The sequence below is a fragment of the Lathyrus oleraceus genome, chromosome 3 (assembly GCF_024323335.1).
Source record: "Lathyrus oleraceus cultivar Zhongwan6 chromosome 3, CAAS_Psat_ZW6_1.0, whole genome shotgun sequence".
NCBI lineage: Eukaryota > Viridiplantae > Streptophyta > Magnoliopsida > Fabales > Fabaceae > Lathyrus > Lathyrus oleraceus.
Genome location: NC_066581.1, coordinates 482,535,194 through 482,607,282, shown reverse-complemented (window position 1 = coordinate 482,607,282; position 72,089 = coordinate 482,535,194). Strand labels below are relative to the sequence as shown.

Below are 72,089 nucleotides of genomic sequence, written 5' to 3'. Positions count from 1 at the left end.
GCCCTGCTTCACTTCTAAGAACTCTATCTCTTTCTTTCCTCTGACATCCTCTGGAAAGTACTTCCTCAGGAATCTCTCTCTGAACACCGCCCAAGTGATCTCAGCACTCCCAGCAGCTTCCAACTCAGTGCGGGTAGCAACCCACCAATCATCTGCTTCCTCTGACAGCATATGCGTACCGAACCTGACCTTCTGGTTATCGGCACACTCAGTCACTCGGAAGATCCTCTCGATCTCCTTCAACCACTTTTGAGCACCATCTGGATCATATGCTCCCTTGAACATTGGAGGATTGTTCTTCTGGAACTCACTCAGTTGACGAGCAGCTCCCAATCCCACAACATTCGGATTCCCTCCAAGTACTCCAACTAGCATACCCAGAGCCTCAGCAATTGCAGCATCGTCTCTACCTCTTCCAGCCATCTCTATTCTGAAAACCCAACAAGCTAAAACAATAAGTACTGATAGGGTTACACAACACCTATCACATACAGGGAAACAGAATAATTACGACTCGACTCGACCGACTATGCTCTGATACCACTAATGTAACACCCTTCTAAAATACCCCAATAATTAATTAAAACAACAAAATATAAATCAGAGTAGATATGCAATTTCAGGGTGTCACACTTGACACTTCACACCAATCACCAAATAACTTGTCATGCTCATTTATTAACCAAAATAAAACATTGCACAATTCGCAGCGGATAGAAATCTAACAACATTCGAACCATGTAACACGTTACATGTAAAATTGTTCAACAACCAACAATGAAAACAAAGTAAAACATCCCGTCCCGAGGTTACATATACCAGAGCATGACTCACTAAGGAACTACACTAGACTCCAAGCACTAGCTTCTACTCAATCACTGCTCGTTACCTGAAACATAGTTGTAAGGGTGAGTTCCTCAATCGATATAATAAGCATTATAAAATATCATGTAATGTTAAGTAAATTAACACATTCATCACCCTAATCATATCACACATTCAGCAACGGCAACATCAACTCATAATCATACTCAACACAAACACAAACACAAAACACACGTATAATATTGGAATACATCCATTCATATTATACGCCATACATACATTATGAAATGAGACTCCATGCATGCGGTACCGACTATTCGTGAACACATAGTTCAACCTCACCGATCAAACCCAGATACGGCTACCAAGCTCACTAGTCCCACTCATTTGAGACCTAGTGACTCACTCACTAATTCCTCACCATGGGAATTAGCTACCACCATAAAGGCCATGCTATGCACGCTAAATCACCTAGCATGCAAACATCAACGACAATCCACAATGGACATATGCTCACACTCTAAGCCATAAACAACTCACTAATTCCTCACCATGGGAATTAGCTACCACCATAAAGGCCATGCTATGCACGCTAAATCACCTAGCATGCAAACATCAACAACAATCCACAATGGACATATGCTCACACTCTAAGCCATAAACAGTCCATTCACAATTGCATACATAATAGATATATTCACAGCATTATGCATACCATCATACATCATCAGCATATTCATCACAGAATCATATCATGTCATGCCAAATAATGAATCGCAGTATTAGCACACTCTACTAATACCTATACTACTCAAAACAACGGAAAATGACCCCTACTATATCATACATCAGTATATCATTCACCAATATAGGCCAATCATCAAATATGTACACATAATTCCATTCCAAAACGTACACAATATTCAAATATCAATTTTTCACTTTTCCAACAGCGTTAACCCGTTAACGCCCTGGGTTAACCCGTTAACGCAAAACAGAAATTAATTTTTTTAATTATCATAACAGTGTTAACCGGTTAACGCCCTGGGTTAACCCGTTAACGCAAGACAGAATACAAATTTAACAGTTTTTCAACAGTGTTAACCGGTTAACGCCCTGGGTTAACATGTTAACGCAAGACAGAATGCAATTCTAACAGGATTTTAACAGTGTTAACCGGTTAACGCCCTGGGTTAACCTGTTAACGCAAGACAGAATGCAATTCTAACAGGATTTCAACAGCGTTAACCTGTTAACGCACTTGGTTAACCCGTTAACGCAAGACAGAATACGTTTTTGGCAAATTATAACAGTGTTAACCTGTTAACGCCCTGGGTTAACCTGTTAACGCAAGACAGAAAATTTATTTTTTTAATTATCATAACAGTGTTAACCGGTTAACGCCCTGGGTTAACCGATTAACGCAAGACAGAAAGCTGTCCCTGCGCTAACAACGAACAGAATGCAGAATTGCCCGCATTTTTCGCCGTTGGAGGACTTCCGGACCTCCGATTTCGATTCTGTAAAAAGCTACACGTCCAGAAAATTACGACTCATCCAAATATAGATTCATTCACGGTTTTAACGTAATTTATTCATCACCATTTTCAACATTCATCATCCTGATTAGGGTCAATTCAATGGCTTATTACTACCCATTACATGTTAACCCATAATACCCATTAAACGACGATAAACCCCCCTTACCTGAGTTAATCCGGCAATCCTTCTTTGACCTTCAACAATCGTGAATTCTCCTCTTGGTCCCTAGCCTCTTCTTCTCCCTTTCTCCACTTTTCAGTCGCTTCTCTGTTTTCACGTGAAAAACCCTTTTTATATATGGGACTCTTTACTGATTCCAAAAATGTTCCAATTCCAATAATAATAATCCAATAATATTCCAATTATTTAATTAAATTAATAAATATACTATTAACTTAATTTAAATAATTATCATATTTTATCGGGGTGTTACAGATTACAACCTGATTTACTTATTTTCCAAGGAGATCTAACCAACTGTCATGAGAAGATTTGATTGGAAAATAGATTTAGGGTTTTCAAGATGTCCAAGCCCAGCTGAAAGTTTCTATAAAAAGGGACTTGGAAAACCTAATTCAACACACAACCAATACTGAGCGAATTATAGAGAGAGAGCTAGGGTTTGTGTCTTGTTTAGTCGTAAGACTTGTAAGCTATTCAAGTCATCCATAGATGATTGAATTGGTCTGATTTGTGGTTGTAATTTGTCACTCTAAAGCTGTTAAGCAAGAGTGTGTGTCTACTTGATCAAAGTTGTTAAGCAAGATCAAGTGTGTGTCTTCTTGATCAAAGTTGTTAAGCAAGATCAAGAGTGTGTCTTCTTGATTAAAACTGTGAAGTAAAATCAAGAGTGTGTTATTGAAAAGTGTTTTCTTTTCACAAGGGATTGTTGTTTAAAATCACAGGTGTGATTGTAGGGAAGTGAGTGGGTTCTCATATCTAAGAGTGCTTAGGTAGAAATTGCACGGGTAGAGATTAGGTGAGAAAGACTGTAACTTGTTGAAGTGTACGGAGAGTCTTTGAACTGATTCTATTTTAGTGAATTTCCTTCCTGGCTTGGTAGCCCCCAGATGTAGGTGAGTTGGACCGAACTGGGTTAACAATTGCTTGTGTCTCTTGCATTACTATTCTCTATCTTTATTCTGTTTGCATTACTCAGATATTAGTGTCGTGACATTTCCTTCGACATCTCATATTTGATACCAGAATTTCAATTGGTATCAGAGCAGGCATCCTGCTCTGGTTCTGGGTGAGATCTAGGGACAACACTTTCTGGTACAATGGAGAGAGATAGAGGATCTATTCACAGGCCACAATTTTGGATGGATCTAACTATGACTACTGGAAACCTAGAATGGTAGCCTTTCTAAAAACTCTTGATAATAAGGCTTGGAAGACCGTGTTAACAGGATGGGAACATCCAGTAATTACTAAGGAAGGAGAAGCCACTACTGATAAGAAGCCAGAAGAACAATGGTCCAAGGAGGAGGATGATCCAGCCCTTGGAAATTCTAAAGCATTGAATGCCATCTTCAATGGAGTAGACAAGAACATCTTCAGATTAGTAAACAACTGTGAAGTGGCTAAAGATGCTTGGGACATTCTTAAAACCACTCATGAAGGCACCTCTAGAGTGAAAATGTCTAGATTACAGTTGCTCACCACCAAGTTTGAAAACTTAAGGATGAAAGAAGATGAAAATATTCATGAATTTCACATGAGTATCCTTGAAATTGCCAATGCCTCTGGAGCTTTGGGAGAGAAGATGTCAGATGAAAAGTTAGTAAGGAAAATACTCAGATCACTCCCTAAGAGATTTGCTATGAAAGTAACAGCCATAGAAGAATCTGAAGACATTTCAAAAATGAGAGTTGATGAGCTAATTGGATCCCTCCAAACATTTGAGATGGGAATATGTGATGGATCTGAAAAGAAAGCCAAGAGCATTACCTTCATGTCAAACACTGAAGAGGAAGATGAGGAAGGTGGTCAAGATATTGATGAAGATCTGGCAAAAGAAGTAGCAATGCTGGGAAGACAGTTCAACAGACTGATGAAAAAGATTGATGTGAGATCTAATGTCAAGAACATCGCACCTGACATCAGTAAGTCCAACAGTTCTGGCAGAAGAACAAGGTCTGAAGAAAAGCCCAAAGAAGTTCAGTGTTATGAGTGTAATGGGTATGGTCATATTAAAACTGAATGTGGGACCTACCTCAAGAAATAAAAGAGGAGTCTTGCTGCTTCTTGGTCTGATGGAAGTGAAACAGAAGAAGCTGCAAATCATGTGACTGCATTGACAGGAAGATGGGGTTCTGATGAAGAGCCAGGAGATGATGAAGTAACCTTTGAAGAGCTGGCCACTACCTACAAAGAGTTGTGCCACAAAAGTGCAGGAGTGTGCAGACAAGTTGAAACTCAGAGGAAAGTGATTACTCAGCTGGAAAATGAAAAGGAAGAATATGTGGAAACCATCTCCAAGTTGAAAACTGAAGCAGTACTCTTAAATTCCAAACTAGATGAGATGACCAAGTATGTAAGAATGCTTAACAATGGATCTGACATCTTAGATAAGATTCTCCAGACTGGTCAAATAACAGGGGACAAATCTGGCATTAGATTCAATGAATCTAAGGTTGAGTGCAGTTACACTGGTTGTAAACCAAAATCCAAACCTAAGTACAGCCATGATAAAAATAAACCTGAGATGTCACATCATATGTCTCAACATCAGAAGGGAAAACAGCAGAAAGGGAAGCATAAAAAATGGAGATGCCATTACTGTGGAAAGTTTGGCCACCTGAAGCCCTTCTGCTATAAGCTATATGGTTATCCTACCCCTGAGCAGACTCAATATCAATCAAGATCCAAACCTCACAGGCCTGTCAACAAAAAGCAACGGGTTCCTAGGACAAAGGTTACAAGTCTAATAGCTCACACTTCCTTCAGAGTTTCAGCCAAAGAAGATTGGTATTTTGACAGTGGTTGCTCCAGACATATGAATGGAAACAAAAATCTGCTAACTGACCTTCACTCTCATGCCATGAGTTATGTTACCTTTGGTGATGGAGCAAAGGGTGAAATCAAGGGAATGGGTAAGCTGGATTGCCCTGGAGTTCCTGACCTTGACAATGTCCTACTTGTTAAGGGATTAACTGCTAATCTAATAAGCATCAGTCAGCTGTGTGATCAAGGTCTGAATGTAAACTTCACTAGAACTGAATGTCTGATTACTAACAAGGAAAATAAAGTAATCATGAAAGGAGTTAGGTCCAAAGACAACTACTACATGCGGAGCTCTCAATAAACTGGTTACTCTTCAATGTGTACCTTAGCCAAAGAGGAAGAAGTGAAGATATGGCATCAAAGATTGGGTCACCTGCATCTTAAAGGTATGAAAAGGATCATATCGGTTGAAGTTGTTGGAGGAATTCCCAACTTAAAGATTGATGAAGGAAAAATCTGTGGAGAATGTCAGACTGGTAAACAGACAAGGATGTCACATCAGAAGCTCAGACATGACACCACTACCAAAGTTCTGGAACTCCTCCATATGGATTTGATGGGACCCATGCAAGTAGAAAGTCTTGGTGGGAAGAAGTATGCGTATGTGGTGGTGGATGATTTCTCCAAATACACTTGGATCAATTTCATAAGAGAAAAATATGATGTGTTTGAAGTCTTCAAGGAGCTTTGTCTAAAACTACAAAGAGAACAGGAAAGCCCTGTCATCAAAATAAGAAGTGATCATGGGAAGGAATTTGAGAACAGCAAATTTGCTGAATTTTGCTCTTCAAAAGGAATTCACCATGAGTTCTCATCTCCCATTACTCCTCAGCAAAATGGTGTGGTGGAAAGAAAAAATATAACTCTTCAAGAATCATCCAGAGCTATGATACATGCTAAGAAGTTGCCCTACCATTTTTGGGCTGAAGCCATGAACACAGCCTGCTATGTTCTCAACAGAGTGACATTAAAGAAAGGGACTCCCACAACCCTATATGAAGTTTGGAAAGGAAGAAAACCTACATTCAAATACTTCCATGTATTTGGTAGTAAATGCTATATCTTGGTTGATCGTGAGCAGAGAAGGAAGATAGATCCCAAAAGTGATGAGGGAATATTTCTGGGCTACTCTACAAACAGCAGAGCTTACAGGGTCTTTAATTCCAGAACTAATGTATTGATGGAATCCATTAATGTTGTGGTTGATGACCAACAAACTGATGTCACAGACGATGTCGAGACATCTCTGAATGATTCCCCAGCTGACTTCTCAGACAAAAATAAGGAAAGTGAACCTCCTCAAACTGAACCTGAAGATGACAAACTCAACAAGGGACCCTCTATCAGAATTCAGAAGGATCATCCCAAAGATCTTATCATAGGAGATCCAACTAAAGGAGTCACTACTAGATCAAGGGAAGTGATCTCACATGGCTGCTTTGTGTCAAAGATTGAACCTAGGAATGTCAAGGAAGCCTTGACTGATGAGTTTTGGATCAATGCCATGCAGGAGGAGTTAGGTCAATTCAAGAGGAATGAAGTATGGGAACTGGTCCCTAGACCTGAAGGAGTAAATGTCATAGGCACAAAGTGGGTATATAAGAATAAATCTGATGAACAAGGGATTGTTACTAAAAACAAAGCAAGATTAGTAGCACAAGGATATACTCAAGTTGAAGGAGTGGACTTTGATGAAACATTTGCTCCTGTAGCTCGCCTTGAGTCCATTAGATTATTGCTTGGAGTGGCATATATTCTGAAATTCAAATTCTTCCAAATGAATGTAAAAAGTGCCTTCTTGAATGACTACTTAAATGAGGAAGTATATGTTGAACAGCCTAAAGGATTCACAGATCCAAATCTTCCACAACATGTGTACAGATCGAAGAAAGCCCTCTATGGGTTGAAGCAAGCTCCCAGGGCTTGGTGTGAGAGACTCACAGTGTTCCTCACTAACAATGGATACAGAAAAGGAGGTATTGACAAAACTCTATTTGTGAAGAATGAAGGAGGGAAGCTCATGGTGGCACAAATATATGTAGATGACATTGTATTTGGTGGGATGTCAGATCAGATGGTTGAACCTTTTGTTAGACAAATGCAATCTGAGTTTGAAATGAGCCTTGTTGGAGAACTGACCTACTTTCTTGGGCTACAAGTCAAACAGATGGAAGACTCTATCTTTCTATCTCAAAGCAAGTATGCCAAGAACATTGTGAAGAAGTTTGGCATGGAGAATGCAAGCCATAAAAGGACACCTGCTCCTACACATGTGAAAATCTCCAAAGATGAAAATGGTGTCAGTGTAGATCAAAGTCTATACAAAAGCATGATAGACAGTCTGCTATATCTCACAGCAAGCAGACCTGACATTGCATTTGCTGTTGGTGTTTGTGCTAGATATCAAGCTAAACCAAAAGTCAGTCACATAAACCAAGTGAAGAGAATACTGAAGTATGTCAATGGTACCAGTGACTATGGGATGTTATATACTCATGGATCTGGATCTATGCTGACTGGGTACTGTGGTGCTGACTGGGCTAGGAGTGCTGATGATAGGAAGAGCACATCAGGAGGATGTTTCTTCTTAGGGAACAATCTGATATCATAGTTTAGCAAGAAACAGAACTGTGTATCTCTATCCACTGCTGAAGCTGAATACATAGCAACTGGGAGTAGTTGTTCTCAACTGGTCTGGATGAAACAAATGTTATATGAATACAATGTCACACAAGAAGTCATGACATTATACTGTGATAACCCAAGTGCCATAAATATCTCCAAAAACCCTATTCATCACAGCAGGACAAAGCACATTGATATTCGTCATCACTTCATTAGAGAACTTGTGGAAGAAAAGATCATAGCACTGGAGCATGTTACTACTGAGAGGCAATTAGCTGATATATTCACAAAAGCTTTGGATGCCAATCAATTTGAATGTTTAAGAGGGAAATTGGGGATTTGTGTTCATGAGAATCTATAGCAATCAAAGGAGTTTGTGGTCAATATCCTAGGGGATAATTCTTACAAAAATAGCAAGGAGTTTTGCAAGGTGGTCGTGAAAAGAAGATGTTACTTCCTCAAACTGAGTTGTGAAGTTCCCCCTGAAATGAAAACTGTGTGTTGTGATGAAGACTGGGTTGGTTTGACTGTTATGAAAGCTGGTCCCCCTGCTGTTTTGAATGCTGAAAATTTTGCTATCTTACTATGGTTTTTCTGTTAAAATATGTGTAATTTGTGGCAGTCCTTATTGATGCCTTTGTGTAATATTTTGGGCTCTTAATGAGTTCCATGGATTTGTTCATTATCTCAACTATCACAGCTATGTATAATAGTGGTATGTATCTCCTGCACAATTATGTTTTAACATTTTTAATGTTATAACATCTGATCTGACATTCTCTGCTAGGCTAATTAACATTTATTTTGCCTAATTGGTCACCTTTGGTCAATTTTGACTAAAAAGGGGGAGAAGTCTTTATGTGGAGCTGGAGCTGTGAGGAGATGTATGTGGCTGGACAGATGGATAACTATTGTTAAACAGAAGTTGTTAGGAGATGTATGTGGCTGGACAGATGGACAGCTATTGTTAAACAGAATGTTGTTCTGTTTACAGATGTCAAAGGGGATGTCTGATGTGGTGCACAGGTGATGTTGAACAGATGTCAGAATGACATTCTGATTGTTACAGGTGCTGTTATTATCAAAGGAGATGCTTGTGATGCACAGATTTAGGGGGAGAAGAAGTACCCTTGTGCATTTTTGTGTCTTACTAGTTGCATCCATAACTAGTAATTCTGTTTGTGTTGCATAGATTTAGGGGGAGGAGAAGTACCCTTGTGCATGTGTGTATTACTAGTAGCTATAACTAGTAATTGTATTTGCTTCTGCTGCTGTTTAAACTGCTGATAGTTTCTCTTGTGAACAAAAAGGACAGATATATGTTTTAGCCAAAATTTGCCAAAGGGGGAGTTTGTTGGTTCTAAGTGTTGGCAGCAATTTTGGTAAAACAAAGAGTGTTCACAAGATGTTATGTGTGATTTCTTAACATGAGATATCCTATGTACCTGCTGGAGTTCAAGAACATGATCATGCAGGATTGTTTCAGAATGACATAATGACATGGCATCTGATGATATGTACCTGCTGGAGTTTAAATGAACGACATGATCATACAGGATTGTTTCAGAATGTCATACACAATGTCATGGCATCTGATATGGTTGTACTTGCTGGAAATTAATAATGGAATTATGGAATTATGCAGGATTGTTCCAGGATGTAAGACCCGATGTCATGACATCCTGTACACAGAACATTCAGTGTGAATGTCTGGTGTTTTGGGATTGCACAATTAATGGCAATCTATGTATGATTGAAGATCTGATTTGCAGGCGCATTCAATCATGGATTACAACATGATTTACTTATTTTCCAAGGAGATCTAACCAGCTGTCATGAGAAGATTTGATTGGAAAATAGATTTAGGGTTTTCAAGATGTCCAAGCCCAGCTGAAAGTTTCTATAAAAAGGGACTTGGAAAACCTGATTCAACACACAACCAATACTGAGCGAATTATAGAGAGAGGGCTAGGGTTTGTGTCTTGTTTAGTCGTAAGACTTGTAAGTCATTCAACTCATCCATAGATGATTGAATTGGTCTGATTTGTGGTTGTAATTTGTCACTCTAAAGCTATTAAGCAAGAGTGTGTGTCTACTTGATCAAAGTTGTTAAGCAAGATCAAGTGTGTGTCTTCTTGATCAAAGCTGTCAAGCAAGATCAAGAGTGTGTCTTCTTGATTGAAACTGTGAAGTAAAATCAAGAGTGTGTTATTGAAAAGTGTTTTCTTTTCACAAGGGATTGTTGTTTAAAATCACAGGTGTGATTGTAGGGAAGTGAGTGGGTTCTCATATCTAAGAGTGCTTAGGTAGAAATTGCACGGGTAGAGATTAGGTGAGAAAGACTGTAACTTGTTGAAGTGTACGGAGAGTCTTTGAACTGATTCTATTTTAATGAATTTCCTTCCTGGCTTGGTAGCCCCCAGATGTAGGTGAGTTGGACTGAACTGGGTTAACAATTGCTTGTGTCTCTTGCATTACTATTCTCTATCTTTATTCTGTTTGCATTACTCATATATTAGTGTCGTGACATTTCCTTCGACATCTCATATCTGATACCAGAATTTCAAAGGAAAGTCGATTGTGTGTTGTCGTTCCTTCAATAGGAGGAGTTTTCTTTTCTCAAGTTATCTTGAGATTTTGAGGTAGTACACTTCTTAGAGATTAAAAAATAAGAAAACTCTGGTTGACTATCTACTAACTGGAATATTAATTGCTTATTTAATCAAAATTACTTTACTAACCTTTGGTTGAGTCTTAATTATTCTTGAAGCAAAGGTGTGATATCAATCCAATATGACTAAAGTACTATAACTAAAGCCCAATATCAATTCAAGGCCCAAAATGCCAATGAGGCTAAAAGAGGTTGTCCAAATATCTCATAAGAAGAAGTAATTATCTCCTGGAAGGAATCCCAACAAGAAAGATATTATAAAAATGCCTATCAATTTAGAAAGCTTCAAAGATAAATAAGATATGTTCAAGAAAGAATCAAGGGAATAACTATTTCTAAAAAGCTTACCTACTAAGTTGATCTCAAAGTAGAAAGCTTCCATTCTAAAGAGAAGTATGGTCTCGTGTTCTTCTTATGCCTCACTTCAGAAAATTCTCGCTAACTCATTCGTTTTACTCGAGAGAATATTTGATCTATGTGCTTTGATTATTTTCCACCTTTTTCATTATACCAAGGGGGGGATATACTCTCAGGGTAAGTAGAGTATACTCTCCACTTAATTGAAAGGGAGTTTAACCACTTCAATTATATATCTATATAGTTCTCTTTTACAACCTCCCTAATAAATATGTTGTCATCATGAAAAAATATGGAGAATGTGTATCATTGTGCTTGCAGGCATAAAGTTGATAATCCCGCAAAATATCACTTTTGAAGTTTTGATGACGACAATAATGATTATTGAAGTCGATGGCAATAGCTTTCAAATCTCTGATGATGGCATTCAACCTAAAGATATCTTAAGCCTTACATCCAAGAATATTCAAGAAAGTTCTTATATAATTGGCTTATTTGGTAAGTCTTGAAACTTTAAAGTATGAAAGAGAGAAAGTGTGAAAGCTCGCCAGGTCGTGTCTGCCTGAGTGACTAGAGTTTTGTAAAAGTAAGGACATAGGTCCTAAGAACTAAGGCAACTAAAACACATACACACACTCACACTTAAAAGTATTTTTAAACTCTTAAAAAGGTTTTCAAGGTTGATCCAAGTCATTAGAAAACTACTTACTATCTTTTAAAGGCTTTTTTTAACTACCCAATCGATTGGGGTAATGAGCCAATCAATTGGAAATATTTTTTGAACTGTACAATTGATTTGGGCATTCAGCTAATCAATGGGAGAATGCTTAATCAGTTAACCAATTAATTAGGACATCATATTAATGACTTGTAACGGCACTCTATCCAATCTTTCCATATTGGGCAAATATAATTGATTAAAATTAATCATCCAATTGATTGGGACAAGGAGCCAAAAGATTGGGACTTTAATTTCCCCCATGTATCATTTCTTTTTTTTGGATTTTCCTTCTCATATATAAAGGATCCTCTCTTCCTCTTCATTTCACAATATTTTTTTAAGATTTACATTTTTTTTGGAATTTATCTCTCTATTTTATCTCTTGCTCTCTCTAGAAATAATTTTATTTCCACTTAAGTTTTCGTGGTGCTTTTGAGTGAGACATTACTTGTGAGGAAGACATTATATTAGTCGCGTTGTTGGTTTAATTCTCGAGAGTGTGATACTCTTGGGAAATTGAGTTTGTTTTGTAAGATAAAACCTTCATAAAATATTTGTCTTGGTTTTTGGAACTTTGTCAAAAAAACATTTTGTTTGGTTATTAAGATAAACCCGGAACTAGCCCAACGTTCGGCTAAACTTGGATAACTCTCTAGTGCAATTTCTATAACACTTATCATATATTGTTTCTGCTATTTATTTTTACTATTTTATTTCCGCTGCTATTTACTATATTTGTAAGAAATTACTAACACGATTTCAAGTATAATTGAGAAAACTACTAAAGTAATCGTGCATTTTAAATTCCACAATTCACCCCCCCCCCCCCCCCCCTTTGTGCTTGAAGTCAATTCTCCAACAAGTGGCATCGGAGTATAACTCATGTTAAAGACTAGTCATCTCAGGAGAAAAAATGACTTCAAGTTATTCACTAAACAAACCCCCATTCTTTAATGGAGAAGTGTATAGTTTGTGGAAAGAGAAAATTAAGTTTTTCATAGAAGGGATGGATTGTGGTATTTGGAAGGCTGTGAGGGAAGGTTTATTTATTCCTACACGCAAATTTGATTTTTTTGTAGAATAAAACCCTGAAAAGGATTGGAGCAAAGCTGTCATCACTATCGCTCTAGGTCTTGATGAATTTTTGTGAGTTTCTCATTACGGGTCTACAAAATAAATATGGAACATCCTCCAAATAACCCATAAAGGAACTACTAAGGTAAAGATGTAAAGATTGGGCACATTAACCATGAGTATGAACTCTTCAGAATATAACCTAAAGAGAACATTAATCAAATGTAACACGATTTACCCATATCGTGAGTCATATGAGAACTTTGGAAAAAACATTTTCAAATGAGGAACTAGTTGTAAAAATTCTTAGATGCCTAAATCGTAGATGGAAACCTAAAGTTATTATGATTTTTGAGTCTAAGGATTTCGCGACTATGGACACACACACACACACACACACACACTCCTTTTGGAAAAATGCAGGAACACAAGATGAAACTAAAAAGACTTTTTGGTGACGAAGTAGATGACAAGAAAAAAATAAAAGAATTGAACTAAAATCCATAATCATTAAGGATATGGAGCCATAAGATAAAGATTGTCAAAGTAAAAGTAATGAATTCATTTTCGTAAATTCAAAGAATTCCTAAAGCACGAAAAACAAACTTCAAGGCTCCAAAAGCAAAGTGAAGAAAGTTCCTCGGCAATTCCTACATGTGATTAATGTGGAGAGAAAGGCAACATAAGACCAAACTTCCCTTAAAACTAGAGAAGAAACAAAATTAAAGAATATTCAAGAAATCCTAGAGAAAAGAAAAGATAGCATCCATATTATAGGATAACAATGATATAGAATTATCAGATAAGGAATAAGCAAACATATGTCTCCTGCAAAATCATCAAGATGATGAGGTAACCTCTCACTTTTCTTATCAAGACTTATTTCGCATGTATAAGAGGCTAACAAAAGAAACAAGTAAATTATAATAAATTATCTCTACCTCCAAAGATATTGTCTCTTCCCTTGAATTGAAAAATAAAAACCCATTAGAAGAAATAGAAAGTCTTAGAAAGAGACAGGATGATCTAATTTAAAACACTTCCTCGTCTTACAAACTCTTAGATTCATCTATCAAGGGAAATCTATGTGATATTTTGAAAAATAAAATTGATGATCTTCAAAATACACTTGATAAATTCACAAAAGGTAGAGAAAACTTAAAGCTTTTGTTAGATAACCAAATGGTGTCTTACAATAAGGATGGCCTTGGTTATGAACCTAAGAACAATAGTAAAATATTTATCAATATTTTCAATGCCCAACCAACATCTAAATGAAAAACCCTAAAATGAAATTACTATAACAAAGATGGTCATATTGACATGTCCTATTTATTAAGAAAAGCCATGAGAGCGAAGAAGGGCATTCTCTTTCATACTTTTATAAAGAGCATTGTGAACATAAAAAGAGAAATATGTATGCTCATAATATGTATATTAATAACATCAAAGGGCCCAAAAGTATTTAAGTATCAAAGGTAGAAAAGTCAAATTATGATTTAGATGACGATACAGGCAGCTGCTATTCAAATCGCACAATTGAAGAAATCTCTTTGCATAATAAAAACAAGACAAAATCATTGAATGCTTGATTTTTGGTAAGATTCCTAATCTTACCCTTTAGTTGTTCAAATTGATTAAAGCTTTATTGCACAAGTTACTTAGTAAGTTGTGTAACAATGGTAATATAGTATGTTCAACTCTTCTATAAGCATGGTCTTTAAAAATATTAGTATTTTCAAAACCTCCCTTTGAAGAAACCATGGCTATACAAGAACTCATACATATTACCTTTAGTGAAGTAACCCCTAGTAGGTTGAAGTTAATATTCTTAAGTGTGCATGTATCCCTAAAAGAATGTTCTTATAATATGACGATAAATGGAAATAAAAATATCAAAGACATGAGGAAGTTCGATGTCCAAATGTAGAAACTCAAGTTGAAAAAGTTAACTTCGAGAATCAATGTCTATCTTAAGAATGGAGGACCATCAAGAACTATCTCATTCATAATTGAGATATTTTTAAGGGAATTACATCTCAACACTCCCTTAGCAAGGTATGTAACCCTATGTATTTTGCTTCACAAATTGATCCAAATAAAATTAATGAAGGAATCATCAAAGAAAATCGGTCTCTTGCTATACAAGAAAGGTTAAATCAATTTTAAGAAACAACATTTGGGAACTTGTTCCCAAAACTAATTGAGTGATTGGAACCTTAGTATATCTTTCGCAACAAGCTTTATGCTTTTGGAAATGTTTTGAGAAATAAAAAAAACTCATTACGAAAGGTTACAATCAACATTAAAGCATAGATTTTGATGAAACCTATGCCCATGTAGCTTGACTATAAGCCATAAGGATGTTTCTAGATTTGTCATGCATTATGTTTTTGAAAAATCTTCCAAAAAAGATGTAAAGAGTGCATTCTTAAAATTTTACACCCATAAGGAAGTGTATATTTTCCATTTTACCTATTTTATGAAATTCTTCTTACTCATGCCTTCAAAAGGAAAAATCATACAACATTTTTCAAACCAAGTATTTCCTTCTTGTGCATGTTCCTTTTTGTCGATTCAATACTACTAACAAATTTTGGTGCAAGGATATTTCTGATATGGTTAAAATATAGGAAAGCCTTATGTATTATCTTAGGTGTACAAGAAGAAGGGGTTACCTGGTGTTTTTTGTCTCTCCTTATGCTCTTGACGTTGATCGTGTTTTTCAACGGATCTGATCAAAATGTTGGCGTTGATGGTGTCATTCAACATCTATGATCATGGAACCTATTAGAATGTTAAAATTATAAATTTGTAATGGATTTATCATTCCTATAAGTGTATCAACTCCCGTATCAAACGATTCATGGAGAAGGAAAATCGATGGTGGTTTTTGTTCCTTCAAAATGGAAAGTTTACTTTTCTCAAGTTATCTTGAGATTTTGAGGTAGTACGCTTAATAGAGATTGAAAAATTATAAACCTTTGGTTGACTCTCTAGTAAGTGGTTTATTAATTGTTATTTAATAAAAATTACTTTTACTAACCTTAGGTTGAGTCTTAATTTTTCTTGGAGCAAAGAGGTGATATCAAACCAATATGAATAAAGTAGTCTGACTAAAGTCCAATATCAATCCAAAGCCCAAAATACCAAGGAGGCTAAAAGAGTGTGTCCAAATATTTCCCAAAAAGAAATAATTATCTCCTTGAAGGAATCCCAGCGAGAAATATATTCCATAAGTACATCTTAATTTAAAAAGCTTCAAATATAACTAAGTTATATTCACAAAAGAGTCAAGGGAAGAAAGACTTCTAAAAATATTACCTACTAGTTGATCTCAAAGCAGGAGGTTGTTATCGTGAGGAGAAGTATGATCATGTGTTCTTCTTATGCCTCACTCTACAACATTCTCGCTCATATCTTTATCAGGTAACTCATCTTTTTTACTAGAGAAAATATGTGATCTATGTCATTTGATTATTGGCAAATAGGGGAGAAGTATACTCTCGGGGGAGTAGAGTATACTCTACACTTAACTGTGTATTGGGGGGTGTTAACCACTCTAATTATATATATATATATATATATATATATATATATATATATATATATATATATATATATATATATATATATATATATATATATATATATATATATATATATATATATATATATAGAGAGAGAGAGAGAGAGAGAGAGAGAGAGATTGTAACCTTTCGTAATGAGTTTTGTTTTACAATTGGCTTATCTGGAAAGTTTTGAAGCTTCAAATTATGAAAGAGAGTAAATGTGAAAGCTCGTCAGGTCATGTATGTCAGAGTGACCAAATTTTTATAAAAGTAAGGAAGTAACTCCTAAGTATTAAGGCAACTCACGCACACACTTAAAATTATTTTGAAACTCTTAAAAATGTTTTCAAGGTCGAATTAAGTCATTATAAAACTGTCTAATTTCTTTTAAGGTCTTTTTTTTAACTACCTAATCAACTGGGGCCTTAAGCCAATAGATAGAAAATATTTTTTGAACTGCACAATCGATTGGGTAAATAACACAATCAATTGAAGAAGGCATAATCGATTAACCAATCGATTAGGACAACATCTTAATGACTTGTAACGACTCTATATCCAATATTTCCATATTTGACAAAGGTGATCGGTTAAAATTGATCATTCAATCGATTGGGACAGGGAGACAATCAATTAGGACTTTAAGTTCACCCATGGATCATATCCTTTTTTGGATTTTCCTTCTCCTATATAAAGGAAGCTCGCCTTCTTTTCATTTCACAACATTTTCTAAAACTTTAAATTTCCTTTGGAATCTATCTCTCCATTTTCTCTGTTTATCTTTCTAGAATTTTTTTTTTACTTAAGTTGTTATGGTGCTTTTGAGTGAAATATTACTTTAATGAAGACGTTGTATTGGTTATTTTGTTGTTTTAATTCTCGAGAGTGTGATACTCTTGAGAAATTGGGTTTGGTTTGTGAGATAAACCAGTCATAAAATATTTTTCTTGGTTTCTGGAACTTTATCGGTAGGGGTTGACAAACGGGTGTCACCTGGTCCGATGCTGCAATATCTACAAAAAAATAAAGGTGAGCGGTTGGACTAGGTCGGTTGGGCATGTTAACCGGTTGTCGCTGGATTAATGTGGACTGGTTCAGATGGTTCAATTAGGCCCATTTGTATCCATACTCGTCTGAAACTATTAGTACATTATTACTCATTTTATTTTATTACATATACTACATTTAATAAAAAAACTATTTCATTTATTATATTAGTTTAAGTCACATGTTCTCTATTCTCTCTCTGTGTGTGACACTGAAACAACATAAACCCTACTTCACACATATTGATGCATCGCCTCCTCCAATAACTCATCCTCTATATTTTCTTTCTTCTTCATCCTTTAGTATATTTTTTTCACAATCTTCGAACTCCATTCTTGATTTGTCTGATTTAGACTCTCTTCAAGCACTCTCTCATCCTTTGTGTTTTGATTCTTCTTCTTCATTTAGTATAATTTTTTCACCATCTTATAACTATATTCTTGATTTGTCTAATTTATGCTCTCTTCAAGCACTCGTTCATTATTATACTTCCTTTATGCCTTCATAACACATATCTAAAGTGTCATATCCATGTAAATTTAATTCACTATTTCAAAATTGTCTTGATTGATACCCATAACACATATCAGAATGAGATTTGTTCTTTAATGTTCTTGAGATGAACACGTTTTGACACTTATTTCATATGAGAACATATGTGATTTATTCTTGTGATTGAGTAGTTTGCGTTGCATTTTATTATGAATTTGATATTTATTTATTATGTATCAAATTTTTTAGTTTGTTTTGTTCTTTTACTTAAATTTTACCTTCAATATTTTGTAGTTTTCATGTATCGATTCATAAGTTTATTGAAGTTTTGGTAATCAATTTTTTTAAAGTAAAACTGGTACAAACCACACAAAAAAACTGCAAAATCGTAAAACGTCCAAACCGAAACTCCACACAGACAAAATAGGGTTGTCTAATGTTAACCGTCAGGTAATCAAATTTGAATTTTGAACACGAATCCGACCCTATCTAGTCGTTTTGTCCACCCCTGTTTGTCAGAAAAAGTTATGTTTTGTGAAGACAAGTTTCTCCAACATTTTTTTGTGTTTTGATGAATATAACTCCTCAATATTAATTTCATTATCAAGAAGGAAAAAGATAGATCATCAACTTTTAAGTATCTTTCAAGATTCTCTTGCTACAAGTCTTGGATATCAAGTAATCACCAAAAGACAAATGGACGTTGATGAATTGATCAATCACATAAGGTATAAGTTATAATTATATATTGATTAATATATGTGTTGCTTAAAACAAACTTGAATATTTCATCTCTAAACATTTTGAAGTGTTTTGTAAATTATTCAAATTGTTAACATTTGTTACAAACTAATATTTAACTTTTCTATCAATTGTAACCGGTTACACAAAGGTGTTAACCGGTTACGTACAAGAAAACTTCATTTATTTGGAAATTTGTTTAGTTGTAACCAGTTACAACCACGAAATTTTTGAAAATCTGATTTGGCTTTAGCAGTAACAGGTTCCCACTGAAGTAGTGGCATTTTTTCATGAAAAGTTACATTCCAATATTTCTGAACTTCAAAATTCACTCCTTCAAATTATTTCAAATTCAAATCTCTCTCATTTTAAGCTAAATTACTTGAGTCAATATTGTTTGTAAAACTTTCTGCATTAAACTTTTAAAATATCATTAATGTTTCACTCATTCATTTCTAAGCACTTAAGCATTACTCTTGTTATAGTATACATTGAAGGAAATATTAATTCTCAAGAATTGATAAATATTCAAATCTTCATCTTTACAATATTCTATTTTTGTGGATCACTAAGTGTTAAGTGATTTTGGTTTATCATAAAAAGTGGTGTGCTTTTTATTCAAAGTGTAAAACAAAGTGGTCTGCTTTCTTGTATGTTAGATAAGTGTATGAGTGACGTTGGTGTGAAGATTGTACAAGTTCTAACATAGTTAGATCTCCCACGGGGTGTGAGTGGGCTAGGCGCACTGTTGTTTGGAAAGGGGGACTAGTGTAGATCTTGGTGTCTTTTATTTTTCCAGCACTTACTTTCAGCATTTCATCATTCTTTTCGTTTTTGAAAAAATAAGAACACTTCTCATCATTCTAAAATAGAAAATTTTAGAAAGTCCAAGTCCAATAAATCTAGTTCACCTCCCCCCCCCCCCCCCCCTAGATTACTTTCAATGCTTACATTTGCCACCAAAACAAGTTATAGGTAACATGTTCCTTACGATCCAGACATGACTTCCACAAATATGGTTTTTAGAGATGGTGGTAGTAACAATAAGCCTTCATTATTTTATGGTGAATACTTTGATTTCTGGAAAGATACGTACAAAGGCTCATCTAGAAGCATAAGGGGAAGAAGTGGGGTATGCAGTAGAAAATGTAGCTCGAATAATCAATCCTTGACTTGCAGAAAAGAGTTTTACACTTAACTAACTACTTGATTCCTCTAGGTAATACTTTTACTAACGACAGACTTAATCTTAGAGTTCTTAGATCTTTAACCAGGGAATGACAACCAAAGGTGACAGTAATGTCTAAAATGAAAAATCTTCCATTATGTCATCCACATCTTTATTCGAAAAACTTCAAGAACATGAGATTTCAACTTGGGAGACTAGAAAAGCATACCATTCAAGAGAATAAATCCAAAGGCATTGCTTCAAAAGTTGACTCAAGGGAAAAACTAGAAGCAGATGCTCCAGATGAAGATGATAACTTCATGCTTCTTGTAAAAAGGCTACAAAAGTTTTTCAATAATGATAAATATTTAAAATTTGCAAAAAGAAAGAATTTTTTCAGGAAGAAAGAAGCCTCTACATCAACATAAAATTACACTTGCTTTGAATGTGGAAAGTAAGGACACATGAAGGCGGATTATCCAAAACTTGCCAATAGAAGTGGTCATAAAGGAAGAAAGGAGTCAAAGTTTAAAATGGACTATGTTGCATGGGATGATAATGAAGTAAGTTCATCATCTGATTCAGAAAGCGATGAAAGTGTTAATCTTGCACTGATGGCATCACACCATTCCGATGATGAAGAAGAAGAGATTAGTAATAAACGTTCTTATGATAATGATGCACAAGGAGCAATAGATGAAATTCTCAATGTGTAAATTCATGTACAAAACAGTGTCAACTCAAAGGAAACAAATTTTATATCTTGAAGAAAATATTGACACTATGCAAAAAAGACTTTGATAAATAAAATCATAATTATTTTGATAAAGAAAAACATAATTCCACATGAAATAAGTGTGATTCATTCTCTTTCCAAATTTTCCAATTAAAAAGAGTTATTGAAAGATATGAAAAAGGACAAATTGGTTTGGAAGGTATTATTAGTAGACAAAGATATTCAAATGATAAAAGTGGAATTGGTTATTCAAAGTTTGATAATCAAGTACTAGTAAAACTATCTTTGTCAAAGCAAGTGACCAGTCCAATAAATAGAAAGTGAATAAAGTGAAAAATGTCCATCATCATCCTAAGAAAAAAATTGTTAAGAATTTTTTTTATGTTCTTAGATATAGAAGCAATTTTGTTCCTACATGTTTTTATTGTGGTATAATAGGTCACACACCTAATGCTTGTTACGTAAGGAATTTTTGTGTTTCTAGTGGCCATTATGTATGGATCAAGAAATGAACTAATTATCAAGGATCTAAGACACGTTGGGTACCTAACATATCTTAATTTGTTTTGTAGGTTTGCTTCAAGACCACTACAAATATATGATATCTTGATAGTGGTTATTCTAAGCATATGATGGAAGATATAAACAATTTTCATCTCTAGTTCTAAAGGCCAGGGGATATATCACATATGGGGACAACAACATGGGGAAAATTCTTGGCATATGCAAAGTTGGAGCACTGCCTTTCATAACTATTGAATCTGTACTTTATGTTGAAGGGCTAAATCACAATCTTCTTAGCATAATCCAACTTTGCGACAAAGGCTTCAAAATCAAGTTCACCAAAGATGAATGCTTAATTGAAGATGAAGCCATCCTTGAGGTAAAACTTAAAGGTAAAAGAATTAATAATATGATTTCTTTAGATGATTTATCTTTGAAAGTAAAATGTATATTGTTAAGCAATAATGACTCATGGATTTGGCATAAAAGAGTAGCCCATATTCATATGGAACGTTTAAATAAACTAGTCAAACATGACCCTGTCATTGGTTTACCAAAGATAAAACTTGTCAAAGATAAATTATGTCATGCATGTCAAAAAGGAAAGCAAGCCAAATCAACTTTAAAGCCAAAGAATATGGTATAAAATACAATGCCACTTTAATTATTGCACATGGACTTGTTTGGTCCATCAAGAACAATAAGCTTTGGAGGTAATGTATATGCCTTAGTTATTGTTGATGATTTTTCTAGTTTTTCTTGGACACTTTTTTTAGTGCAGAAAAGTGACGCTTTCAAGACATTTAAGAAGTATGCAAAGAAAGTTCAAAATGAAAAACCACTAAAAATTGCATCAATTAGAAGTGACCATGGTGGAGGGTGTAACAACCCTTTTTTTTAGTATTGAATTATTATACTATTATTATTATAATTTTAATTAAATTATGTGGAGTGTTAATTAATTAATTGGTGTATTAATTCATTATCTAGTGGATATGAGAAATAATTAAATAATTGAATTAATTAATTAACTTGGTTGCATAGTGAGTGGTTAATTATTTAAATTTAAATAGACGTATTTAAATATTAGGCATTATTGGGCCTAGTGATTAAATTAGATGATTTAAGCCCAACTAGAGTACTATTATAAATAGTAAGAGTGAAGGGAGTGAGAATTAGAATTCACTTGAGCACTGAAGAGAATAGAGAAAGAGGAGAGGAATAGCGAGAGGAGTCAAGGTTCCCATCAAATTGACAAGGTAAGGGGGGAAATCCTTATCATTGTGGGTTAGTATGATTGGGTCAATGGGTAGGAACATGTTTTAGGTTGAAATCCTTAATTGGCATGGTTTGAAATTATTAGGTCTTGATAAATACTCTTGAATTGTGATGATTAAATTATGCTAAAACTGTGAATGAACATATAATTGGATGAGTCATAATTTTCTGAACGTGTAGCTTTTTACGGAATCGAAATCGGAGGTCCGGAAGTCCTCCAACGATGAAAAATGCGGGGAAATTTGCATTCTGTTTTGTGTTAGCGCAGGAACAGCATTCTGTTTTGCGTTAACCGGTTAACCCAGGGCGTTAACCGGTTAACACTGTTACGATTTATGAAAAATTGAATTTTGTCTTGCGTTAACCGGTTAACCCAGGGCGTTAACCGGTTAACACTGTTATAAATTGCCAAGAAGCGCATTCTGTTTTGCGTTAACCGATTAACCCAGGGCGTTAACCGGTTAACACTGTTTGAAAAGTGAAAAACTGATATTTAAATGTTGTGTGCGTTTTGGAATGAAACCTATGTGTACATATTTGATGATTGGCCTATATTGGTGAATAATATATGGTATGAATGTGTATGTATACCATTATTGAATTGTGAATGATTTATGGTTATGGATGTGTATATGTAATCGTAATTGATGTGTTGTGATGAATGTGTATATGTACCAATTGTGAGTCATGGTGATATGTGGGATGTTAAGACGGTATATAGATGGTCTTAATTGCATATGTGTTGGTATGTGTGCATTCATCCATAGCATGGTCGACTTCATGGTGGAAGTGGTTAAGCGGTGATCCTTCATTGGAAACAGACGTAGCAGACGTTAATCCTTAATTGGGATTAGGCGTAGTATTTAAGCGGTGATCCTTCATTGGAAACAGACGTAGCAGACGTTAATCCTTAATTGGGATTAGGCGTAGTATTAAGCGGTGATCCTTCATTGGAAACAGACGTAGGGCTTTGGTCTTGTCCGGATCGGAAGCGTGGCTTGGATTCTAGATATTGAATCGGAAAGCGGTGAAACTTTGAGTTCACATTGAGGTACCACATGCATAGAGTCACATTGTTTTGCATTGAGTTGTCTATAGTTATGGGATCATTGAATGCATGTATTGATGTGGATGCGATGTACGTTTGAAATGTGTGAGATGATTGTTGGTTAATATTATTGACGTGATGTGATGAATTCTTAAATTGTATTTTAATTCATTGTGCCTTATTATGCTATTTCATAGTGATTTGAATTCTCACCCTTTCTGTTTGAATGTCACCTTTACATGGGTATCGTGCAGATACTACAGAGTAGTACTGATGGAGTAGGTGGACGGTAGCTCGCTCAAGAATAGCTGGAGAGTTTCCGTATTTAGTTTGAAATTAGGTACTGAGTCAATGCTCTGGTCATGTAACACTGGGTAGATTAGTTGTATTGAACTCATAGCTTATTTTGATAGGCTTTACGTCATTAATTGTTTTATTTTATTTGAAGTGATTATTGAGAGATGATCATGGTATGGGACATGGATCATATTATGAATTTCATGAGTATTCTTTATTTTCCGCTGCGAACGCATATTGCTTGAATATTCATGAGGAGTGAAATGTGTTATTTTGAATGACCAGGAGTATTGTTGGTTTTTGAAAGATTAAGTTTTCGAAAACGTCGTTGTGCCACCCTTTTCTTTATATGCGTGCTTATTTACTCTGATTATATGTTAAATAATTTGGGGTAGAAAAAGGGGTGTTACAGAGGGGTCCAAAATGCATATTTCAAAGAGTTTTATGAAGAACATGGCATCTTTCATAATTTTTCAGCATCAAGGACTCCTCGACAAAATGGACTTGTTGAAAGGAAGAATCAATCTCTAGTTGAATTTGCAATAACCATGCTAAGTGACTCGAATCTACCAAATAATTTTTGGATGGATGCGGTAAGCACAACATGTTATGTAAGAAACCGAGTGATCATAAGATCAATTTTGAAAAAGACTCTATATGAACTCTTCAAGGGAAGAAATCCAAACATTGCTCACTTTCACATTTTTGGATGTAAGTGTTTTGTCCTCAGCAATGACAAAGAAAATCTCAAAAAGTTTGACGAAAAATCCGACAAAGGTATTTTTCTTGGTTACTCTCTCTCCAGTAAGACTTATAGAATTTATAATAAAATAAATTTAACTATTGAAGAATCAATGCATGTATCTTTTGATGAATTTAACCCCTCTAAGGAAGATATAGTTGTTTGTGATGATGATGATGATGATATTCTATAAGTACATATAGAAGACATCTAAGAATGACAAGGTTGATCAAACAGAACACAAAGAAGAAAATACACAATAAGAACAAAATCAAAGTGATTTACCTCAAGAATGGAGAACTCACTATGATCATCCAATAGACAAAGTTATTGGTGATATAAGTAAAAGAATTTCAAAAATGCTAAATCTCAAGGATGCTTGCTTAAATATGGAATTTATTTCTCAAATAGAACCTTCAAATATTGATGAAGCCTTAGAAGACGACCAATGGATACTTTCCTTGCAAAAGGAATTAAAACAATTCGAAAGAAATTAAGTTTAGTAAACACATCATAGGTACCAAATGGGCGTTTAATTTTTATTTCTGAGAATGGTATAATTGTTCAAAACAAAGCAAGATTTGTGGCTCAAGGATATAATCAAGAAGAAGGAATCAAATTTGAAGAAACTTTTGCTTCGGTTGTAAGGTTAGAAGTTATTCGTTTATTACTTGCTTATGCTTGTTCATTAAATCTTTAGTTATTCCAAATGGATGTCAAGAGTGCCTTCTTGAATGGATACATTAATGAGGAAGTTTATGTCAAACAACCTAATGGTTTTGAAGATTCAAGAATATTTCACATGTCTACAAGTTGAGAAAGGCTCTTTATGGCTTAAAGCAAGCACCAAGGTCTTAGTATGATCAGCTTAGAAAATTCCTTTGTGAAAGAGGATTTGAAAAAAGTAAAGTTGATGATACTTTGTTTATAAAGAAAATCAAAAATCATACTTTATTGGTTCAAGTTTATGTTGACAACATCATATTCGGATCAACAAACAAATACCTTTGTGAAGAATTTTCATTGACGATGAAAGGAGAATTCGAGATATACATGATGGGTAAGATGGACTATTTTCTTGGAATACAAATTAAGCAATTAAATAATGGCATCTTCATCAACCAATCGAAGTATTGCAAAGAATTTTTAAAAAGGTTTGATATGGACAATTGCAAAGATATAACTACTCCAATGGGTTCTGGAACATATGTACATCAAGATGAATATGGTATTCTGGTTGACATCACACGGTATCGAGGTGTGATTGGTTCATTACTTTATTTGATGGCAAGTAGTCCTAACGTTATGTTTTATGTTTGTCTTTGTGTCTATTTTCAAGCAAATCTGAAGGAATCTCATATTGCCTCAATAAAGAGAATCATGAAGTATCTCAAAGGAACAACAAATGTCGGCTTATGGTATCCTAAAGGTAGTATCTATGATTTATTTGGTTATTCTGACTCAGATTATGCAGGTTGTAAAATTGACTGGAAAAGCACAAGTGGGACATGTCACATCCTAGGCATCGCTTTTGTATCATGGTCCTATAAAAAACAAGTGTGTGTTTCTCTTAGTACGGATGAAGCAGAATATATTGCAGCTGGAAGTTATTGTGCACAAACTTTTTGGATAAAGAAACAACTTAGTGACTATGGCATACACCTTGGATGAATTTTGTTAAAGCATGACAATACAAGTGCTATAAACATAACCAAAAACTCAGTCATGCACTCTAGAACCAAACATATAGACATTAGACATCACTTTTTACGAGATCATGTGCTTAAAGGAGATGTCAAAGCCACTTTCATAGATACACATAACCAATTGGCGGATATTTTCACTAAACCATTAGCCAGAGAATCCTTCTATAATATTCAAAGAGAGCTTGGAATATTGGATGAGAATGATGTCTAAACTTATCACAAAGTCATCTTTGCACCATGATTCAAAAATCATCAATGTGCATATTTACAGTTTTTCTTTATAAATTATTTCACAACTTCTTATGTGAAGTATTAAAACCATGTCTCTATGGCGTGTTTTCTTGCCTTAGTTCATGTTTCTCGTATATGTCCATGTGTATTAGAATGTTCAAATATGCTTTTCACAATTTTCACACCTTTCTGTTTAGAACTTTTAAAAATTTTAGTGTGTGTAACTGGTTACACTTTGACTGTAACCGATTACACTTTGGCTGTTACTGGTTATAGGAGTGACAATTTATTTTTATTTTTATTTTTTTTCAAAAACACATGTTGTTGTAACCGGTTACATCTTTTTGTTAACTGGTTACACCTATTAAAATCACTTTTCAAACCAACTTTTCTTATTCAGCCAAGTTTTTCCTCCCTCATATCCTTGGAAAACTATATCACATTAAATATTCACTCATACCCAACCATTTCCCCATAAAATCCATTTATTATCCATTCATATTTTCATCTTATAAATCAAACCATACCACTAAATCATTCATCAAACATTCTCTCATATATCCAAACCTTTTACCAAATCCAAAAGCACTTTCTCTTCACAAAATCTTCATGGGTTCTTCAAGAAAATATTTGATGACTCCACACGTCCTGAACCCAACGGGCCTGACAACTTGAACCTTGGAAGATTGGTTCCCACTCCAAAGGAAAAGATTGACTTCATGCTAGCTTTCAGAAATTGTGCTCTAACTACTCCAAAGTATGGTAATCTTCAATCCTTTCCTGCTTCAAGCTTTGTTTTTCCTGAGTTGATGGATCATCAAGGGTTAGGTGTATTAACTTTAGATTATGGTCCTTAATTTCCTGATTTAGTTCGAACTTTTTACTGTAATCTATATATATCCAGTGGCTGCATTGTTATGTCTTGTGTGAAAGGGATAGATATTATGTTGTCTATGGAAGATTTTGGGAAATGTTTACACGTGCCTTATGAAGGAGAAATGATTTTTAAAATTTTCACTTGTGATTGGGCCGATTATGATAAGAATAGATACTATTACAATATTAGTAGCTTGATTGGGTAAGAAATCTACACTAAAAGAGCTTAAAACGTTGGATTGGCTCCAAGCCGTCAAATCTTGTATTATGTAAATTTATCGGTAAGCGACGGATGCTTCACTATTTCATTGCCTACATTATCATGCCTAAACACTCAAACCATTCTCAAATAAATTATATGAAAATGTAAATTATCTATGCCATGAAGAATAAGTTGAAAGTGAATTGGGCTTATGTCATAATGTACCACATGTTTCACCAAAAGAAACTCTCTAGTGGCCTCCCTTATGCAAGGTTGGTTACTAAGATTCTTCAGTTTTGTCAAATTAGTTTAAATTAAGAGTCAAGGTTTAAAATGAATGTTAAGGAGCATGAGATCAACATAGGGGCGGCAAACAAGAACATGGGAATTTTTAAAGACAAAGATGGTATTTTCATGCACAAAGATGTTGCTTCTTCTATAGCAACTTCGTTACCCGAAGGAAGTGTTTCTAATGATATGATATATAAGAAGATGTGTTCCATTGAAAACCTAGTCACAACCGATTTCTGTGTCCTTCGCCTCGACGCAGCCATCATCAATCAAAACCAGAACCTTGAGGATAGTGGGAAGGAGATAGAAGAAGATAATTATTAGATGTCTTGTGTGTCATGTCTTATGTTTTGTTGTTTTCCTAATTATCTCTTGTTATGTCCTTTTATGATTATGTCTTTTTAAGTTTATGTTCTCTTGTTTTTATGAAGTTTAAGCTATATAACCTTAAGACAAGTTTTACTATGTTTAAGTTATGATATGAAATATTATGTTTTTCTATATGACCCCTTATGTTTCAAAGTGTATATTCATCTCTTTTTGCTTTTCCCTTCTATTTTATAATGACAAATGGGAAGAATATAGGTTGCATATATTTTTCTATGTACTCTAACATTTTGCATAAAAAGTTAAGTCTCCAAAATTTCCATATCGATCAATCAAGGGAAGATCACTAAGATAGGGGAGAAATCGATCAAGCATCAAATAACTTTCAACATATCAAGTAGCACTAGTTGTTATCATCAAAAGGGGGGATTGTGAAGACAAGTTTCACCAACATTCTTTTGTGTTTTAATGAAGACAATGCCTCAAGATCAATTGCATTATCAAGAAGGAAAAAGATAGATCATCAACTTTCAAGTATCTTTCAAGATTCTTTTGCTACAAATCTTGGATTTCAAGTAATCAACAAGAGACAAATGGATATTGATTAATTGATCAATCACATATGGTATAAGTTACAATTATACATTGATTAATACATTTGTTGCTAAAAAAAACTTGCATATTTTATATCTAAACATTTTGAAGTGTTTTAAAACTTATTCAAAATGTTAACATTGGTTATAAACTGATTCTCAACTTTTCTATCAGTTGTAACCGGTTACACAAATGTATTGATCAGTTGCATAGACAAAAAAATCATTTATTTGGAAATATGTTCAGCTGTAACCGATTAACCAAACCTTGTAACCGGTTACAACCACGAAATTTTTGAAATTTTGATTTGGCTTCAGATGTAATTGGTTAATACAATGTGTTAAGCGGTTACCACTAATGTAGTGACACTTTTTCATGAAAAATTGCATTCCAAAGTTTTTCATACTTGGTCATTTAATCATGGCAATGGTTGATGATTCTATAATGATTCAAAATGGTTATTTCCATACTATAAATAGCCAATGTTTCTGAACTTTAAAATTCACTCCTTCAAATTGTTTCAAATTCAAATCCCTCTCATTTTCAACTAAATTACTTGAGTCAATATTGTTTGTGAAACTTTCTGCATTAAACTTTTAAAGTATCATTTAAGTTTCACTCATTCATTTCTGAGCACTTAAGTATTACTATTGTATATTGTATATATTGAAGGAAATATTAATTCTTAAGAATTGATACATATTCAAATCTTCATCTTTATGACATTTTACTTTTGTGGATCACTAAGTGTTAAGTGATCTTGGTTTATGATAAAAAGTGGTGTTCTTTTTATTCAATGTGTAAAATAAAGTGGTATGTTTTCTTGTATGTTAGATAAGTGTATGGGTGACCTTGGTGTGAGGATTGTACAAGTTCTAACATAGCTAAATCTCCCACTAGGTGTGAGCAGACTAGACGCACTCTTGTTTGGAAAGGGGAACTAATATACATCTTGGTGTCTTTTATTTTTCCAGCTCTTACTTTCTGCATTTTATCATTCTTTTTGTTATCGAAAAAGCAAGGACACTTGCCATCATTCTGAAACAGAAAAAAAATAGAAAGTCCAATAAATCTAATTCACCCCAACCTTTTACTTAGATTACTTTCAATGCTTACATGTTTGGTTATTGAGATAAGCTCGGAAAATCTCTAAAAGGTTTGTTAGCTTAGCCTGGGCAAAAACTTTTTTTTGTTAGGGATAAGCATGTAAAATCTCAAGATCATATTGTATTAAGGTTCGTGGGCATAGGTTAAAGCATATTCTTCTTGAGATCATTGATGAAGAGCAAAGTGATTTTGTTAAAAGCCGCCTTATAACGTATAATACTTTGGTAGCTATAGATTGTTTCCATTGGATGAAGAATAATACAAAAGAGAAAAGGGAGTTATGGCACTCAAAATTGATATATCAAAAGCTTACGATCGTTTGGAGTGGCCTTTTTGTTTCACATGTCTTTACCTCGATGGGATTTTCTACTTCCATGGTTAATCTCATCTATAAGTGCATATCCACAGTCTCCTACAAGGTTCTGGTTAATGGCCAACCAAGCATGAGTTTCACTCCGGAGAGGGAGCTCCGCCAAGGAGACCTTCTCTCACCTTACTTATTCATATTGTGCATTGATGTGCTTTCAGGTTTATTAAAGAAAGAGGCCCGGGAAAACAAGATTCACGGGATTCAAGTTTCTAGGAAGGCTCTAGTGATTATTAATCTTTTCTTCGCTGATGATAATTTATTGTTTACTCGAGCAAACTCTCTTGATATCGATAGTATAATGGCTATTCTCCAAAAGTATGAGCTTTATTCTTGACAAGTGGTGAACCTCGACAAATCAGAGGCGTCTTTTAGTTAAAATGATTGTGATAAAGACAAAGATATGATTTGTTCAAGGATGGGAGTGAAGACTATGTCAAGACACTCTAAGTATTCGGGATTACTGGTTGTGTTTGGGAGGTCAAATAAGGAAATATTTGTATTAGTCATTAAGAGGGTCTGGAAGAAAATCAAAGCCTGGAAGGAAATGTTTTTGTCAAGAGTAGTAAAGAAGGTTTTGATTAAAGTTGTGGCTCAAGCAATTCCTAGTTACATCATGAGATGTTATAAGTTGCTTATGCAATCATGTTGTTGAGTCGACTCACAATGTATTCTTCCACTGTGAGTTTTCTAAACAATCTTTCATCTCCTCCATTATGAGTTATGGAGCTCCCTCTATGGGTGGTTTTAATGAGTTGTTTTTGAGTGTTCTAACTTATGGTGATCTCTTAAACACTCAGTTGTTATGTTCCTTGCTCCATAAGATTTGGTCAACTTGTAATCTGCAGCTTTACAAACATAAGATTGTGAATCTTGTTAGGGTGGCGGAGGATGCACTTGATGTCGTGATGAAGTTTAATAGATGGAACCCTGAGATTGGTGTTAAGGAAAAATCCCTCGTACACTCTACTTTGGAACCAAACACAAAGGATGTTCACTTAGTGCAGGTGGATGCAGGTGTTTCTAATGAGGGATTTGTGCCTTTTGGATGTATCTTAAAGAATCATGAGAAGGACATTATACTTTCCACTAGAAAAAGGGAGAGCATTATTGTGGAACCAGTTGTGGATGAAATGCTTGCCATTAGATGGAGTATTGGGATTGCTTAAGAGCTGATGTTGGAGCGAGTGGTTACTCAATCGGATGTTCGGGTTGTTTTGGACTGTATCAATACATCTTTGGTTAATGTTAGCCTTGAATCAATAGATGTTGACTGCAGAGTTATGATTAATAGTTTTAAAGTTTCTTTTTGTCATGTTTTTACCTAGGTTGTTTTATGTTGATGCCCACAATTTAGTAGGGCTCGAAAAAGTGTATGGTTCTAACACTTGGATCGGAGGCTATCCATTAGTGGAGCCCTCTAAACTTGTATCTTTTTTGTCTGCTATTTAATGAAAACTTATTTCCCATAAAAAAAAAGGTTTGTGGGTATAACTTGTAAAAGATGAAAGTTTATAATCAAAATCTCAAGAAGATCTCTTTGGAACATGACTAAGCCTAAGCCGACATTTGGTCAAACTTGGATAACTCTGATACAATTTCTCTAACTCTTATCCTCTTTAATTTCTACTTTATTCGTAATAAATTACTAACACAGTTTTAAATGAAATTGAAAAAATTACTAAAATAATTGAGAATTTTAAATACCACAATTCATTCCCCCTCCCCCACTTTGAAGCTGGGTCTTGTTGCTATTTAAGGAGAAGCTCTCCAATGTGAAAGAATCACACATTTGAGAACACAAAAAGGTATGTTTTAGTTGTTTAAGTCTTTTGTGCTAGTTGTATTGTTTTGTTGTCATACTTTATTTGTAAGTCACATTCCTATGTTATGGAATAGAGTATTTTTGAGTTGCAGTTCATCCAATCAATCTTAAGCTATTGTAATTTTCCAAACACGTAGGAGAGTGTTTGAGAGAAACTGAAAGAGATCTCGTATTTAGAGGAGTTCTAAATAGGAATTCATGGGTAGTATTAGAAAAAAAACTTTGAAGGTAGAGAGTTCAACTAAAACCAATTTATACGTTTGACTATTAATAGTGAATATCTTTTCTTGGGTTAACAACCCTTCAAATGTTTGATTTTGCATCGAATTGGATTAATAATTCTTTGTGTCATATTTGTATTGTTATTATTTTTCTGTTTAGATAAGAATATTGTCAGAACCCAAAATTTGCCTGTTAATTTTTATGATAAATTGATTCATGCATGGCATTCATTTCACATTTGCATTCATTCAGTAGCATACATTCTCATATAAATTATAAATTTTAATTTGTTTATTATGGGATACAGATATAAAAAATAATAATAATTTTGGTTATCTGTATGATATAAATAAATTATATATATATATATATATAAATAAATTATATATATATATATATATATATATATATATATATATATATATATATATATATATATATATATATATATATATATATATATATATATATATATATATATATATATATATATATATATATATATATATATATATATATATATATATATATATATATATATATATATATATATATATATATATATATATATATATATATATATATATATATATATATATATATATATATATATATATATATATATATATATATATATAAAATAGTTTTAATTTAATGATAAATAAAAATAGATTTGAATTTTAATTGTATAATTAAAATTTTAAATTAATTTTATTTGTTAAAGCTCATTAAATTATAATAATTATTTTTTATAATTTAGTGACTCATGTTCCATTTATTCATTATTTATAAATAGTATTTATTTAGTAATTCACGTTTTTTACTTAATAAAATTTATTTATAAGAGTAACATTTTTTTAAAAGCCCATAAATTATAAAATAACTTTGGTTGATATAAGTAAGAATAATTTTGATCTTTTTTTTTTATGATGAAAGTAAAAATAGAAATAGGTTTAAATTTTAATTCAATTATGTAACTAAAATTTAAATTAATTATTCATTATTTATAATAATATTTGTATTTAATAAATATTTAGCAAGGTTAAACCCTAACTCTCCTAAAGTATAGGAAGGGATCCAAATATTTAGCAAGGTTAAACTCTAACTCTCCTAAAGTATAGGAAGGGATCCAAATATTTAGCAAGGTTAAACCCTAAAGTATAGGAAGGGATCCAAATATTTAGCAAGGTTAAACCCTAATCCACACCATTATAAATACTGCATATGGCTGCAGCGAGGAAGAGGGGAAAAAGAGGAGAGATATAGCAGAAGAAGATACACAAGGCAAGGCAGAAGCAAGAAGATTCACGGGAAGGAAAAAGAGAAGCAACCATAAAGCACTCATAGCCTGAATAAGAACAACACACATACAGTGAGCAAGCTAGAAGAATCAAATCCCCAGTAAGTGTTCATTATGGAATTTGCATCCAGCATGATTACCTTGCAATACTCCTTAATTCATGCATGAATAATATTGGTTTAATATATATATTGAGATGATGTATTCATGGTTTGGTGGATGTTGATATTGCTTTATTCAAGTATGCATCTGTTCTTGATATGTCATAGCATGTTGGAGAAATTCTGTTTGCATGATTAAAGAATTATATCTGCCATTTAATTATTATTATATGAGTGTTGTTTCTAGCATGATTATGTTTATTTCACATGCTGTTATTATATAATAATGATGACGATGATATAATGGTGATAATATAAATCCTTGGTTGTCTATAACATGTATGTGTAAGGTTTGTTTTATCATTATCACTTGCAGTAAAGAGAACTAATACATGAGTAAAATAATATAAGTTTCTTGATTTGTGCATGGTTATTTTTATTATTGCATGATGATTACATATGATCTTATTTTATGTGTGTGGTTTGATATAAGATGAAGTTACAGGTTTGTTGTATTCACGTGAAAGAAACAGCATGAGAAAAAATAAAGTAGCTTGCCGTAAGAGAGAAAGTTGTAACATGCATGGTGGTGTTGTGTCAAAATGGAAAAATCCATGTAGAATTAATATATATTTTAATGAAGGCGAATAAATAATGAATGGACCTACATGGCCCGTTGGTAGCTCCCCCCTCACTGCAACGTAGAGGTCCTGGGTTCAAACCCCCAGGACCTAATTAAACTAAAAAGAAAGAAAGAAAGAAATCTATTACCCCCCATCCCGAAGCCAGGTTCAAGCCCCCAGGACCTAATTAAACTAAAAAGAAAGAAAGGTTCAAGCCCCCAGGACCTAATTAAACTAAAAAGAAAGAAAGGTTCAAGCCCCCAGGACCTAATTAAACTAAAAAGAAAGAAATCTATTACCCTCCATCCCGAAGCCAGGTTCAAGCCCCCAGGACCTAATTAAACTAAAAAGAAAGAAATCTATTACCCCCCATCCCGAAGCCATGTAATATCGTAGTCTTATTTTCCGCATTTTAATTTTTCCATACTATGAATATAATTGTCTAGATGTATGCTAATAGGATTCCATGGAAAGATAAATAATCGAACTTAGATAAATTAATTCAAGATATCCTTACAAATGTTGCCTTCAATGACCAATCGACGACCTCACGATGTCCCTTTACATCCAAAGGATGAGACTACTTACTTCTCAATAGTAAGGACAGTTTTACCCTCCTAAGGATAGGAAATACCTATAAAGACCTTGGTTAGGTATAACTCTTAAATGCTTGCTCACAGCTTAAAATACTTTTCACACCTCACACTTTTCATAACATCTTTTAGAAAATCACCACTTGGTATACATTCGCACCAGAATCATCGTCGAGTTATATTTTTCTAAACATCTTTCAAAATCAAACGAGATAAACACTTTGTATACATTCGTACAAGAATCATTACAAAGTTAAACTCTCCTTTCAAAATATTTTCTAAACACACCACATTTCTCAAACACTTTCTCAAACAAGGAAAACATAAGTGAGTTAAGCAATTAAGAGCCCATGGATAACCATGGATACAATGGGTGCTAACACCTTCCCTTTGTATAATGTACCTCCCGAACTCAAAATCTAATCAAGGTCTTTCCTGTTCTTTTCCGCCTTTCCTTATTGGATAAAAGAAAAGTCGGTGGCGACTCTTGCTATCCGCAACATAGCTTTTCAAAGCAAAAACACAAAGTCAGTTCACCGTATCACAAATATTATCATACACATTGTTACAACATTGTGTACGAGATCTTTGCTTACGAAAAACAAAATTTCAATCTTATATTAGTTTTCATGTTAATGATGATATAAATTATACAAATTAATTATGTTTAGTTCAGGTAGACAAACTCGCTGATAGAATTTTAAAAATATGTTACCAAACCAATTAACACCAAGTCTCAATGTTTGATTCAATTTTTGCCTTAACTAAAAAAATATTTGTTAATGTTGAGAGAATAAGATAAAATAAAAGAACTTTTCATTATTTAGCAAAGCAGAAAAGTTATATATTTATACAAGATCTAGGCTCATCCCGAAGCCAGGTTCAAGCCCCCAGGACCTAATTAAACTAAAAAGAAAGAAATCTATTACCCCCCATCCCGAAGCCATGTAATATCGTAGTCTTATTTTCCGCATTTTAATTTTTCCATACTATGAATATAATTGTCTAGATGTATGCTAATAGGATTCCATGGAAAGATAAATAATCGAACTTAGATAAATTAATTCAAGATATCCTTACAAATGTTGCCTTCAATGACCAATCGACGACCTCACGATGTCCCTTTACATCCAAAGGATGAGACTACTTACTTCTCAATAGTAAGGACAGTTTTACCCTCCTAAGGATAGGAAATACCTATAAAGACCTTGGTTAGGTATAACTCTTAAATGCTTGCTCACAGCTTAAAATACTTTTCACACCTCACACTTTTCATAACATCTTTTAGAAAATCACCACTTGGTATACATTCGCACCAGAATCATCGTCGAGTTATATTTTTCTAAACATCTTTCAAAATCAAACGAGATAAACACTTTGTATACATTCGTACAAGAATCATTACAAAGTTAAACTCTCCTTTCAAAATATTTTCTAAACACACCACATTTCTCAAACACTTTCTCAAACAAGGAAAACATAAGTGAGTTGAGCAATTAAGAGCCCATGGATAACCATGGATACAATGGGTGCTAACACCTTCCCTTTGTATAATGTACCTCCCGAACTCAAAATCTAATCAAGGTCTTTCCTGTTCTTTTCCGCCTTTCCTTATTGGATAAAAGAAAAGTCGGTGGCGACTCTTGCTATCCGCAACATAGCTTTTCAAAGCAAAAACACAAAGTCAGTTCACCGTATCACAAATATTATCATACACATTGTTACAACATTGTGTACGAGATCTTTGCTTACGAAAAACAAAATTTCAATCTTATATTAGTTTTCATGTTAATGATGATATAAATTATACAAATTAATTATGTTTAGTTCAGGTAGACAAACTCGCTGATAGAATTTTAAAAATATGTTACCAAACCAATTAACACCAAGTCTCAATGTTTGATTCAATTTTTGCCTTAACTAAAAAAATATTTGTTAATGTTGAGAGAATAAGATAAAATAAAAGAACTTTTCATTATTTAGCAAAGCAGAAAAGTTATATATTTATACAAGATCTAGGCTCATATATATATATATATATATATATATATATATATATATATATATATATATATATATATATATATATATATATATACTCCTATGAATAAAGGGAATACTAATAGTATGGGAAAATACTAATAATATGGGGGAATATAAAAGATATGACAGTTACAATATAATTATGTACATTAATATCTCCCCTCAAGTTGGACTATGGATTGAACATAGATTCAACTTGGACAGAAAATCAAAAAAAAATTGGAAAGTGTAGAGGCTTGGTGAACATGTCTGCTATTTGAGAGTTGCTTGGTACAGGGAGTAAGTGTATGAGCTGTGACTGAATCTTCTCTCTAATAATATGACAATCTAGCTCAATGTGCTTGCTTCTTTCATGAAAAGTGGGATTGTGAGCCAAATAAATGGCAGATTTGCTGTCACAGAAAACTGATGTAGGATTTGAGAATTGTATTTTGAGATCTTGAAATAAGTACTACAACCATTGAATTTCACAAGTGAGGGAAGCTAGTGCCTTATATTCTGCTTCAGTGGAGGATCTTGAAACAGTATTCTGCTTCTTTGATTTCCAAGAAATTAACGAGGAACCAATAAACACGCAATAACCAGTAATTGATTTTCTAGTTTCATGACATCTTGCCCAATAAGAATCTGCATATCCAGCCAGCTTTAAAGAACTAGAAACATGGAAAAATAAACCTTTTGCAGGGGCAGATTTAAGATACTTCAAAATTGTAGTAGCAGCTGCATAATGAGGAACCAGAGGCTTAGAAACAAATTGACTCAAGTGTTGTACAGAAAATGAAATATCAGGTCTGGTATTGGTCAAATAAAGAAGCCTTCCTATGAGTCTTCTATAAGATGAAGGATCCTCTAAAAGAGCACCATCAATACTAGACAGTTTGGTAGTTGGATTGAAAGGAATTTTAGATGATTTTGTTGCCAAAAGACCAGCATCTTGCAATAATTCAAGGGTATACTTTCTTTGATTAACAAAAATACCCTTGGGAGACCTTGCAATCTCAAGCCCCAAAAAATACCTAAGTTTTCCAAGGTCTTTGATTTTGAATTTCTGATCTAGAAAATGTTTAACAGCTTGAATTTCTTGAGAAGAATTTCCAGGTAATACTATATCATCCACATATACTAATACTGCAGTAAATTTACTATTAGTAGACTTGGTGTATAAAGAGTGATCAGAAACAGATTGTTTGTACCCCAAAGAGATGAGTGCAGAAGATAATTTGGAATACCATTGTTTACTGGTTTGCTTTAATCCATAAAGGGATTTATGCAATTTACAAACCTTATTAGAGCCAGTGATAGAAGGATAACCAGGAGGTAATGACATATATACTTCCTCGTTTAAATCACCATGAAGGAATGCATTGTTAACATCTAATTGCTCAAGATCCCAACCTTTAATTGATGTTAATGCTAACAAAAGTCTAACAATAGTTATTTTAGCTACAGGAGAGAAAGTATCAAAATAGTCGATTCCTTCCATTTGGTGATACCCTTTTGCAACTAATCTAGCCTTGTATCTCTCAATGGAACCATTTGCATGATACTTTATTTTGTACACCCATTTACATCCAATTAGAGTTTTTCCACGAGGGAGATCAACTATTGACCAAGTTTTGTTTTCATCAAGTGTGAATAACTCAGCATCCATGGCTTTTCTCCAACAATCAAGTTTAGAAGCTTGGTTAAAAGTTTTAGGTTCAATAATAGCAGAAATTGAACAACAAAAAGATCTATATTCTGGAGCACAATTGTCATAAGAAAGAACAGATGAAAGTGGATAATTGGGATACAAATTATTATTATTAGCAGAACCTGTAGCAGAGTAACAATGATAATCTTCTAAGTAGCTAGGACGAATGATTGTTCTAGTAGACTTTCGAAGATTATCATGAGAAGGTATAGGAGTAAGATTAGGACTATCATGAGAAGATGCAGATAAAGGTGTGTGGCTGGAAGATGTTGGAGATGATACAATAGGATCATGTTCTATGTTAACAGAGTTAGGAGAGGTACAATCAGGTTCCATCATGACAGGTAAGGGTAAGGAATCAGGTGTACTAGAAACAGGATCATCAAGAACAAAATTTGATGGTATAGGCTTAGAAAAACCAGAGGCATTATGAACAGGTTTAGAGTTTTGGAAAGGAAAATATGTTTCATAGAAAACAACATTTCTAGAAACAAAAATATCATGTGAACTTAGATCATAGAGGATATATCCCTTAGTACCATCCTTAAATCCTAAAAAAACAGCCTTTCTAGCTCTAGAATCAAATTTGGTTCTATGAGCTTGTAGGGTAGTTGCATAGCTCAAACAACCAAAAACTTTAAGATGGACAAGAGATGGAGGTTGCTTGTAAAGTAATTCGTAAGGACATTTGAGATTGAGAAGTGGACTAGGAAGTCTATTTATGATATGAACAGCATGTTGAACACTAAAATTCCACATGGTTAAAGGGAGATTGGAATGGAAAGAAAGAGACCTAGCCACATTAAGGATATGTTGATGCTTTCTTTCAACAATCCCATTTTGTTGAGGTGTTTCAACACAAGACTTTTGATGAATTATGCCTTTAGAAGATAAGAAATCTCCCATGGCAAATTCAGTGCCATTATCTGACCTAAGACACTTTAAAGTTGTGTGAAATTGATTTTCAATAAAGCCAACGAAGTTAATGAGACTCTTTTTGGTTTCATCCTTTGTTTTAAGAAATATAACCCAAGTAAACTGTGAGTAATCATCAACCAAAGTAAGAAAATATTTATGGCCTATCAAAGAAATAGTAGAATATGGACCCCATAAATCAGCATGTAAAATATCAAAAGGTGCAAGAGATTTTGATATACTTTTTGGAAAAGGTAATTTCTTTTGTTTAGCAAAATGACAAGAATCACAAGGTGACATATGATTCTTACTTGGTACAAAAGGGAAATTTTTGGAAATAATTTGTAAACCACTATCTGAAATGTGGCCTAATCTTAAATGCCATAAAAGAGAAGGATCAGTAGAAACAGAATTACAAACGGGTGCAACATAGCTGGTGGAATTTGCATGACCTATGACATATAATCCTCCTTGAAGCCTAGCTATACCAATCACTGTCTTGGAACAATTCTGCAAAATTTCACAGGAATGAGATGTGAAATTCACACAATAGTTATTAGTAATGGCTAGCTTAGTAACATAAATTAAGTTCACATGAGAAGATGGTATATAGAGAACATTAAGTAAGGTAAGGAAGGGTGAGATAGTGACGGTGCCTGCTATGGAAGCGAGAATTTGTGTTCTATTTGGTAAAGAAACAGATATAGGAATGATGTTCCTATATGTACTAAAACAACTCAGATCAAATGTGAAATGATCAGTGGCACCGGTGTCCAAAATCCAAAGATGTGAGCACTTACCGTTACCATTAGAAGACTGAGAATTGAATGCAAGAGGAGATGTTGAAACAGAATTAGAAGCAGGTGAAGGTTGGGATTTGAATTGTTGGACTAGACCAAGAATGCCATGATATTGCTCTTGAGTGAAACCAAAAAACGGTTTTGAATTAGAATCCAATTGTGCAGAAGAACCATGTATTGTACCATTGGGTGGTGCAACACTGTTAGCCTGTGTTGACTATGATGTGTTCTTGCCTTTACCCTTATAACCAATAGGATAACCATGTTTGATCCAACAAGTTTCAAGTGTGTGATTTGAGCGGTTGCAGTGTGTACAAAAGCGATTAGCTCCTTTTGAACTATAATTTTGGCATTTACCTTTGAAATTGTATTTCCCATGAAAATTACCAGAATAAGAATTGGCCAAAAGAGCATTAGAAGAATTCATATCATGAGCATCATTAACAATTGAACCAATCACAAAATTTCCAATTTCTCTCTCTTGTTGAATTAACATTGAGAAAACAGTATCTATGTCAGGTAAAGGATTCATCAGCATTATTTGAGATTTTGTATGAGAGAACTTGTCGTTTAATCCCTTAAGAAATCTAATGACATAATCTTGTTGACGATAAGTTTTGATTGAATCAGTTGCTCCACAAGTACATGCAATTGCACACTTACAGTGAGGAATGGGTCTATAAATTTTCCAATTCATCCCATAAAACCTTCAATTGAGTAAAGAAATCGAAAATATCAAGATTACCTTGACGAAATTTATAGAGTTCTTCCTGAATATCAGAAATATGAAAAATGTCTCCTTGCGAAAATCTAATTCTGAGATTTTTTCAAACACCGGCAGCAGTATCGATCCATAAAACCGAACGCGCAATAGAATCAGAGATAGATCGATGAATCCAAGCTAAAACCATAGTGTTGCAGCGAATCCATGGGCCATAGAGAGAATCGGTTATTGAAGGTTTGGGAAAACTACCATCGACGAACTTATCTTTGTTCTTTGAAATCAAAGATATGTTCATGGATCTTGCCCATGTATGATAATTCTTGTGATCCAGAGGTGGAGAGACAAGAATCAAAGCCGAATTTTCGTTTGGATGCAAATAGTAAGGGTTTGCGGAATTTGTTGAGAAATCAGAATAATCTGTGGTAGCCATAATTGAAGGAAGATATTTGCAGAAATAAAAAAGAAAGATGCAAGGATTTTGTATGAGAAGATTAGAATTGGAAAGAACAATGGCTACCAGAGCTTTATTGCTCTGATACCATGTTAATGTTGAGAGAATAAGATAAAATAAAAGAACTTTTCATTATTTAGCAGAGCAGAAAAGTTATATATTTATACAAGATCTAGGCTCATATATATATATATATATATATATATATATATATATATATATATATATATATATATATATATATATATATATATATATATATATATATATATATATATATATAATACTAATAGTATGGAGAAATACTAATAATACGGGGGAATATAAAAGATATGACAGTTACAATATAATTATCTACATTAATAATATTTAATCCAAACACAATGGTTTAGTTTTGATTCTAATTTGGTTAGGATTTACCGAACCGATGAACACCCCTAGCCATCAAATTCCACACATCATTTTTACTTCTGTGTGGCTTTCTAAGCCTTCCCTTCAAGATCTTGTGTTTAAAATTCCCTTATTTTTCTATTCTTTCGAATGCCACCACTTGATCTGTAGAACTCTTCATGTAATATCTTTTCTTTGCACTCATCTTAACTCTAACATCCATGATCAATACTCTATATTGAGGAGTAAAACTCTCTTTTAGTATACCTTTTCAGTCCAAGAAAATCTTTTTATCTAACTTTCTAGTAAGAAAGAAATTTATTTGCCCACTCTTTACATGTAAAACGCCCGCTTCTTTTTCTTAACACATTAGCTATATAACAAAATCAGAAGTCAACGAAAAATTCAGGACAGATTTACCATCAAAATACTCTTTTCATCATAAAGACAGAAAATGCTATTTTTCATATCCTTTTCATATAATAACAAGATTCGACAAATTTGTTCTAATGAGTTAGTGTCTTTATTGAGATCTGGATTTGTGACACGCACATGTTATTAAACAACGTCACTTTGTTTTAAACTTGTTTCGTGCAGATTATGAGTTCTTCTAGAAGAGGTGTTGTTGAGTTGAAACTGGGAATTGAGTTTTGTTGTAATCATTGTGAATGATTTTGTTGAGCCGTGTTTTATCTGCCATCACTCCATCACAAAATGGTTTCTCTCTTGATAACCTACTTGGATGGACGACAACAACACCTTAAAATTGTTTGATTAAAAAAAAAGGTTTTTTTTTTTTGTATTTTAAACAATGTCTAAAATATCCCCTTTATTTTGATGGACTGGAGTACATCACGATAACAACCTGTAAGAACTGGTCAGGCATTAGCCATTAACTTGAGCTAAAGATCAGTTTCTAACTATGATCCTGCATTGTTTCTATATCTTAATAAAAGGAATGAATACGGGGTTGTTATTATCAAGAAAATTGTTACACACAACCATTCCTATGATAAAATTATGAATAGATAATGTACACAGTAGCTTCTTACTACATGTTACAATTTTGGCAAAAAGGGAATGGATCATAAAGGAAAAGAAAAACATTAAATCACAGATTTACAGGGAACAAGGAGAGCAGCAAGGGATGCATCTAAAAGTAGACACCCCAAGATACCCCTTATTAAAGGATCGATCTCCTTGTGACCTGTGATATATTATATATTGACAACTTACAAAACTGAGTTCTATCTGTTCCCGCGACAGGTCCTGTATGCCTAGTAAAAAAAACAAGCATAGAGGTAGCCTTCATACATGAAAAAATCTGAAGGCCTTGTGGGAATCTAATCCTGTACAAAAGAAAGAATCTTATATAATTCTTCTGCACATAATTTCATTCAAAATCAATGCCCGCCAGCCAGCAACTGCAAGCACACAAATTGATCACGGAATTAAATGTCATAAAAAACTATTCCTACCAAGTAAAATCAAATAAGTGATGGATGTGTGGATGTTTTAATAATCAGATGGATGTGTGGATGTTTTAATAATCAGACCGGAGTTTGAACCCGTGAGACGTTTGGGTCATGCTTTAGTTAATTCAACCTTGAGCCGAATGACAAATAAATAAATAAGTGAACATGTATTAAAAAGTAAAGAATGTAAAATAAAAAAACCAGTTGAACCAAACTTTGATTGAACCCCCAGTTCAACCAGATTACAAAGAAACGAACTGGCCAGTTCCAGTTGAATTGGCTGATCTGATTCAGGTTTTAAAACTGGAATGTAGAAATCTTTCTTTTTTTCTTCTGAAAGACATGAGTCTCTTAGGTACAGAAAGGCCTATCACAAAGTTTAGCATGCCTATTAACGCCTACAAAGGGCTGTACAAACCATGTCATCTTAAGACTGGATTTTTCCAAGAAAATGCATTTTTTTTAGTTCTAGTTAGTTTGCAACTATTTATGAACAGGCTTGCTTGGAAAAGCACCTATCAATTATAAATGGGTCCTCGACAAAGCAAAGATAAAAAAAGGAGAAAGATGTACCTGAAGGAAGGCCTAGCTCAGCAACAATCAGTAGCTGGGTCAAAATCAGGTGCATTCAAAATTATCCTCAACAGAACCCTGCCTTCTCAGTTGCTGTTCACATACTCGGGGAAGATGAAGGAGTGATGGCAGATAAAACATGGCTCTCCAAAAAAGTAATATCACTGAAGAGATCAACAGGAGTTGAGGGCATGCAGCATGTTGAGTTCTGTTAATTACTTCTCAGAAAAATCGCTCAATATTATGCGCAGCCCAATTCCATTGGCTCTCATTCTGTGGCCACACTCTCATTCTCTGGCCAAATTTATATACCCTCATTGGCCATGTTAAAAAATAAATCTGTTTATGGAAGCAAACATTTCATGGATATAAGTGTTTCAAAATCTAAGCCAATTGAATGATGAAAGATCTTCATGAGAACCAATGGTGGCACTTTCTTAAACCAACACAGATCTCCAACTCCAAACAATATATCCTTCCAGAAAGTCATGTTAATGAAGATCACAAGTCAAACCCAAGATCATTTGCCAGCTGAATTATGCCTCGCATTTGAAGGTATGGATTTTCCAACAGTTTTTCATTGTTACTCTGCATTGCAAAGCATAATCATATTGGTAATAATTTAATATTAAATCACAACAAAAAAGAAAAGGGAATGTTAAGAAAATTGCAAAGGGAACAAACATCTAGAGCTTTGAAAGAAAGAGTAATTGTTTTTGTTGGAAAATATATTATTTACGGTTTTATTATTGTCTTTAATACTATCTTTATTTTTCTTTATTCTCCATTAAGGAGAAAATCAATTGTAATAATTGTATCTTCACTATATAAACCAGCTTAAGACTGACGAATAAAATATTACAGCTTTTATCTTTTTTTCCAATATGGTATCAAGAGCACTGGGTTAGGGGTTACCGTAAAGCTTTCCTCAACCTATTGTTGTTGGATTAGGGGTTACCGTAAAGCTTTCATCAACCTATTGTTGTTGGGTTAGGGGTTACCATAAAGCTTTCCTCAACATATTTTTGTTGGGTTAGGGGTTACTATAAAATTTTCCTCAACATATTTTTGTTCGACCCGATTCACATACCCGCTCAGCCTCCTATGGCGAATAACAACAACAGGTGGTCTTCCTCATCACAGGCCTACACTAGATTCAACCATGGCAACCAACCACGATCTGAATCTGAAGGCTCAGTTCTGCCTACTAGGAACCTTGACGAGGGAAGAATGTCAGACAAAGTTCTTTGGTGTGATCACTGCAAACGCGAATGGCATACACGTGAAACTTGTTGGAAGCTCAAAGACAAACCTCCTAACTGGAAGAAGAAAAGTGGTTGTGCATTTCAGGCTAGTAATTCTGATCAAGGGCAGCAACCTCCTCCGTCTCAGTTTCCACTCACTACGGAGCAACTAGGCAGACTGTACAAACTCCTCGAGTCTCCAACCCCTTCTTGCTCTATAGCGACAAAAGGTAATTCTGCATTTCTTAGTGTCAGTCCCAGTCATACTTGGATAGTAGATTCAGGAGCATCCGATCACATGACAGATGAATCTACTATGTTCTCTTCATATGGTCCATGTGCAGGTAATCAAAAAATAAAAATCGCAGATGGCTCTTTTTCAGCCATTGCAGGTCAAGGGTCAGTTGTGTTGTCTCCAATGTTAACTCTTAAAAATGTTCTTCATGTTCCAAATTTATCTTGTAATTTAATATTCGTCAGTAAATTAGCCCAAGATATAAATTGTCAAACTAATTTTTTCCGATCTCACTGTGTCTTTCAGGATTTGAACTCAGGGAAGATGATTGGTAGTGCTAAGAAAAGTGGAGGACTCTACTACCTTGACATCGGATCTGCATCACAACTACCTTCAAAAACAATAAGTTCCTGCTTTGAGTCTTTTTCTGTTTTGAATAATAAAGATGACAACATTATGGTATGGCATTTAAGATTAGGTCATCCTAGTTTTCGTTACTTAAAACACTTGTTTCCTAAGATATTTCATAATAAGAACTTTTTTTCGTTTAAATGTGAAGCATGTGAATTTGCAAAGCATCATCGTTCCCAGTTTTTAATACAGCCTTATAAACCATCAAAACCTTTTTCTATCATACACAGTGATGTTTGGGACCCTAACCGTACAAGTACACTCTCTCTCAAAAAATGGTTTATCACATTTATAGATGACCATACAAGAGTATGTTGGGTGTACTTGTTAAAGGGGAAATCAGATGTTTGTCAGGCTGTAAAGAATTTTGTTTTAATGGTGCAGAACCAATTTCAAACAAATATTCAAGTCTTTAGAAGTGATAATGACAAAGAATATTTTAACACTATCCTGGGTGATTTTTTTCTAAAAAATGGGATTGTACATCAAAGTTCATGTCCTAATACTCCTCAACAAAATGGAGTGGCCGAAAGAAAAAATAGACATTTACTAGAGGTTGCTAGAGCTCTACTTTTTTCAAATAAAGTACCAAATTATTTATGGGGCGAAGCGGATTTAACAGCTGCGTATTTAATTAACAGAATGCCCTCCAAAATTCTCAATTTTCAAACTCCTATTAATGTCTTCAAAGAATGTTTTCCTAGTACTCGTGTTTTAACTGATTTGACTTTAAAAATCTTTGGTTGCACAGCCTTTGTTCATGATCATAAAAATGTTGGAAAACTTGAGCCACATGCTATAAAATGTGTCTTTGTTGGATACTCCTCAACTCAAAAAGGATATAAATGTTTTGATCCAAAAAATAAGAAAATGTTTGTCACTATAGATGTTACATTCTTTGAAAATAAATCCTTTTTTTATGACACTCATCTTCAAGGGGCGGAGATAAACGAAGACTCGTTTCAAATTAAGGACATGAGTTTTTTAAATAACTTATCTTTGCCAATATCACAAAATTCTAAGATTTTTACACCTGCACCAACAGAAAATGGCCATGATTCTTTATTTGATCCTACTTCTGTCATGAGTAACGAACCTTGTGAATCCGAGCCTACATTTTCTCTTGTAGAAAACAATGAGAATTCTAAAAACAATGATAGTGATGATCTAATTGAAATGCCACAAAATAATGAGTCACTTCAACAAAACAAATTCTAATTAGGAAACGGAACTTGGAAAGGAAAGATTTTTGTGAAAAGGCACCATAAAGGAAAGGACAAGTCCACATCTCAACACTGCCAGGAATCTGAACTGGGGAATGATCAATTTCCTAACAAAAGAAAAGGTAAGTCTATCTCTGTTTCTGAGAGTCGTATTTTGTATCCTGATATAGATGATCTTGTTGCCATTAGAAAACCTGTCAGATCTTGCACTAAACATCCCATGTCCAATTTTATATCATATTCAAATTTGTCTTCATCTATGTCTGCCTTCACTTCAAAATTGTCTAGTGTAAAAATTCCAAAAAGTGTACAGGTTGCTCTAGAAATTCCAAAGTGGAGGGAAGTTGTACTTGAGGAGATGAAAGCTCTTGAAAAAAACAAAACTTGGAGTGTTACGTCACTACCAGATGGCAAGAAGACAGTTGGATGCAACAGTGAAGTATAATTCAGATGGGTCAATTGAAAGGTACAAGGCCCGCTTGGTGGCTAAAGGCTTTACTCAGACCTATGGTATAGATTACTCAGAGACATTTGTTCCTGTTGCAAAAATGAACACTGTCAGAATTCTTTTGTCTCTTGCTGTTAACATGGATTGGCCTTTGCATCAGTTAGATGTTAAGAATGCCTTTCTTAATGGCGATCTAGAAGAAGAAGTATATATGGACATTCCTCCTGGCTTTGAAAATAAATTTGGATCAAATGTGTGCAAACTAAATAAGTCTTTATATGGTTTAAAGCAGTCTCCTAGAGCTTGGTTTGAAAAATTCACTCAGTCCATGAAGAAACAAGGATACATCCAAGGACAGGTTGACCACACCTTATTCACAAAATTCTCCCACGATGGAAAAGTTGTTGTCCTTATTGTTTATGTTGATGATATTGTCCTTACTGGAGACGATACAGTGGAAATGGCAAGAGTAAAAGAGAAATTGGCAGTAGACTTTGAAATCAAGGACTTGTGATTCATGAGATATTTTCTAGGTATGGAGGTTGCTCGGTCAAAAAATGGTATTGTGGTTTCACAGCAGAAATACATTATAGACTTGTTGAAAAAAACAGGAATGAGTGGATGTCGTCCTGCAGATACCCCTATGGATCCTAATGCTAAACTTTGGGGAAAAGGTAATGTTTTTGTTGATACTGGGAGATATCAGAGATTGGTTGGGAAACTGATTTATTTGTCACACACCCGGCCTGATATTGCTTTCTCAGTTAGTGTGAGTCAGTTTATGCATTCTCCTTTTGAGGAACATCTTGAGGCTATAGGATACTGAGATATTTGAAGAGAAATCCTGGAAAAGGATTATTTTTAAGACTGCTGAAAAAAATGTGTCTATCTTCACCGATGCCGATTGGGCAGGTTCAGTCACAGATAGAAGATCAACCTCAGTATTGTACCTATGTTTGGGGTAATCTTGTGACATGGAGGAGCAAGAAACAAGGAGTTGTAGCAAGGAATAGTGCAGAGGCCGAGTTTAGAGCTATGTCTCAAGGTATTTGTGAAGGACTATGGATCCTTAGAGTCCTAGAAGAACTTAAGATGAAAATTGAGCTTCCATTGAAATTGTACTCTGACAGTAAAGTTGCTATTAGCATAGCTCATAATCCAATTCAACATGACAGAACCAAGCATATCGAGATTGATCGACACTTCATAAAAGAGAAGTTAGATGCCGGAATCATATGTCTACCCTTCGTGACTTCAAGTCAACAAACTGCGGATATCCTGACCAAAAGTTTGGCAAGACCTATTTTTGAGTATTTGATAGACAAGTTGGGCATGATAAATATCTATGCACCAACTTGAGGGGGATGTTGGAAAATATATTATTTCCGGTTTTATTATTGTCTTTAATACTATCTTTATTTTTCTTTATTCTCCATTAAGGAGAAAATCAATCGTAATAATTGTATCTTCACTATATAAACCAGCCTAAGGCTGACGAATAAAATATTACAGCTTTTATCTTTTTTTTCCAATAGTTTTCATTTCAATAACACATTGAAATAAACTGAAGAGAAGGAAAATTTTGACACTATGATTTGTCTTGCTAATAAGGCCACATGTATGAGTTCTGAAAACGGCGAAATTAGCCTATGATCTTGAAAACTGCAATTGGAAATCTTCTCCAGAAGCCAAATTGTACCACGTTTGTCATTCATCAATGATAATCATTGATCACAAAAGTGGTATAAAAGAAATAATTTGAATGTGAAGGGTTATTTCAATGCAAAATTAAAATATTAATGGGCTTTACTTTAATAGAAGCTTCAAGCAAATCAATAAAAACAACAGTACCTGTTGAGCTTTAACAACAAGATTCTGAAGCATGTGCTGATATTTCTCTGGCTTCTCCGTCATCATTCGCTGCAACAGAAAATTATTACAACATTAAAAAGATATGATTATTATGGCCCCAATACATTCAACACCAAAAATCAATTAAAATTCATGCCTTCAGAAGAAAAGCAGATGAATAATATGCCACTCTTGAATCCGTGTCATCCAAAAGTTCCCTGCCAGATGCAAGAAAACTCATGATTTAAATTTACATTTCAATGTATAAAAGTGACAAATATGAAGGGAAACAAATTTACAAAAAATAGAAAAAAATTGGATCACCTGAAAAATTGTTCCTGGCCTACTTCCTGGAAAACAACAGGATCTGCTGAGCATTTACCAATAAGAAGTAAGATAAGTATAGCCCGAATATCTGATGTGGCACCAGGCAGATTTCCTCTTCCTTTACTTCCAACAGCAACTCCTAAAGCAATATCGTCGGTTGCTGCTCCTGCCAATTGAATGAGTGGCCAATATAGTAAGGCCGCAGGAACACGTGCAATTAACTGCATGGGGACTATAGCTCGTCCTTGGAGAAGAGCTGCCATTGATGCCGCCTCGTGATCTGGATGGTAGTTATTAGGGTGGCCAGGTCTTCTATTAGATTCTTCCATGTGTTCATCCCATAGGAAGGTATCTTGTTTGGGAACATGATTATCAATGCCAGATTTTTTGCTTACACTAGTGAGATTTAAATTTCTATCTTGCTGCACATCATCACCAAAGGGTGGAGCGGTAGCAGGAGGAATTCTTAAGCACAATTGAGAGAATAGTATGTCACACATCTGTTTAGAAATAGAAAAGGTGTTGAGCAAAACAGGTAACAAATATGACAAACAACATTTAAACTGACATCCTAAATGTAAACTGAAATAGAACATTCTCTAAACATTCCTCCAAGGATTTGACTTTACATCGATAATTCTGAAATAAGATTTCATTTATCATTTATAACAGAAGAAACATTTCATTTATGTTTAGATTTTCTAGATCATAATTTCATTTTATGATAACATACACCTGCAATTGAGAAGTAAACTCATTTTATTACACCTCATAAAAGACCAAAAATTTCTAACAGTTCCTCTAACAAACTCAATCGGAACACTGTGGTGTTTCTTTCTTTCAATGATAAGATAAAGAGCATGCATATTTAATTGCTGAATTTTGGAATAATTACTGTTTTTTTCCAATCTTTTCTATGCATTTAATGTTATATGAAGATATTTAGCAAAAAGGCATTTTGGATTCAGAAACATTACCTTCAGAATATTGATATGGTCTGTTTCATTTATCTGAAACACCAAAGACAAAGCACTGCTCATTATGTCGATCACTGCATTGGCTTTCTCAAGATGCCAATCTTTCTTGCCATACCCCAGAGTTTTGCTGTTTGATAGCTGCATTTCATGCTCATCTAGAAAAAATTTGCATCTCATAAGAAGTCTTTCAAGAACAAACAAAAATCCCCATCTAATGTAGTTGTCTTTGGACTTTAGAAGGCCACATAGAAGTAAAATGGACAAAGGAATATTTGATGTATCCAAAAAATCCTGAGTTCCTGCTTGAGCAATTTCCTGCTGGAAGTATTTGATACTTGACCATATATTTCCATCTCTCTCCTCACTAATTTCAGCAATAAGCAGATCCCCTAACCAGATATACCCATTTTGACGGTACGAAATTCTTTCAGAATGAAGAAGCGAATGTAAAGTGACCCATGAATGTTTTGCTTGCAACTTAATGCCATTTTGCAGAGACGCATTATCCATATTTTCAAAAAACTTGTGAGATTTAGTGATCTGAATCATAAGAGAGAATTCCTTGTCCAGATGTGTGAATGAACTTATTACGGTGTCAAACTTCTCTGCAACAGTTTTCAGAAGCTGCAAAGATTTAAGAGAAACACGCAAGGTACAAATGAATGCAAAGTTCAAAATGACTTAATTTAAGCCACAAAAACAAGAAAATATATCTCAAATTGAAAGTCTGTCACAACAACTTCCTGATTTTTAAACAATGGGATGGGGGTAAAATTAATGGAAAATAAGCCAATATTTGAACCGAAGAAAAGCAGCACTCATCCTAACATTATTCAAGTGAATTAGAGCAAACATTATGGTAGAAGCAGGTGAATCTCAGTAAAAGCATTTGATTGCCTGGCAGCACATCCTATTTCTAATCAGTTATCTACACTAGCAGACAATTGAAGAAGGACCCAAATATACAATGCAAAATGGGAGGAAAAAAAAGATTTTCAATTTTGGTTAGAAAAAAAATTATCTAACTTCAAAGATTTTCAATTTCGGTTACAAAAAAAAAACTATCTAACTTCATATAAGAAAATTTATTTAAAGATTCCATTCATTATACAATAGTTTACAGATACCTCAAAAGGCCGCTAATTCTTTGAAACACAGGTAATTATGAAAGACAAGTCTCTAATATTAAAAGCATGAATGGCAAATTACTGAAGAGTTCCGATTATTGCATCATAGATCAAGCATAATCCATACAAATTAAAAGATGTTGTTGATAATAGCATTTGAAGTACAAATTTCGCTTCATAAATTGTTTCCATAGTAAGCCTTTCAGTTTGCTGAAGGTATTGCATAAGACTATAACCATAACCTTAAAAAATACCAGATGAATTTTTGCACATCAAGTTTCCTGAAGGAATTACATAAGGCTATACATTTAACCATAAATAAAATAGTAGATGAACTCTTTTGCATATCTTCTCCAGTGTCCAAATGGTTAAATGTCCTTTACAAACCAAAAAACATGTTTGAGAGTTTTTTTACTATATTTTACAAAGAAACCTATTACTCGAGTTTTTGATATTTAAGAAACCACTTGAATACCCTCTTATATGCCCACCACCAACTAAGGTAATAAACATTCATCAAAGGAGAGAAGAGGGCAGGGGGTCAATAGACAAGAAAATAATATTGGAGACATACCACATTTAGTCGTTCACTGTTAGGATATCTGGACAAAGTAGATGCAATTGATCTTCTCAAAATCTCCCCAATGCATTCTACCCCAAGTTTGACAGAAATATAAAATGCCTCAGGCGCATTTGCTTGAGCAAGTAGAGAAGCAAGAGGTTGGATCTCATCATCACTGTATTCATTTACACCTGTAGCTATACATGTTTCATTTACTTGATGCAGAATGTAATCAAAAAGCACTGAATACAGATTTTTCCTTTCTTCTCTTGAGTTTGCAAGGGAATACTGCACCAAAATAGAAAAAAAAAAAGGGGGAAATCATACAATTGAAAACTCAGCAACATTGGGTGAGGATGCTAGGCTCAGGATTTTATCTACAATTATACTATTATGCAAAAAAAGAAATAAGAAGCTAGAATCTTATCATTAAATTGCTATGAAAAATATTTGTTGGGCACATCAAGCAAGCGTGGCAGTCATGAAAAGATTAAGGAGAGCTTCAAAATCTCCAAATTAAAGAGCACAACAGTATAAGTAATCTAGTCATATATGATAAGCATCAAGTCCAAAAACATCAGTCCCATACAATGCAATATTATCAGTATTTGCTATAAAGGGATAGCAGTGATATCGTAAATTTGTAATAATGAACTTTTATTGGAATTTGGAAGTATATTGAGAGTTTTTTTAAGAAAAAACATTGAGTTAAAATATACATACCTCAATGAAAATAAATTGAACTCCTCCAATCAGATCAAGTTGATCCACAAGAAACTTTGGTTTTCTAGGAACAGGCTCTGTAACTTCATCAAGAACTTCGTAAAACATGTTGGTTAACATGGAAATCAGCTTGCAATGAACTAATTCTGCCCAGGAGTTCTCCCTGCTGGTTCTTATAAGTTCTTTCAGAACCTATAATAGGAAAATTGGGAGTAACTAAGTTATAGGCAGATATCATAATTAATGACACGGCACACTGATAATTTAAAAAAAACAGTGAACGAATGACTTATTAAAAACCCAAGATAGAGAAGAGCAGGATTCGCAAACTTCCGTAGTAAGAACTTTTTCATGGCTGAAATGCATAAAACCACACAACTTAATTATATAGTCTTATGTCAAAGACTAGAAACCAAACCGTATTTAAAAATATATGAAATTAGAAGAGATAGAATCAGAAATCATTGACTAAAAGTGTGCACAACTGTATCGGTATTCAAAAAAATCAGAAGTCACTGAAGCGATAACTACTAGTGCAGTAGCCTAATAGTTAAGAGTTACATGTGTATTATCCGGAAGCCTTTGGAGGGGTTCTAAAAACCAACAGCAGCGTTTGTATAAGCATAGAGGAGGTCCAAATACCAACAGTTCAAAAAGTTCCAGTAGAGTATCAGTTGAAACAATTCATTAGTTAAGTGAAACTTTGAAAGTGAGAGGGACTTGATAAAAAAGAGGTTAGGACTCAACTGCCATCTATAATGAGATTGATAGAAATGAAAAAGCCTCACATCCTCTTAGTTTTAAGGCCTGGTTATACTTTTGATTCCCCAAGTATCATGATTGTGCAATTTTAATTCTAAGGGTTCCAAATGCGCAAATTGTATCACCCCCGCATCCCAAGTGTTACATCAAGCCCCTCCGTTCACTAACACTAATTTTTAATGCCATGAGTTTACGGGGTCAATCTAGGTTTGTATTTACACTAACTTAGGCAATCCTGGGAAGCCGGTGTGCCCAGAGAAGATCCCTCAGGCATGGCATTGCTTTGGAAGCTTTCCCATAGAGCCTCTACATCTTGTCACAAAGATACTTTTTTGGCAACATCAACTCGCCAAGTTTAATTGTTCCAACTTAGGTCTGGATTGGCTAAGTAGGCTTCTAGCGTTACAAAATTAGACAACTAATAATGGACAAATTGCAACAATGGATACCTTGAGACCCGATTTTGCACAATTGAAACAAGGGGGAGCAGAATTGCACAAACGTGGCACCTAAGGGAGCAAAAATACAACTATCCAATTGAAAAAGTTTTACTTTTTGTATTTAAAACAGAATATATAGACTCGTACTTTTTTTCTTTCCTTCCATATTTTTTCTAGTAGTAAGAAGAACAATGTTGACTCTGATTCTTTTAGTTATCTTGCTCAACAAATTATCTCATGTCCTCATGCTTTCATTTTCTTAAATGTAAGTCTTACTTTCTAGCAAGACCAAAAAAGGGAACTCTCCATATTCACTAATCATTAAGCATCCCTTCTTTTCATCCAGACCCTCTATCCAATATTACAAAAAGTGAAGCAAAAAAACTACCCTGCAGAATGCAGTACGACAAAACAAGTAATAAGATGTCCGTGGAAACTGGTAGAGTGAAAAATAGGAGAGGGATATTGTTTCTCACCCTTATGTCGAGTCCTTGTAAGCGATTTCTCTTGATCTTTCCTCGATCACAGACAAAATAAAGCAAGCAGCTGAGTGCAGATGCCCAAACAGATTCCTCCTTTTCTTCAGTCTGTACAAAGGAATTGATTGCCATATTAGTGTAAGCAATTGAGAAAACAACGTGAATGAACCGTTATCTAAGAAAAATTTGAAAGAACAAAAAAACACAAGTTTCTTGAAAATCTCCTTGTGAAACAGATGATAAAAGTTTTTCTTAATACAATTAAAAAAGAGTTCATCTTGAAATTTTGAAAGAAGTACAAGATATGAGATTGCAATCTTGTCTTGTAACCTTATTCTCAAACAATTGTCATTAGAAAATAACATGAAGGCATACATGCCTCATTTCAAATGACAAAGCATCATATCATGTATAAACAGGTATCAATATGTTGGGGAATGGAAATCAAAATATTGACATGTGTCAATCAGATGATCCCACCCAAGAAAAATATTTACAAAAAACAGCAACAATCATGTCCAACAACTTCTTTTTCTGCTCAATGATACCTGAACAAGTAGAAGCAGTATCTCATACAGAATATTTATAATCCACGGCTCAAAATTATCAATTGCAGAGACTGTGTCTGATTTATTCTGAGAACTTCCTTTTCTGCTTCCTTGCATCATAATTTGAGTGTGGCTGTCATAGTAGGATTCTTGAGAATATTCTTCTTCAATTATGGAAGCATCGTCAACAATCATAGGTTCTAGGAGATGAGAATGAACCCCTAGGTTTAGAATCAAATCGAAAGCCCGAATCCTGCAACCTGTTTCAGAAGAACTAAGAATCTCCTGAAAGTAACAGTTGAAATATAAATTAGTAAAAATTAAACAAATGTATTTAGTTACAAAAAAATATAAAAATTATTTATTAATGTATCACCTCAAGCATAGAAAGAATGAGAGGAGCAGCTGTCTGAGAATCTAAAACATACCTACAGAACAATATTTTTGTGACCATCATACACAATAAACTCAGAACAGCACAACAACCATAGATATGTGAAATAATCAGAAAAATTCAATCAAGTAAATGGATTGAAAGTTAATCTGTGGGGAAGGGATCCAACATTCAACCTGATATACCCCTGACATGAAAAAGTTCAATATGATCGTATCCATTTTGAAATATTATAATGATATCTCGGTATTGCTTTCATATAACATTATGTTAACAATAAATAACCTTGTGACCCAAAATACAATTAAATAGACATTAGCAAAATACCAGTCAACAAATTATTCCCACATGTATATGTATATAATATAGTTTGACCAAAGTAATGAATTTGGCGTATAACACAGTGAATTTTATCTGTTTAGCCCATGAATCTATAGTTCACTATAGATCAAAACATGTTAAGTTCCATGACTATTTTTCTTCTCCCCATTTGCAGTTCAATAAAAATATTAACCAATCTGAAATATTTGCTCGCTAATTTCTTTTTTAAATAAGCAGCAGTCCCACACCATTTTTCATCAATTGTAGATATTGGCCACTCCTCTGGCCACAGGATAAATAAAATGAATAAAACGAAGACAACAATTGATTGAAACATACATGTCAATAACTAGTTTAATAAGGACGCTAACAGCCACATCCGTTGATGGTTTTCCACTGTTATTGCCTAGTCTAGTTGACACTGTCATAACATTGGTGCCTGGGGAAGAAGCCTCAGAGCAAACTGCTGCAATAACTTCTTGTACCTCGGCAGGGTTTAATCGTAGAGGTTGTTGCTCACTGGTCAGCAAAAGAGATCATTTTGTAAGGTGTAAACAAGAAACACAAATATATTAATAATTAAAAACTGCAGTATAATTAAAAAAACAAAAAGTTGTTAGGTATTTTATAATCAACAAAGGCTGCAATAAAAACCATAGCAAAATAAACAAAATGTTGATGGGTATTATAACCTGGAAATCACTTTAAGGAAACTTATAAATTGAGAATCATGAGATCATTTTATTGAACAGCAATTCCCATCATTACATTAATGTATTCTTATTGCAGTTTCGCAAATTGAATGAAGAAAAATGTTTGGAATCCAAATAGCAAAGCAATTATGGCAATTAAAGTTCAGCAATGTAAGACTGAGGACAAAGCTTGTGTTATGGTACCGATTCTCAGATGCATACAAAAGATGCAAAAATTTGTCATCAAATTCCTTTAAAGTATCTTAAGTGAACATGAGCAATACCTGTAATGACGATACTGGAAAAGCTGTCGAGCTCGGGGACGAAATGTAATCACGGGAGAATCCTCCCTGGAGAAATAGCAATGTTCAGAACAGCAAATCAATTGCAAAAAGTCTTCAACAAGCCAAAGTAGTAAAGAAATATGCAGACTTTTTAGTCGGCCTTGTGAGTAAAAAGAATATCAAATGTTCATCTCAAACAGGAAAGAGACAATATCAAACTGTAGAGGTGCAATTTAATATTACACATAGTTTCGCCCATACAAAGCATGATAGGTCACAGAGCATTCCGTTAATAAGTGGTTAACTTATCCATCACTAGTCAGAATTTAAAAAAATACTGCATAGACGGTACTTATTTTTTATTCAGAGTAAGAATGAAGAACTTAAGAAGTGGGAAAAACAAGATTACAAGAATGAGAATGAGTACAGAAAAGAGTGCAGAGAGAATACTTGAATTTATGAAATCATTAATAAAACTTGCAGCAGTCAACTAATCAACCATAAAATTTCCATACAGCAAACAGAAGATTCTCCAGAAGAAGCATCATTTAACCCACGCATGTCAATCTAATGGCAACGTACAAACATAATTCTTATGTATGCTTTTTGGCATTGAAAACCACCGGAAAAAGACAAGATATTGTAACATTTTCATTTTGCAAGCTATGCTAAAATTCTAAGAATAAAATTTTGGAAGAAAGTAATAGCTATGCGAGTTATACGAGAACGTGCCATATATGACGAGAGCCTGCTTTTTTGCGCTTAGATGCTGTTATTGCTCTCAGGTGGCAACGAGCAGAGACAGAATTTGTAATTGGTGTTACAGGAGAAGACTGCAATAGCTGATCCAGGTAAGGCATATCATCAGTTCCAAAAAATTTCCATGGTTGCCCCTTCATCTTAGATTCGATGTCTCCTACGAGTAAAGCTGCTGCACCTACTTCTAAGAAACTACTATGGGATGTCATATATTGACCACGAACACTGCATAAATGTTAAATAATAGAGTAAATTTTTTAAGCACCGTGACAGAAAACTCAAAACACCTAAACCAAAAACAAGTATTAAATGCATGTTTGGATGAGCTTGTGTTGGGACCATAATAGCTTTTCTTTTAATTTCTCAAAGCTTCCATAGTCAGCTTAAAAAAGCAATTCTTTTCTCAAAATAAGCTGTAAAAAACATGCTGAAAGATTATTTACCTTTCAGTCCCAACTGATGACGACTGCGGTTGCTCAAGCCAGCGCCATTTCAGAACATCATGGGCAATGAACCCTAATTCATTCTTTTCATCAACTTTTTCACGTTTTAATGACTTTGATACAGTGCGCATGATGGAGTCTTCCTGTAATGATTTTGGAACACTTGAAGAACTTGGCGTTTCTGGAACAATAGCAGGACTACGTTGAGAATTGAAAGATTTACTCAGTAAAGATGACAATGTTGGCAGTGATTTTCCCGATGAAGAAGCTGGTTGAAAAATCCGTTTGGGAATGTGTCGTGCCACTAGGGAGCGCACATAACTCAGTGACTTCACATGTGCCTCAGAAGCGACACTGGATACAAGTAAAGGAGATGGATTTGTGGAAGCACCAGATTGTCGATTCATAGATTGTGACCATGGCTGATTTGGGTTAATAACACATTCAGCAATTACAGCCGAACAAAAACGATCTATCTGAAGTAATGTCTCCTCGCTCGGTTTGTATCTGCATTAATGAACAAGCTCGGAAAACTTAATAATGGCTAAATAGCAACAAAACAAGATGTACAGTATGCAGTCGTACAAGGAAATATACCAGCTGCACGTTCCAGAAATTAATGAATCTAAGTCAAATGCAATTAATTAATAAATTAGTAGATAGAAGAACCTTCAACAGAAAACAAATTAGCACAATACTAAAAGGATTCACGAACACGAACTATTCCCTTTATCCATGAGAATAAAGAAGGCTCGTCCCTACAAGGCAACCCCATCAGCCAAGTAAATTAATATATTAAAATATGTTTTTGGAAACATGGTCTGACTGACTGTCTTCTTTTTTCTCAGTTTGATTTATTTATTTATTTGGATTTCTATTCAAAAACATTTTATGGTTCAGCAGATTTTCATTCTATATTTTATCCCTGAAAAAAGGAAAATTATTTATTTGTCTATATAATTTTCAATAGTTCCCAAACATGAGTAAAAAAAGTTTTAGGTGCTGGTTCAGAATACAAAAAAAACAGTATTTATTGCTATAAAATATATTATATTTAAGGTTACCTAGCTCTCCCCTGCTGTAAATTCATTTCCAAAACCAAAGATAACCTTCCTTCACATTATTTAACTATTTAACTAATCAACTAATGAACTATTTCCAACTGAGGGTTTATCTAACAGGGAGACCGTGATGTAGAAAAGGACATTTAGATTTCAATATTATAGTTACACGCAAGTCTATGAAACAGGGGTGGATAAGAGATGGGTTATGCTCAAAGATAAAAAAAATTATGAAAATATTGAGCGTCCGTGTATGCAAATAACCGGTAACATACCTTAGAAGATACCGCTTTAATAGTGCCACACACCTTGCAACTACTGCAGGACTGGTGAAAATAGTGCCAATGTTAGAAACAGCTGAAATTTGAAACGGCTTACATAATTCTAACAAGCTAAAGCAATAAAGAAAGGAAAAAATAATTGATTGGTATCTAACAGTACCGAGAAGTGGCCAAAACAGCTCACCTGGGCTGTGTTAAGGTACAACACTAATTACAATAATGCAGCTAAACAAAACACTGCAATCTGCATATATAGCCTTATATGGCAAGCCCCCACCTGTCCTAGTCAAAGGTGCCAAAGCTACTTTTCGTTCCGCTATGAAAAACATAACAGACTCATACTCTTAGTTCCAATCCTCTAGACAATGGTCACTAATAAAAGAGCAAATGAAAAGCCAGGTGCATATGGTCCTTGCTGGATGTGGAAAAAAAGTACAAGTGGCATACAGAATAAAAGGCCTGGCACATACGGCCCTTGGCTGGATGTGGAAAAGTCGTGCAAGTAGTTGAATACAGGCTGAAACTTTTCGTGTCTTCTTGCTGAAAAAGTAAGTTTCCGCTTCTGCTCCAAATCTGCTCCTAATTAGCACACTTACAGATTCAAGTTCAGCCTCCTGGGGTCTTAAATCCCAGGACTAACCTAGAGAAGGCCATTGGAGTCCTTAGTTTATGGTTGAGTCCTTAGTTTATGGAAGTGCCGCCCAAACTCTGGGGATTCGCAGGAACCTTTCACAGCTATCCAAGATCAATTTCCTAACTTTCATCTTGAGGTCAATGTCAAACTGGAAATGGCTTGAGGGGGGCTAGTAATGTTACAAAAAATAAAAATAGCAGGTGCGTTACAGGAAGAAAAATAAAAGGATGACATAATTAGAGTCTCGTGTGAGCCATGCATATTTTGTGACCACTTGAAAGCATAGAAAAGGGTATAACTGCCTACAGGCAGCAAGAGGCATCTTAATACTGAATCGAGGGAAATTGGAGAGAGGGAAATAAGGAGGCAAACTAAGGCTGAATTGAGGGAAATTGGAGGGAGGGGCCAAGGCTGAATTGAGGGAAATTGGAGGGAGGGACCAAGGCTTTTTGAAAGCCTTAGATTATCTATATTTTATATCTATTTTTCAGTTTGGCTTCTCTGCTTTTCTGTTGCTGGTGCTGCTATCAGTAATAGAGGTAATAATACACACTAAACATAAACATCTTGTTATCATGTATACCTTCTATCAATGTCTTAAAACCCTAATTGTACCATATGTTTCATAAATATGACAGCATCCAATTCCACATACACAAATAGATACACTAGCTTCTAATCCTAAACACACAAAAAGTTTGCAGTGATTGATTAGTATACTACACATATACTCCCTCCGTTCCTTTTTAACTGTCATTTTTGAGTAAAAATTTTGTTTCTTTTTATTTGTCGTTTTCAAAGTTCAAGGTAACATTAATTGTTGATTTCTCAAAATTACCCCTAATTATTTATTGAAAAGAGAGAAAAAATCAAATAAGTTAACAAATAACCAAGGGTATTATAGGTAAAAAGATAATCATTACTTTAAAAGTAGTAAAAATTATTAGTTTCATTGGTATGCGGAAAAAATTAAAAAGAGACAATTAAAAAGGAACGGAGGGAGTAAATTATAAGGATGCATTCTGCCTGTTTAATACAGCATAATTAGTTCGCTAAGTGCATGGCATTGACTGAAGTATACCGCAAAATGATATTAAAGCAACAGTTTTAAAGCAATCTGGATGGTTTCAGCAACTACACTATGTCAAGAAATGAATGAGACAATCACCTGCGCTCCCTCTCCGCAATAGTATGTTCCAGAATTGCACTGTAAGCCATGTCTGTGGTCATAGGACCTTTCAGATAGTCCTGCAATAACATATTTAAGCCATAAAATAAAATTGGTAAGGCTGGGACTTCGGATACTTAGTATCAAATTCAAATATAATGGCATGATAATTTGCAACCAATTTGAATTTTGGTCATTGTATATCATGGAGAATTACAGGTTCTTGTGGCATAATGACATTAAAATCTGGTTGTGTTATAAGATACACAAGTCATGCCATGATTTGTTAGGAACCCCCAAAAAGAAGAAGCTAGTGCTTGCACATTCAGCACATATGTAGAAATACTTGACTTACTACTGACAACAAACATATTTCTCCCCTACAAGGTATGTGATGGAACCTGTGCATTCGTAACGGAAAATCTGTCTGTATTGAGTACGAAAAATGGAGCAGAGCCCACTTAAAATGATTAAAGAAAAAATAAACCAGACTGTGACACTCCTACCAGAGCATAATGCTTCGAACCAGAGAAAATTTTCCTAACCAACTCTGAACAATATTTCTGAATGCCTCCTCACTCCTCCCCTCCATCTCCCTCTAATTGTGTTGCCTCTTCTAACTAATTGACCACCTCAGCAATTCCCTATTCAGCCCCTCATGGCTAAGACCCAAATGCAGTATCCTATCACTACCGGCCGCTAGAGAAACAGCTCTGTCCTCAAGGATATGGTGAAGACACTGACATGTTGAATACATCTTATCACTCACTGTTGGTGGCGTAACAATGGTATGAACAACTTGCAAGAGAGCAAAGAATTTAGGCACAAGAAATCTCAGCAAAACAACCGATGTATTGAACAGTTCAAGAACTTTCTGTATTGTAATAGTTGCAAATCAAGCCCTTGCCCCGAGGATCCCATTGTTGGAAACTTGATGAGCTGGCTTTAAAGATCAAACTTACAACGCAACTTCACTTTCACTGCCTCTAGGTGTCAACCTGCAGTTGTCGTCTTACAAATTTACCAAAGCTCGGGCATAATCAATCATAGGTCAAGCTATGTAAACAAAAACCTTACTTGAAGCATCCAATATATCTACTGTTGTGACTGCTAGCAGATTGACAATTTGCTAGAAAATTTTCCAGCAACATAAGAAAACCACTTTCAACATCCTCCATGTAGCAATTCACTGTATGAACAGATAAGGATGCTGATACGGTTTCTTCTTTCCTATTCTTTGGATCTCAACCCCAAAAGCTAGTTCAAAGGGTGAGGTTGTCCTCACATATTTATACACCCAACAGCCCGGGAACCTAAGCAACGTGGGACTTCAAACAAACTCCAACATCACAACTACCAACTTCAACACCCACTCTCACGCCTAGCGTGGGCCTAGGTCAAATGCCCACATTGCAGTCCTTAACCCGGCTCTGATACCATGTTAAATATGTTTGGATCTCAACCCCAAAAGCTAGCTCAAAGGGTGAGGTTGTTCTCACATATTTATACACCCAACAGCCCGGAAACCTAAGCAATGTGGGACTTCAAACAAACTCCAACATCACAACTACCAACTTCAACGCTTTCTGCGTAACACTCTTATTCTATGCTCTTAAATTGAAACCCCCAATCAGAGAGTTGCAAATTATCAAGTTCCATACTCCACTTTCATTGAAAACTTCAATAGCAAGACCCCAATCACCACAACTGGAATATGTGTTAACATTTGCAATCACCTCCCCCAATCATGAGAATGTGCATCCAATTTCGCACCAAACCCATTAACATGACTCTGGATGCAAATGGATTAAAGAAAAGAACCTTTGGAATTCTCATAATGAGACAATTTTCTCTGGTAAAGCTTTGACTGTAGAGGAACTGGTCGATAGAATTATTTTTTATTCTTAGAAGTGGTATCTAGAAAAGACATATTGCTACTCATGTACTTTTTTCGAGTGGCTGACTCATCCTTTCCTCTGCTTGAACTGTTAGAGGACAGGGGCTTGGCGTATGAGGCTTTGCGGCTTTGGTTGGTTAGACAGGGAATCTGGTTTCCTAGGCTTACCTCAGGTGGTTTGGCTTCTTGTGTCTCCTTACTTTCTCACAGAGGTGGGTGTTATGTGTGTGCATATATATTTGCCATAACAAAAAACCAATGCTACATTTTCTCTACAAGTTACGCCATTAACATGAATATTAAACCCTCCCCTAAAAGTATTAATATAGATAATCTGCACTATGAATTATAAACAAAAACAAGAAATGCTCATTTATTTAGACAGAACTTCTAAAACTCTTAGCACCTGTATGCATCATCATCATTCCATTTAATATTGGCATCTGGTAACTTATAAAGTATTAACAAAAACCAAAGGAAAAAACTTTTTATAACTAAAATTAAACTTCCAACAGGGAGTTACTATGGAGTACCCACGCGGAAAATTTAAAGAAAGGTCTGCAACACCACATTTAATGATGCATAACCGCAATTTAGGCCACATCAGCCAAATTTGTCAGCACACCACATTTAATGATGCATAACCGCAATTTAGGCCACATTAGCCACATTTGTCAGCACGCCACATTTAATGATGCATAACCACGATTGAGGCCACATCAGCCAAATTTGTCAGCGCACCACATTTAATGATGCATAACCGCAATTTAGGCCACATCAGCCAAATTTGCCAGCGCACCACATTTAATGATGCATAACCGCAATTTAGGCCACATCAGCCAAATTTGTCAGTACGCCACATTTAATTATGCATAGCCGCGATTGAGGCCACATCAGCCAAATTTGTCAGCGCACCACATTTAATGATGCATAACCGCGATTGAGGCCACATCAGCCACATTTGTCAACTCACCATATTTAATGATGTATAGCTGCAATTGAGGCCACATTAGCCACATTTGTCAGCTCACCACATTTAATGATGCATAACCGCGGTTGAAGCAACATCAGCCACATTTGTCAGCTCACCAAACTTAATGATGCATAGCCGCGATTAAGGCCACATCAGCTACATTTGTCAACTCACCATATTTAATGATGCATAACCGCAATTGAGGCCACATTAGCCACATTTGTCAGCTCGCCACATTTAGTGATGCATAACCGCGGTTGAAGCAACATTAGCCACATTTGTCAGCTCACCAAACTTAATGATGCATAGCCGCGATTAAGGCCACATTTGTCAACTCACCACATTTAATTATGCATAACCGCAATTGAGGCCACATCAACCACATTTGTCAACTCTTCGCAATATTAAAAACCGCAACCGCAGCAGTTACTACAACTTAAAAGTCTACCCTCACCAATATAGTATAGGACTTTAAGCCAGTTTGAGTAGTGAAGCATTTATTGTACATTCATTTTACAATGAAGGTTTAAAAACCCTATTAAATATAAACCTAAAACCAGTAAATGCTTGATGTATCATGTATACATACAGTAGCACCATTAAGTAACGCTTCTCCAGAAGTTCATTAAAACAAGCCATATTATATTACATTGACAAAACTACCCTTTCCCCATTTCAGTACTGAAATTCCAAATTTCTTTCTCAGCAATAAACGTATTTCAGCTAATGAAATACAATAACCATACATTTTTCTACCAAACAACTAGGTCACAATCGCATTATGATAAATAATAATAATAACGACAATAATTATAATGAAATTATGAAGAAAAAAAATATGATATGAATTTCACTTTCTTCTAACACTACTGAAAACAAATCGAAATCGAACAATAAAAAAGCGGAGAGGAAGGAAAAGCTCAATACCCGAAGAATTCTGGAAGGTTCGTTAGCGGAGGCGATAGGTGAAGAGAGGCAGTCAGCGACGGCGCGGCGTAAGGGTTCCGGCAACTTCTTAATGGAGGAAGATCTCAACCTAGAGACGCCGCTTAACTGCGGAGTGAAACTGGAAGACATTGGATTCGATTCCATTTCGAGTTAACCGAATCAACGACGGTTATAATAATTTATAAACAAATCTGAAATCGGATAAAAATAGAGTTTGGAAAGTGTTTTTCTGTTCTTCTACATTTGAACAATAGCGTTAATTGAAATTGGGTTTGAGATTTGAGAGAGAGAGAAGGGAAAATTAAAAGTTATAAAAGTTGTGATGTAAATTTTGGTTTTTGAGAGTGTTGTGTGTACTTGTGTTGTAATAGATGTACGTAATGTAACGCCGTCGTTTTTTATATATGTAAAGTTATGTGATTTACTTAGCTGGCATGCGCTAACACTCAATAATAATGATTATATTTATAGTAGTATTAAATAATTAAATTAGATTGAGTTTCCATTTGAGTAAGGGCAATTTGGGTATTAAATTGAATCTTTATGTTCTGTCACGATGATTTCCATGTTTGGAAATCGTCAATGGAATGGTGGATATGTCCGGGTTTGTGCATTTTGAGTAGGAGTAATTTTTAGGATTTTTTTTTAGGACTGGTTTTAGAAAGTAGTTTTTGTAAATAAAATAAATTAGGTCATATATGTCTTTTTGAGTTTAATAGTGAAGTACTGACCGTGTAAAAATATTTTACATTATTATTTAATAGAAATATATCATTTTGTCATGTCATACAATTATTTTAAAATTTACAGTTTAATATGATGGAATACATGATGGTCATTGACTCACAGTGTAAAATAAATTTTCATTCTTAGTGCTTCATCCTTTTTTAATGTTTTTTATAGCAAATTCTTCTAAAATTAACAATAAATTTAATTGTGGTAATCAGACATGTCCGCCTTATTTATGATCATCTTTGGTAAAAGTCCAAAAAAAAATAAAATGGAATGGGCATAATTCAGGATGGGTCTAAAATATAGGCATCTCCTATAAAAAAAAGTGAGTGTGGAGTAGGATAAATCGGCTGGCAGTGCACCTTTTAAATTTAAAAATACAAATATATTAATGTTTGTGTCAGTAAAAATCCATAAAAAAATAGAATGGAGTAGGACAAGCACATTAAAGGATACAGTCTAAATTCTTGATTTGTTCCATACTAAAGTGCTGACAAAATGGACATATCCAACGAGTCGAATTTGTTTTGTCACCCCTAAATAAATTTTTGAATTTATAGATTTTTTGACCTACCATATAAATGAATTTTGAAAATCTCTTTATAAAAAAAATTATTTTAATTATTCGATTATCATACACTTGTGCAATGCGGATTTGTCATACTTAAATATTAATATTTAATATAATTTTAAAAAGTAAATTAGAAATTAGATATATAATTTAAAAAAATTATTAATATTAGTTATTATAATTTAAGTAAATAATTTTAAATAAATTAATATGAATTTTATATTAATTGTATCTAATTTAAAATATAAATTAGTTGTATTGATGTTTTATAGCATTAAAAATAATACTTAAAATAAATTTTACATAAAATTAATAAATAAATGAAATAAATCATTTGCATGTAACATCAAATTAATAATTAAAATAGAAAATATAATGCAACTTCTTCAACATTATTTTGGGTGTTTCAAAGTATACGTCTATTAAAGAAGAAAAATATAATTAAGAAGTAGGGAACAACAATAAAATTTCAAAAAATATATATAATTTTTTTATTTAAAAATTAATATACTTATCTAACTCGCTCTCTCCTCCAAATCAAATTATGTAACATTATTTTGTAATGCTTCGGAATATGCATTTAAAAGACATAATTAAGAAATAGAAAACGATAATAAAATTAGGAAGATAATACCTAAAATAATCAAAAGTTAAATATTAGAAAATAAATACTCTCCTACCACTCAACTTCTTCAACATCATTTTGTGTTGTTTCAAAGAATACATCTATTGAAGAAGAAGAAATAATTAATAAATACTAGTAAGAAACAACAATAAATTTACGAACATAAAATATATATTTTTAATTTAAAAATTAATATACTTCTCATAACCCTCTCCCTTACGACTCAAGTTCTTTTAATATTATTTTATGATGCTTCATTTTATACACCTAAAAAACATAATTAAGAAATAGAAAACAATAATAAAGTTAGAAAAACAATACCTACAAAAAGAAACATAACCAAAAATTCATAAATTTTGAAAGAAAAATAAAATCCATAAATTTGTAGAGAACAATAATTATTCAAATCTATCCTTTAATATTATTTTGTGATGCTTCAAAGTATACACCTACATATAAACGAAAAATAACTAAAATTGAGTAAGAGAAAATAAAAATTTAAAATTATTATTTTTCTAAATATTCATAAAATAAAAACTATAAATTGATGGAGAGAAATTCATCACGGTCTCTAGTTTAAAATATATAAGCTACAATAAATTTTGAAAGAGATAATAAAAATCATAAACTTAAACTTAAAGACATTAGTACTTCTTTTAACTTCTAAAGAAGTATATTTATAAACCTAAAAATAAAACATAATCAATAATTAACAAATAATAATAGAAATAGAAATACTTCTTCTAATTTCTAAAAACGTATATTTATGTCCCTCCAAATAAAACATAACTAATGGTCTCTTACATTCTAATTTCTACTTAAGTAATTATAATAGAGAGAGAAGATTGATAAGCAAACTTTAATAGAAGAAAAGTGGAAACATATTTAGAGAAATATTAATTTATTTATTATTAATTCTAAGAGTTTATTTATTAATTAATTAATTATAAGAAAAAGAGTTTTGGCGGGAAGTTTTTGATGGAAAAATTATAGGATTATAATTTAGTATGATTTTAATCATTTTTCTCTTGTGTATTTTTATTTTTATTTCATTATTTTATATTTCATATTTAATAATATTTACTATTATATAAATATTTATTTTTTATTCAATAAATTATTTATTTTATATTTAAGAAAATATTTATTATATATTTGAAAATTATTACATAATATTTACTACATAATTATTTTAAACAAAACTTATTTAAAAAATATCTAATACATAATATTTTAAAATAAATATTTATTATACTGTATTTATATAAATATTATTTTTAATAAATTGATTTAAAATAAATTATTTTAATAATATATTATTAAAATACATTATTTTAAATATATTAAAAATTATATGAAATTGAATATTATTAAAAAGCATTAAAATATTTTGTTCTGAAAAAAAAATGTTTTGTTAACTTTTATTTTGACGAGGGAAGTTTTAAAATACTCAAATATATCTTTAAAATGTATTTGGATATCTTAATATTTATTTAAATATTTAAATTTTAAATACATTATAAATGATAATCAAACATATTTAAATATATATTAAAATATTTAAATATATGTTGAAATATTTAAATATGTGTTGAAATATTCAAACATAATTTTTATGTATTTATCAGTTTAAATGTGTTTAAATATTTCGCAAGAATAATTTGGTTAAGTGGTAAGCAACGTGGTCATTGCGTGAATGTCTTTTAGGTTTGAAACTTAAGTAATACATTTTTTTATTTTTGTGTGTTCTAAAATTTCAATGATTTATATATTTCAAATTAATAAATTTTTACTAGTATTATATAATAAATATTTAATTATATTATATTTAATTTTAAAATAATTAATTTTCAAATAATACTTATTTATGTATTATGTAATAAATATTTATTTAGAAATATTAGATATTAGATATTTTTTTAATAATCATGTAATAAGTATTCTGTAACAAATTTCAAATAAATAATAAATAATTTATTAAGTATTATAGTGATATATATATATATATATATATATATATATATATATATATATATATATATATATATATATATATATATATATATATATATATATATATATATATATATATATATATATATGTGTGTGTGTGTGTGAACCCGTATAAAGGTGAGGCACATTTTTTATTGGATTCCCTATCTATGAAGCGTCGTCCCGACGTAATCTTTACGTGGCAGGGGACTCGCCCTTAAGCAGGATGTGTATGATATCGTTATTCCCACTATATATATATATATATATATATATATATATATATATATATATATATATATATATATATATATATATATATATATATATATATATATATATATATATATATATATATATATATATATATATATATATATGTGTGTGTGTGTGTGTGAACCCGTATAAAGGTGAGGCACATTTTTTATTGGATTCCCTATCTATGAAGCGTCGTCCCGACGTAATCTTTACGTGGCAGGGGACTCGCCCTTAAGCAGGATGTGTATGATATCGTTATTCCCACTATTAATCGAATGTACAGAGTCATGCCATGACCTCCTATGAAGTATGAATTTTACAATTTTCTCCGATCGAAGAGGAGCAGTTACCATTTCAGAATTTTTAAATGTCAGGCTCAAGAGCTCGTATAAATACTACATCCCTCAAGGATAAAGAACAAATTGTAAATACACACGATACATCTCAAATAGTCACAGAGCTTCTCGACTCATATGAATTTACCCTCTCATCACCGTAAACACCTCCTAATATGGTCTCTCACCGACGCGGAGAAGTCATAACCACCAACCATTAAACTACAAAGTCCTTTAGTCACCTCTACTAGCATACGGGTATCACGCGCTCTTGTACTTTTTTACAAGTACAAATATGAATGAAATATTTATATAATAAATTAATATTATTAAATATAAAATATAAAATATGAAATAATAAAATAAATGTGTGTATGTGTGTATGTGCAAGTGTGTATGTGTGTGCGCGTTTGTGTGGGTATGTGAGAGTGTATGTATTGTGTGTGTTTTGCTTGAATTATTGTAATTATTTACTATTTCATGTGCTTTATGGTAGTTAATGGTATTTTAGTAATTTAATAAATAATAAAAATATAGAATAATGAGAGCAAAGAAATAAAATATAAATTACTTAATTTAGAAATAATTAAATATTTTAATTATTTGGAGATAACTAGAGAAATCATTAGATTAAATTGAAAATGAGTATTTTGTGGTTATTATATAATTTGAAAAAAAATTATTAAATAATTATTTCGTTAGATTTTATTTAAATAACATAAAATAATCATTTTAATTAAAATTATATTAGTGTGGATGGTGTCATACCCAAAAATTTGTCTCATCTTTTGCAGTTTTTTGTCTGGCTTTATTTCTCATTGCATCTGCATATTCATTCATCATAGCACATTCATTTACACTTGTAGTTTTAAATAAACATCATTAATTCAGATGTTTTGCTAAGGTGGTACTGGCACAACAATATTGATTGGTTTATTCCTTATGGATCAAGTCACGTGGAACTCTAATCTTTGCTATACGTTGGTAGTTATATTTATTCCATCGGGACATTGGATATTGGGCTTATTATCTTGGTCTCTGATTTGTTTGATTCATGGCAGAACTGTTCATTCAAGCTAGAGAAATCGGATTCAAGATTTATTCAAATTTACTCAAGTGTTAGAATACAAGACATAATTCATTTCAAAAAGTTGATTAAGCACAAAATGTTCAACATTCCACTCCAAAAGGCAAAAATCAACAAGTACATGAAGTATATCCACATTCCATCTCTTGAGTCGTGAATGTCGTGCTCCGTGCCATTAACCAACACCAAGTCTTGATCATGTCAATCCTGCAAAATCATACACAATGAGAAAAAGTCAAACCATTATGCCTCACATATGAGCTCATGCATCAAAACAAAGGAAAAACCCCCCATTTTCAGTTATGGTAACCGGTTACGCAAAACAAGGTGACCGGTTACACCTATTTCCAATAGCCAAAACACCATTTATGTGTGATTGTAAACGGTTACGCAAAACAGGGTAACTGGTTACACCTGCCTCCAATAGCCCAAAAACACTTGTTTCCTGCATGTAATCGATTACACAAATTCAGGTAACCAGTTACACAGACAAAATCAACATATTTACACCTTTTTTCCTGCATGTAACCGATTACACAAATTCAGGTAACCGGTTATACAGACAAAAACAGCAAAATACACATGTTTTCGCATGTGTAACCGGTTACCCAAAACCATGTAACCTGTTACACCTGGGACAGTAGGCTAAAATAATGCATTTTTCAGCAGTAATGCAGTTTCCTTTGCACTCCAATCAGTCTAAATGTTTGTATCAGTACACATTGCAACATTTACATAATTATGCAGCACCCAACCATACCATTCATGCATTGAACCAAGCTCATAATACTTTAATTCACCAAAATTCTCAATATTGTGAGTTACTCATAACATTCCCAAACTAATTCCAAACCACTTCAAACTAATTCCAAACCACTTTAACTAACTCCAAGCCTCATTTAACCAATTTCAAGCCTCACAAAACTAACTCTGAACCTCCATTTGATATAAACTTATAACCTATATAAATACGTCACTCTCATTAAAATTAAAGATGAAAAAAAAATCACCAAAATCAGAACCTAATCATTCTCTTAAAATCACTCATTGCAAATTGAACTTTCACTTTCTCACTCCATCTTCTCCAATTTATCTCCCTACACCAATGCTCAATCACCATTGGAGCAAGCTTCACATTGAAGTTTGTTATCAGTTGAGCTAAATCTCTTACATTTAACATTATTCCTACATTCACATAATCAACATCAAAAACAATAATTTAATTCAAAAAAATTCATAGTCGATTCTTGAAGAGAAGAAGTTCATAGTAGAAGTAGAAGATTAAAGGTCCAAAGTAGCATACCTCTGATTTTCACTTCATCTTCTTCATCTCCAACAGAAACTACAAGAACAAAGCTCCATTCTTGTAGGTCGGTGAATTTTTATCCTTGCTTGTTTGATG

The 72,089-nt window shown here is 33.6% G+C and overlaps 1 protein-coding gene across 1 annotated transcript; it reads right to left on the bottom strand.

The window, feature by feature from the left end:
• Window positions 1-42,777: 42,777 nt before the first annotated feature.
• LOC127128275 (uncharacterized) lies at window positions 42,778-65,456 on the bottom strand. The gene is made up of 18 exons (XM_051057513.1): window positions 65,067-65,456; window positions 61,270-61,349; window positions 59,462-59,512; window positions 58,126-58,632; window positions 57,652-57,907; window positions 56,924-56,985; window positions 56,287-56,466; window positions 55,609-55,660; window positions 55,233-55,517; window positions 54,682-54,792; window positions 53,004-53,195; window positions 52,293-52,568; window positions 50,592-51,215; window positions 49,612-50,114; window positions 49,445-49,505; window positions 49,288-49,356; window positions 43,876-44,463; window positions 42,778-43,251 (listed from the first exon to the last, which is right to left on the bottom strand). Exons 1-17 carry the CDS (start codon window positions 65,229-65,231, stop codon window positions 44,377-44,379), a joined length of 3,561 nt encoding a protein of 1,186 aa, XP_050913470.1. The 5' UTR covers window positions 65,232-65,456; the 3' UTR covers window positions 42,778-43,251; window positions 43,876-44,376.
• Window positions 65,457-72,089: the final 6,633 nt, after the last annotated feature.

Excerpts from the sequence above, each read along its gene's own strand:
- LOC127128275 (XM_051057513.1), bottom strand. The coding sequence starts at position 65,231 with ATGGAATCGAATCCAATGTCTTCCAGTTTCACTCCGCAGTTAAGCGGC. Across the intron at positions 56,986-57,651 it reads GCTCTCGTCATATATGGCAC|GATTCTCCCGTGATTACATT; the intron begins GTTCTCGTATAA and ends TTCTCCAGGGAG. Across the intron at positions 44,464-49,287 it reads TTGTTGTTAAAGCTCAACAG|AGTAACAATGAAAAACTGTT; the intron begins GTACTGTTGTTT and ends TTTGCAATGCAG.